Source organism: Aegilops tauschii, chromosome 4 (assembly GCF_002575655.3).
Source record: "Aegilops tauschii subsp. strangulata cultivar AL8/78 chromosome 4, Aet v6.0, whole genome shotgun sequence".
In the NCBI taxonomy this organism is placed as follows: domain Eukaryota; kingdom Viridiplantae; phylum Streptophyta; class Magnoliopsida; order Poales; family Poaceae; genus Aegilops; species Aegilops tauschii.
Window position 1 is genome coordinate 16,821,933 of NC_053038.3, and position 72,089 is coordinate 16,894,021.

At 43.3% G+C, this 72,089-nt stretch overlaps 2 long non-coding RNA genes across 2 annotated transcripts; both read left to right on the forward strand.

Annotated features, from left to right (window-relative positions):
• Positions 1-30,693: 30,693 nt before the first annotated feature.
• LOC141021171 (uncharacterized) lies at positions 30,694-36,364 on the forward strand. Its single transcript, XR_012181211.1, has 2 exons — positions 30,694-31,460; positions 31,569-36,364. It is a non-coding gene; the product is annotated as an uncharacterized lncRNA (long non-coding RNA).
• A 1,576-nt stretch (positions 36,365-37,940) lies between these two features.
• Positions 37,941-41,546, forward strand: LOC141021172 (uncharacterized). Its single transcript, XR_012181212.1, has 2 exons — positions 37,941-39,092; positions 40,723-41,546. It is a non-coding gene; the product is annotated as an uncharacterized lncRNA (long non-coding RNA).
• Positions 41,547-72,089: the final 30,543 nt, after the last annotated feature.

Here is a 72,089-nt window from a genome sequence, read left to right on the forward strand (position 1 = left end):
TTGGAATTGTTAGAGATGTTGAAGTCTTGTGTGGGAAAACTAAATATCCTGCTGATTTTCTTGTTCTTGGTTCCCCACAAGATAGCTTTTGTCCCATTATTTTTGGTAGACCGTTCTTGAACACAGTTAATGCTAAGATAGATTGCGAAAAGGATGTTGTTACTATTGGTTTAGGTGATATGTCTCATGAGTTTAATTTCTCTAAATTTCGTAGACAACACCGTGAAGAGGAATTGCCTAGTAAAGATGAAATTATTGGTCTTGCTTCAATTGTCGTACCTCCTAGTGATGCTTTAGAACAATATTTGCTAGATCATGAAAATGATATGTTTATGAATGAAAGAAGGGAAATAGATGAAGTATTCTTCAAACAGGAACCCATCCTGAAACACAATTTGCCTGTTGAAATCCTAGGGGATCCTCCTCCACCCAAGGGTGATCCCGTGTTTGAGCTTAAACCGTTACCTGATACTCTTAAATATGCTTATCTTGATGAGAAAAAGATATATCCTGTTATTATTAGTGCTAACCTTTCAGAGCATGAAGAGAGATTATTGAAAACTCTGAAGAAGCACCGCGCTGCTATTGGATATACTCTCGATGATCTTAAGGGCATTAGTCCTACTATATGCCAGCACAAAATAAATTTGGAGAAAGATGCCAAACCAGTTGGTGATCACCAACGACGGCTTAATCCTAAGATGAAAGAAGTGGTAAGAAAGGAAATACTAAAGCTTCTTGAGGCAGGTATTATTTATCTCGTTGCTATAGTCAGTGGGTAAGTCCTGTCCATTGTGTCCCTAAAAAGGGAGGTATTACTGTCGTTCCTAATGATAAAGATGAATTGATTCCGCAAAGAATTATTACAGGTTATAAGATGGTAATTGATTTCCGCAAACTAAATAAAGCTACTAAAAAGGATCATTACCCCTTACCTTTTATCAATCAAATGCTAGAAAAATTATCCAAACATACACATTTTTGCTTTCTAGATGGTTATTCTGGTTTCTCTCAAATACCTGTGTCAGCCGATGATCAATCAAAGACCACTTTTACTTGCCCTTTCGGTACTTTTGCTTATAGACGTATGCCTTTTGGTTTATGTAATGCACCTGCTACCTTTCAAAGATGCATGATGGCTATATTCTCTGACTTTTGTGAAAAGATTGAAGGAAATATGCCCTAGGGGCAATAATAAAGTTATTATTTATTTCCTTATTGCATGATAAATGTTTATTATTCATGCTAGAATTGTATTAACCGGAAACTTGATACATGTGTGAATACATAGACAAACATAGTGTCACTAGTATGCCTCTACTTGACTAGCTCGTTAATCAAAGATGGTTGAGTTTCCTAGCCATAGACATGAGTTGTCATTTGATTAACGGGATCACATCATTAGGAGAATGATATGATTGACTTGACCCATTCCGTTAGCTTAGCACTTGATCATTTAGTATGTTGCTATTGCTTACTTCATGACTTATACATGTTCCTATGACTATGAGATTATGCAACTCCCGTTTACCGGAGGAACACTTTGTGTGCTACCAAACGTCCCAACGTAACTGGGTGATTATAAAGGTGCTCTACAGGTGTCTCCGAAGGTACTTGTTGGGTTGGCGTATTTCGAGATTAGGATTTGTCACTCCGATTGTCGGAGAGGTATCTCTGGGCCCACTCGGTAATGCACATCACTATAAGCCTTGCAAGCATTGCAACTAATGAGCTAGTTGCAGGATGATGTATTACGGAACGAGTAAAGAGACTTGCCGGTAACGAGATTGAACTAGGTATTGAGATACCGACGATCGAATCTCGGGCAAGTAACATACCGATGACAAAGGGAACAACGTATGTTGTTATGCGGTTTGACCGATAAAGATCTTCGTAGAATATGTGGGAGCCAATATGAGCATGCAGGTTCCGCTATTGGTTATTGACCGGAGGCGTGTCTCGGTCATGTCTACATAGTTCTCGAACCCGTAGGGTCCGCACGCTTAAAGTTAGATGACGGTTATATTATGAGTTTATGTGTTTTGATGTACCGAAGGAGTTCGGAGTCCCGGATGAGATCAGGGACATGACGAGGAGTCTCGAAATGGTCGAGACGTAAAGATCGATATATTGGACGACTATATTCGGACTTCGGAAAGGTTCCGAGGGATTCGGGTATTTATCGGAGTACCGGAGAGTTACGGGAATTCGCCGGGGAGAAGTATTGGGCCTTATTGGGCCATACGGGAATAGAGGAGAGAGGCCAAAAGGAAGGAGGCGTGCACCCCCCTCTGGTCCGAATTGGACAAGGGGTGCAGCCCCCTTTTCCTTCTCCCTCTCCCCCTCTTTCCTTCTCTCCTACTCCAACAAGGAAAGGAGGAGTCCTACTCCCGGTGGGAGTAGGACTCCCCCCTTGGCGCGCCCTCCTCCTTGGCTGGCCGCCTCCCCCCTTGCTCCTTTATATACGGGGGCAGGGGGCACCCCATAGACACAACAATTGATCTCTTGATCTCTTAGCCGTGTGCGGTGCCCCCCTCCACCATAGTCCACCTCGATAATATCGTAGCGGTGCTTAGGCGAAGCCCTGCGTCGGTAGAACATCATCATCGTCACCACGCCGTCGTGCTGACGGAACTCTCCCTCAAAGCTCGGCTAGATCGGAGCTCGAGGGACGTCATCGGGCTGAACGTGTGCTGAACTCGGAGGTGCCGTGCGTTCGGTACTTGATCGGTCGGATCGTGAAGACGTACGACTACATCAACCGCGTTGTGCTAACGCTTCCGCTTTCGGTCTACGAGGGTACGTGGACAACACTCTCCCCTCTCGTTGCTATGCATCACCATGATCTTGCGTGTGCGTAGGAATTTTTTTGAAATTACTACGTTCCCCAACAAAGATATGTGAGGTTTTCATGGACGATTTCTCCGTCTATGGATCCTCTTTTGATGATTGCTTAAGCAACCTTGATCGAGTTTTGCAGAGATGTGAAGAAACTAACCTTGTCTTGAATTGGGAGAAGTGCCACCTTATGGTTAATGAAGGTATTGTCTTGGGGCATAAAGTTTCTGAAAGAGGTATTGAGGTTGATAATGCCAAGGTTGATGCTCTTGAAAAGATGCCATGTCCCAAGGACATCAAAGGTATAAGAAGTTTCCTTGGTCATGCCGGTTTTTATAGGAGGTTCATTAAGGACTTCTCAAAAATTTCTCGGCCTCTGACTAATTTATTACAGAAGGATATACCATTTGTCTTTGATGATGATTGTGTAGAAGCATTTGAAATACTTAAGAAAGCATTGATCTCCGCACCTATTGTCCAGCCACCTGATTGGAATTTACCCTTTGAAATTATGTGTGATGCTAGTGATTATGCTGTAGGTGCTGTTCTAGGGCAAAGAGTTGATAAGAAATTAAATGTTATTCAATATGCTAGTAAAACTCTAGACAATGCTCAGAGAAATTATGCTACCACTGAAAAAGAATTCTTAGTAGTTGATTTGCTTGTGATAAGTTCAGACCTTATATTGTTGATTCTAAAGTAACTATTCACACTGATCATGCTGCTATTAAATATCTTATGGAAAAGAAAGATGCTAAACCTAGACTTATTAGATGGGTTCTCCTGCTACAAGAATTTGATTTGCATATTATTGATAGAAAGGGAGATGAGAACCCCGTTGCAGATAACTTGTCCAGGTTAGAGAATGTTCTTGATGACCCACTACTTTTTGATGATAGCTTTCCTGATGAACAATTAAATTTCATAAATGCTTCTCACACTGCTCCATGGTTTGATGATTATGCTAATTACATTATTGCTAATTTTATACCACCTAGTTTCACATACCAGCAAAAGAAAAAGTTTTTCTATGATTTGAGACATTACTTCTGGGATGACCCACATCTTTAGAAAGAAGGAGTAGATGGTGTTATTAGACGTTGTGTACCTGAGCATGAACATGAACAGATCCTACGCAAGTGTCACTCCGAAGCTTATGGAGGACACCACGCTGGAGATAGAACTGCACATAAGGTATTGCAATCCGGTTTTTATTGGCCTACTCTCTTCAAGGACGCCCGTAAGTTTGTCTTATCTTGTGATGAATGTCAATGAATTGGTAATATCAGTAGATGTCAAGAAATGCCTATGAACTATTCACTTGTTATTGAACCATTTGATGTTTGGGGCTTTGATTATATGGGACCGTTTCTTGCCTCTAATGGATACACACATATTTTAGTTGTTGTTGATTACGTTACTAAGTGGGTAGAAGCCATTCCAACTAGTAGTGCTGATCATAACACATCTATTAAAATGCTTAAAGAAGTTATTTTTCCGAGGTTTGGAGTCCCTAGATATTTAATGACTGATGGTGGTTCACATTTTATTCATGGTGCTTTTCGTAAAATGCTTGCTAAGTATGATGTTAATCATAGAATTGCATATCCTTATCACCCACAGTCTAGTGGTCAAGTAGAATTGAGTAATAGAGAACTCAAATTAATTTTGCAAAAGACTGTTAATAGATCCAGGAAGAATTGGTCCAAGAAACTTGATGACGCATTATGGGCCTATAGAACTGCATATAAGAATCCTATGGGTATGTCTCCCTATAAAATGGCTTATGGAAAAGCATGTCACTTACCTCTCGAACTAGAACATAAGGCTTATTGGGCTATTAAAGAGCTCAATTATGATTTCAAACTTGCCGGTGAGAAGAGGTTATTTGACATTAGCTCACTTGATGAATGGATAACCCAAGCCTATGAAAATGCCAAGTTGTTTAAAGAAAAAGTTAAAAGATGGCATGACAAAAGAATACAAAAGTGTGAGTTTAATGTAGGTGATTATGTATTTCTATACAACTCTCGTTTAAGATTTTTTGCAGGAAAACTTCTCTCTAAATGGGAAGGTCCTTACGTTATCGAGGAGGTCTATCGTTCCGGTGCCATAAAAATCAACAACTTCGAGGGCACAAATCCGAAGGTGGTGAACGGTCAAAGAATCAAACATTATATCTCAGGTAATCCCATAAATGTTGAAACCAATGTTATTGAAACCGTAACCCCGGAGGAATACATAAGGGACACTTTCCGGAACGCTTTAGACTCCGAAAAGGAATAGGTACGTGGTACGGTAAGTAAACCGACTCCAAAACAGTTCTAAAGGCAATTTTTCTCCGTTTTGGAATATTTAGAAAAATAGAAAAATAAGAAGCAGTCCGGGAAGGACACAAGGCCTCCACGAGGGTGGAGGGCGCGCCCTACCCCCTGGGCGCGTCCCCCTGCCTCGTGGGCACCTCGTGCGCTCTCCGGACTCCGTTTTCTTGCACGATACGTATTTTGGTCGGTAAAAATTCATTATATAATATCCCGAAGGTTTTGACTCACGTATCACGTAATTATCCTCTGTTCTTGTTTCGAGCTGTTTTCTGTCAAGGTTGTCAAGGCCAGGCATCATGTCGTCCCCCTCCTCCAACAATGGTGACAACGATGCTTGGCTAATGAAGATAGAGCTGAAGAGGGAAGAACCCATGGAGATCAACAAGGATGAAGGGATCAAGAAGGCCCCGGTGGACCAAGCTCCGGCAGCAGAAGACATCCTCCAACTTAATCACAATCTTCTTACCCCAACTGAGATCGAAGCTTTCAAGATGATTGAGTTAGCTCATATACAAAACAAGTATCTCACACGTGAAAATATTTTGTTGAAGGAGCATATCATCGCACTCAAGGGCATTATCCGCAAGTTGGAGGACCTCTTACGCTCGATGTGCGACTATCCATCATCACCTCCATCTTCTTCACCAACAAAGGAGACATAATCACATGGGTATGGGCACTCCCCTTGGCAACTGCCAAGCTTGGGGGAGGTGCCCCGGTATCGTATCACCATCACACTCCTATCCTTACCGTTTTTCTTAGTTTGATCCTTTCAGTAATATCTTGATCTAGTAGAATAAAGTTTTGGTATGATCTAGTTTTGAGTTTGGCTTTATGATCCCTCTATGTAATCGAGTCCGTGAGCTATATATAATAAAGATTAGTGTTGAGTCAAGGGCTTGATTATTTTGCTATGATCTTGAGGGAATAAAAATAAAAGAAAAAGAATAAAAAGAAACAAAGAGATCATATTGATCTTATGGAGAGTAATGACTTCACATAGAAAGAGTATGATGATTAAAAATTGTTGAGAGTTGACAAACATAGCTTTGGTCATCGTTGCAATTAATACGAAGTAATAAAGAAAGAGAGGTTTCACATATAAATATACTATCTTGGACATCTTTTATGATTGTGAGCACTCATTAAAATATGACATGCTAAAGAGTTGATGTTGGACAAGGAAGACAACGTAATGGGTTATGTTTTCTTATATCTGAGATAAAGTATATTGTCATGGATCATCCAACATGTTGAGCTTGCCTTTCCCCCTCATGCTAGCCAAATTCTTTGCACCAAGTAGAGATACTACTTGTGCTTCCAAATACCCTTAAACCCAGTTTTGCCATGAGAGTCCACCATATCTACCTATGGATTGAGAAAGATCCTTCAAGTAAGTTGTCATCGGTGCAAGCAATAAAAATTGCTCTCTAAATATGTATGATTGATTGGTGTGGAGGAAATAAGCTTTATACGATCTTGTGATGTGGAAGAAATAAAAGTGACGGACTGCATAATAAAGGTCTATATCACAAGTGGCAATATAAAGTGATGTTATTTCGCATTAAGTTTTGTGCATCCAACCCTGAAAGCGCATGGCAACCTCTGCTTCCCTCCGCGAAGGGCCTATGTTTTATTATTATCTTCTACCTTATGCAAGAGTCATGGTGATCTTCACCTTTCCTTTTTACATTTTATTCTTTGGCAAGCACAGTATGTTGGAAAGATCCTGATATATATATATATCAAATTGGATGTAAGTTAGCATGAACTATTATTGTTGACATTACCCTTGAGGTAAGAGGTTGGGAGGCGAAACTATAAGCCCCTATCTTTCTCTGTGTCTGATTAAAACTCCGTAACCACAAGTATTGCGTGAGTGTTAGCAATTGTGAAAGACTAAATGATAGTTGAGTATGTGGACTTGCTAAAAAGCTCTGACATAGACTCTTTCTGATGTTATGATAAATTGCAATTGCCTCAATGACTGAGATTATAGTTTGTTAGTTCTCAATAATGTTTCTGATTCATACTTTGCATTGTGAATAGATTATTACTTGAGCACAAGAGATCATATGACATTATCCATATATGTTGCCGTTATGAGAATAATCATGATGCCCTCATGTCCGTATTTTATTTTATCGACACCTCTACCTCTAAACATGTGGACATATTTATCGTTATCGGCTTCCGCTTGAGGACAAGCGAGGTCTAAGCTTGGGGGAGTTGATACGTCCATTTTGCATCATGCTTTTATATCGATATTTATTTCATTATGGGCTGTTATTACACATTATGTCACAATACTTATGCCTATTCTCTCTTATTTTACAAGGTTTGCATAAGGAGGGAGAATGCCGGTAGCTGGAATTCTGGGCTGGAAAATGAGCAAATATTAGAGACCTATTCTGCACAACTCCAAAAGTCCTGAAACTCCACAAAAGTTATTTTTGGAAATAATAAAAAATAGTGAGCGGAAGAAATACCAAAGGGGGCCCACACCCTGGCCACGAGGGTGGGGGCGCGCCCTACCCCCCTGGGCGCGCCCCCTGCCTCGTGGGCCCCCTGTTGGCCCTCCGGTGCCCATCTTCTGCTATATGAAGTCTTTCGTCCGAAGAAAAATCATAAGCAAGCTTTCGGGATGAGACTCCGCCGCCACGAGGCGGAACCTTGGCGGAACCAATCTAGGGCTCCGGCGGAGCTGTTCTGCCGGGGATACTTCCCTCCGGGAGGGGGAAATCATTGCCATCGTCATCACCAACGCTCCTCTCATCGGGAGAGGGCAATCTCCATCAACATCTTCACCAGCACCATCTCCTCTCAAACCCTAGTTCATCTCTTGTATCCAATTCTTGTTACTAAGTCTGGGATTGGTACCTGTAGGTTGCTAGTAGTGTTGATTACTCCTTGTAGTTGATGCTAGTTGGTTTATTTGGTGGAAGATCATATGTTCAGATCCTTTATGCATATTAATACCCCTCTGATTATGAACATGAATATGCTTTGTGAGTAGTTACGTTTGTTCCTGAGGACATGGGAGAAGTCTTGCTATTAGTAGTCATGTGAATTTGGTATTCGTTCGATATCTTGATGAGATGTATGTTGTCTCTCCTCTAGTGGTGTTATGTGAATGTCGACTACATGACACTTTACCATTATTTGGGCCTAGAGGAAGGCATTGGGAAGTAATAAGTAGATGATGGGTTGCTAGAGTGACAGAAGCTTGAACCCTAGTTTATGCGTTGCTTCATAAGGGGCTGATTTGGATCCACATGTTTCATGCTATGGTTAGGTTTACCTTAATACTTCTTTTGTAGTTGCGGATGCTTGCAATAGGGGTTAATCATAAGTGGGATGCTTGTCCAAGTAACGACATCACCCAAGCACCGGTCCACCCACATATCAAATTATCAAAGTACCGAACGCGAATCATATGAACGTGATGAAAACTAGCTTGACGATAATTCCCATGTGTCCTCGGGAGCGCTTTTCTCTATATAAGAGTTTGTCCAGGCTTGTCCTTTGCTACAAAAAGGATTGGGCCACCTTGCTGCACTTAATTTACTTTTGTTACTTGTTGCTCGTTACAAATTATCTTATCACAAAACTATCTGTTACCTACAATTTCAGTGCTTGCAGAGAATACGTTGCTGAAAACCGCTTATCATTTCCTTCTGCTCCTCGTTGGGTTCGACACTCTTACTTACCGAAAGGACTACGATAGATCCCCTATACTTGTGGGTCATCAGCAGCAAATGAAGGAGTCTGGATGAAGGAATTCATATCCGATCTAGGTGTCATACCTAGTGCATCGGGTCCAATGAAAATCTTTTGTGACAATACTGGTGCAATTGCCTTGCCAACGGAATCCAGATTTCACAAGAGAACCAAGCACATCAAGAGACGCTTCAATTCCATCCGCGATCAAGTCAAGGAGGGAGACATAGATATTTGCAAGATACATACGGATCTGCGTTGCAGACCCGTTGACTAAGCCTCTCTCACGAGCAAAACATGATCAGCACTAAGACTCCATGGGTGTTAGAATCATTACCATGTAATCTAGATTATTGACTCTAGTGCAAGTGGGAGACTGAAGGAAATATGCCCTAGAGGTAATAATAAAGTTGTTATTTATATTTCCTTATATCATGATAAATGTTTATTATTCATGCTAGAATTGTATTAACCGGAAACTTAATACATGTGTGAATACATAGACAAACAGAGTGTCACTAGTATGCCTCTACTTGACTAGCTCGTTGAATCATAGATGGTTAAGTTTCCTAACCATAGACATGAGTTGTCATTTGATTAACGGGATCACATCATTAGAGAATGATGTGATTGACTTGACCCATTCTGTTAGCTTAGCATTTGATCATTTAGTATATTGCTATTGCTTTCTTCATGACTTATACATGTTCCTATGACTATGAGATTATGCAACTCCCGAATACCGGAGGAACACTTTGTGTGCTACCAAACGTCACAACATAACTGGGTGATTATAAAGGTGCTCTACAGGTGTCTCCAATGGTACTTGTTGAGTTGGCATAGATCAAGATTAGGATTTGTCACTCCGATTGTCGGAGAGGTATCTCTGGGCCCTCTCGGTAATGCACATCACTATAAGCCTTGCAAGCAATGTAACTAATGAGTTAGTTGCAGGATGATGCATTACGGAACGAGTAAAGAGACTTGCCGGTAACGAGATTAAACTAGGTATTGAGATACCGACGATCGAATCTCGGGCAAGTAACATACCGATGACAAAGGGAACAACGTATGTTGTTATGCGGTTTGACCGATAAAGATCTTCGTAGAATATGTAGGAACCAATATGAGCATCCAGGTTCCTCTATTGGTTATTGACCGGAGACTTGTCTCGGTCATGTCTACATAGTTCTCGAACCCGTATGGTCCGCACGTTTAACGTTCGGTGATGATCGGTATTATGAGTTTATGTGTTTTGATGTACCGAAGGTAGTTCGGTGTCCCAGATATGATCACAGACATGACGAGGAGTCTCGAAATGGTCGAGACATAAAGATTGATATATTGGACGGCTATATTCGGACACCGGAAGCGTTCCGGGTGGTTTCGGAGAAAACCGGAGTGCCGGAGGGGTTACTGGAACCCCCCGGGGAAGTATTGGGCCTTAGTGGGCCTTAGGAGAGAGAGAGGGCAGCAGCCCAGGAGGTGGCGCGCCCCCTCCCATAGGGAGTCCGAATTGGACTAGGGGAGGGGGGCGCGGCCCCTCTTTCCCTCTCCCTCTCCCTCTCTTTCCTTCCCCTTCCCTCTTCCTAGTAGGACTAGGAAAGGATGAATCCTACTCCTACTAGGAGGAGGATTCCTCCTCTCCTTGGGGCGCACCAAGGCCGGCCGACCTCCCCCTTAATCCTTTATATACGGGGGCGGGGGGCACCCTAGGACACACAAGTTGATTGTTCCAAGCCGTGTGCGGTGCCCCCCCCACCATATTCCACCTCCGTCATATCGTAGCGGTGCTTAGGCGAAGCCCTGCATCGGTAACTTCATCATCACCGTCATCACGCCGTCGTGCTGACGATACTCTCCCTCAAAGCTCTACTGGATCGTGAGTTTGTGGGACGTCACCAAGCTGAACGTGTGCAGATCGCGGAGGTGCCGTACGTTCGGTACTAGGACCGGTGGATCATGAAGACATACGACTACATCAACCGCGTTGTCATAACGCTTCCGCTTACGGTCTACGAGGGTACGTGGACGACACTCTCCCCTCTCGTTGCTATGCATCACCATGATCTTGCGTGTGCATAGGAATTTTTTTGAAATTACTATGTTCCCCAACAGTCCCCTCCTCGGGACTCCCCCCAGGTGCAACCAGGGCCCAATGTGTTCCTTTTGGCCCATAAAAAATCATCGTGGAGTTTCGTGGCATTTGGACTTCGTCTGATATTAATTTCCTGCGATGTAAGAAACATGGAAAAAACAACAACTGGCACTTGGCACTATGTCAATAGGTTAGTACCAAAAATTGCTATAAAATGATTATAAAACATCCAAGATTGATAATAAAATAGCATGGAACAATAAAAAATTATAGATACGTTGGAGACGTATCAACACCCCACCACCTAATGAAGGCAACACCCTCCCCCGGTTGGCCGCATACCAATCGGGTCCACATGACGCATGCAAATGCTGACAGCCAAATCCGTCTCAACCGTCACGTGCGAAGCAGCGCGTGAGAGAGTGCACACAAGCGCGATTGGAAACATCATAGGAGGGTGGCCCTGGCCGCACCTGCGGGCCACGTGTTCTGGACCTCGAGGAAAATTGTCCAGGTGTGAGGCAGCCTTTGAGACCGAAACGCGCGAAACGCACCAAGTAGCCAATCGTGTGAGGCCCGGTTGCAAAAAACGGCGTGGTTGGCACTCTCGCGTCGCGAGGCCCCTAGGAGGCGGGTACTTCAACATCATTTATAGGACTAATGTATATGTTGGTAATCTGACCATTAGAATAATAGGTTACCACACTGCACTTTAGGCAACACATAACCAAACAACGACACATTGCATATGAGGAGCACGTACCCGCAACCAAATGTCGTGCTTGCATTTGTGCTGCCATGTAGTGTGGGGCTTTGTGGGCAATCAAACAAAGTGTAGAACCTGGTTTAGAGCATTGATACGTCTCCAACGTATCTATAATTTTTTATTGTTCCATGCTATTATATTATCTGTTTTGGATGTTTATGGGCTTTATTATACACTTTTATATTATTTTTGGGACTAACCTATTAACCGGAGGCCCAGCCCAAATTGCTGTTTTCTTGCCTATTTCAGTGTTTCGAAGAAAAGGAATATCAAACGGAGTCCAAACGGAATGAAACCTTCGGGAGAGTTATTTTTGGAACGGAAGCAATCCAGGAGACTTGGAGTAGACGTCAGGGAAGCTTCAAGGTGGCCACGAGGCAGGGAGGCATGCCTGCCCCCTGGGCGCGCCCCCACCCTCGTGGGCCCCTCGTGGCTCCCCTTACCGACTTCTTTCGCCTATATATGTCCATATACCCTCAAAACCTTCGGGAACAGAATAGATCGGGAGTTCCGCCGCCGCAAGCCTCTGTAGCCACCAAAAACCAATCAGGGCCCTGTTCCGGCACCCTGCCGGAGGGGGGGATCCGTCACCGGTGGCCATCTTCATCATCCCGGCGCTCTCCATGACGAGGAGGGAGTAGTTCACCCTCGGGGCTGAGGGTGTGTACCAGTAGCTATGTGTTTGATCTCTCTCTCTCTCTCGTGTTCTTGAGGTGGTACGATCTTGATGTATCGCGAGCTTTGCTATTATAGTTGGATCTTATGATGTTTCTCCCCCTCTACTCTCTTGTAATGGATTGAGTTTTCCCTTTGAAGTTATCTTATCGGATTGAGTCTTTAAGGATTTGAGAACACTTGATGTATGTCTTGCATGTGCTTATCTGTGGTGACAATGGGATATCACGTGATCTACTTGATGTATGTTTTGGTGATCAACTTGCGGGTTCCGTGACCTCGTGAACTTATGCATAGGGGTTGGCACATGTTTTTGTCTTGACTCTCCGGTAGAAACTTGGGGCACTCTTTGAAGTACTTTGTGTTGGTTGAATAGATGAATCTTAGATTGTGTGATGCATATTGTATAATCATACCCACAGATACTTGAGGTGACATTGGAGTATCTAGGTGACATTAGGGTTTTGGTTGATTTGTGTCTTAAGGTGTTATTCTAGTACGAACTCTTGAATAGATCGATCAGAAAGAATAACTTTGAGGTGGTTTCGTACCCTACCAAAATCTCTTCGTTTGTTCTCCGCTATTAGTGACTTTGGAGTGACTCTTTGTTGCATGTTGAGGGATTGTTATATGATCTAATTATGTTATTATTGTTGAGAGAACTTGCACTAGTGAAAGTATGAACCCTAGGCCTTGTTTCAACGCATTGCAATACCGTTTGTGCTCACTTTTATCATTAGTTACCTTGCTGTTTTATATTTTCAGATTACAAAAACCTATATCTACCATCCATATTGCACTTGTATCACCATCTCTCCGCCGAACTAGTGCACCTATACAATTTACCATTGTATTGGGTGTATTGGGGACACAAGAGACTCTCTGTTATTCGGTTGCAGGGTTGCTTGAGAGAGACCATCTTCAACCTACGCCTCCCACGGATTGATAAACCTTAGGTCATCCACTTGAGGGAAATTTGCTACTGTCCTACAAATCTCTGCACTTGGAGGCCCAACAACGTCTACAAGAAGAAGGTTGTGTAGTAGACATCAAGCTCTTTTCTGGCGCCGTTGCCAGGGAGGTGAGTGCTTGAAGGTATATCTTTAGATCTTGCAATCAAATCTTTTAGTTTCTTGTTTTATCACTAGTTTAGTTTATAAAAGAAAACTACAAAAAATGGAATTAAAGTTGCGTCATATGCTTCATCTTTTTAATATCTTTCGTGAAAATGATGGAAATGAAAATTGTGCTCAAGTGCTAGAAGAAGAATGCATTAGAATGTTTGACACTAAATCTTTGTATGATGAGCATGATTGCAATGTTGTTAGTATGAATTCTTTAAATATCCATGATGCTAATGATATGCAAAGCCACAAGCTTTGGGATGCTATGTTTGATGAAGATGATATGTTTAGTCCCCCAAGTTTTGATGAGAATATTTATTATAATGATAGCATGCCTCCTATTTATGATGATTATATTGATGAAAGTGGGTTTGGAAGAGTGTCAACTTTAGGAAGTAATGATCCCACTATTTTGGAGGGTGTTGAATCTTATTGTGATAATTATGAAAGTGGATTTGGAGAGGTCATGACTTTATTTAGTGATGAATCCACTATTTCGGAAGAGGTTCCAATTGATTATGAGAACAAAGTTGCTATCTATGATGATTATTGTGATGACTTGTATGCTATTAAGAATAATGATAACCATGAAACTTGGCATCATGATTTTAGTTTTCAATTGTATTATGCCTCACATGATAGTTATTTTGTTGAGTTTGCTCCCACTATTATTCATGAGAAGAAATTTGCTTATGTGGAGAGTAATAAAAATTCTATGCTTGTAGATCATGAAAAGAGTACTTTATGTGATGGTTATATTGTTGAATTCATTCATGATTCTACTGAAAACTATTATGAGGGATAAACATATGCTTGTAGGAATTGCAATAATATCAAGTTTCCTCTCTATGTGCTTAAAGTTTTGAAGTTATGCTTGTTTTGCCTTCCTATGCTAGTTGATTATTGTTCCCATAAGTTGTTTGCTCACAAAATCCCTATGCATAGGAAGTGGGTTAGGCTTAAATGTGTTAGTCATATTATTCATGATGCTCTCTTTATGTTTCAATTCTTATCTTTTATGTGAGCATCATTGAAATCATCATGCCTAGCTAGGGGCGTTAAACGTTAGCGCATGTTGGGAGGCAACCCAATTTTTATTTGTTCCTTGAATTTTGTTTCTGTTTAGTAATAAATAATCCATCTAGCTTCTGTTAGATGTAGTTTTATGTTTTAATTAGTGTTTGTGCCAAGTAGAACCTTTGGGAAGACTTGGGTGAAGTTTATATGATCTTGCTGTAAAAAAACAGAAACTTTAGCGCTCACGAGATTAGCTGCCATTTTTTGCTGGCGAGTGATTTTAAGTTGATTCTTTTATCAGATGATTAATAGACAAATTCCTCATTTCCAGAAATTTATTTAAGAATTTTTGGAGTTCCAGAAGTATATGTTTGACACAGATTACTACAGACTGTTCTGTTTTTGACAGATTCTGTTTTCTATGTGTTGTTTGCTTATTTTGATGAATCTATGAGTAGTATCGGAGGGTATGAACCATAGAGAAGTTGGAATACAGTAGATATTACACCAATATGAAATTAGAATGAGTTCACAACAGTACCTAAGTGGTGATTTATTTTCTTATACTAATGGAGCTTACGAGTTTTCTGTTGAGTTTTGTGTTGTGAAGTTTTCAAGTTTTGGGTAAAGATTCGATGGACTATGGAATAAGGAGTGGAAAGAGCCTAAGCTTGGGGATGCCCAAGGCACCCTAAGGTAATATTAAAGGACAACCAAGATCCTAAGCTTGGGGATGCCCCGGATGGCATCCCCTCTTTCGTCTTCGTTCATCGGTAACTTTACTTGGAGCTATATTTTTATTCACCACATGATATGTGTTTTGCTTGGAGCGTCATTTTATTTTCTTTTGTTTTTCTTGATGTTTGAATAAAATACCAAGATCTGAAATTCTTAAATGTTAGAGAGTCTTCACATAGTTACATAATTATTCGACTACTCATTGATCTTCACTTATATCTTTCGGAGTAGTTTGTTGTTTGCTCTAGTGCTTCACTTATATCCTTTTAGAGCACGGCGGTGGTTTTATTTTGAAGAAATGTATGAACTCTCATGCTTCACTTATATTATTTTGAGAGTCTTTAGAACAGCATGGTAATTTGCTTTGGTTATGAAACTAGTCCTAATATGATAGGCATCCAAGATGGGTATAATAAAAACTTTCATATAGAGTGCATTGAATACTAAGAGAAGTTTGATACTTGATAGTTGTTTTTAGATATAAAGGTGGTGATATTAGAGTCGTGCTAGTTGGGTAATTATGGAATTGAGAAATACTTGTGTTGAGGTTGGCAAGTCCCGTAGCATGCACGTATGGTAAACGCTGTGTGACAAATTTGAAGCATGGAGTGTTCTTTGATTGCTTTCCTTATGAGTGGCAGTCGGGGACGAGCGATGGTCTTTTCCTACTAGTCTATCCCCCTAGGGGCATGCGTAGTAGTGCTTTGCTTCGAGGGCTAATAAAACTTTTGTGATAAGTATATGAGTTCTTTATGACTAATGTGAGTCCATGGATATTACGCACTCTCACCCTTCCATCATTGCTAGCCTCTTCGGTACCGTGCATTGCCCTTTCTCACCTTGAGAGTTGGTGCAAACTTCGCCGGTGCATCCAAACCCCGTGATATGATACGCTCTATCACACATAAACCTCCTTATATCTTCCTGAAAACAGCCACCATACCTACCTATTATGGCATTTCCATAGCCATTCCGAGATATATTGCCATGCAACTTTCCACCGTTTCATTTATTATGACACGCTCCATCATTGTCATATTGCTTTGCATGATCATGTAGTTGACATCGTATTTTTGGCAAAGCCACCGTTCATAATTCTTTCATACATGTCACTCTTGATTCATTGCACATCCCGGTACACCGCCGGAGGCACTCATATAGACTCATATTTTGTTCTAAGTATTGAGTTGTAATTCTTGAGTTGTAAGTAAATAAAAGTGAGATGATCATCATTTTTAGAGCATTGTCCCAAGTGAGGAAAGGATGATGGAGACTATGATTCCCCCACAAGTCGGGATGAGACTCCGGACGAAAGAAAAAAAAAAGAAAAAAAGCGGTCAAAAGAAAAAAAGAGAAGGCCCAAATAAAAAATAAAAAATAAAAAAATAAAAAAAATGAGAGAAAAAGAGAGAAGGGACAATGTTACTATCCTTTTTCCACACTTGTGCTTCAAAGTAGCACCATGATCTTCATGATAGAGAGTCTCTTATTTTGTCACTTTCATATACTAGTGGGAATTTTTCATTATAGAACTTGGCTTGTATATTCCAATGATGGGCTTCCTCAAAATGCCCTAGGTCTTCGTGAGCAAGCAAGTTGGATGCACACCCACTTAGTTTCTTTTGATGAGCTTTCATATATTTATAGCTCTAGTGCATCCGTTGCATGGCAATCCCTACTCCTCGCATTGACATCAATTGATGGGCATCTCCATAGCGTGTTGATTAGCCGCATCAATGTGAGACTTTCTTCTTTTTTTGTCTTCTCACATAACCCTTATCATCATACTCTATTCCACCCATAGTGTTATGTCCATGGCTTGCGCTGATGTAATGCGTGAGGGTTGAAAAGGCTGAAGCGCGTTAAAAAGTATGAACCAATTGCTCGACTTGTCATCGGGGTTGTGCATGATGGGAGCATTTTGTGTGACAAAAATGAAGCATGGCCAAACTATATGATTTTGTAGGGATAAGCTTTCTTTGGCTATGTTATTTTGATAAGACATAATTGCTTGGTTAGTATGCTTGAAGTATTATTATTTTTATATCAATATTAAAATTTTGTCTTGAATCTTATGGATCTGAATATTCTTGCCACAATAAAGAAGATTATATTGATGATTATGTTAGGTAGCATTCCACATCAAAAATTCTATTTTTATCATTTACCTACTCGAGGACGAGCAGGAATTTAGCTTGGGGATGCTGATACATCTCCAACGTATCTATAATTTTTTATTGTTCCATGCTATTATATTATCTGTTTTGGATGTTTATGGGCTTTATTATACACTTTTATATTATTTTTGGGACTAACCTATTAACCGAAGGCCCCGCCCAAATTGTTGTTTTCTTGCCTATTTCAGTGTTTCGAAGAAAAGGAATATCAAACGGAGTCCAAACGGAATGAAACCTTCGGGAGAGTTATTTTTGGAACGGAAGCAATCCAGGAGACTTGGAGTAGACGTCAGGGAAGCTTCGAGGTGGCCACGAGGCAGGGAGGCGTGCCTGCCCCCTGGGCGCGCCCCCCACCCTCATGGGCCCCTCGTGGCTCCCCTGACCGACTTCTTTCACCTATATATGTCCATATACCCTGAAAACCTTTGGGAACAGAATAGATCGGGAGTTCCGCCGCCGCAAGCCTCTGTACCCACCAAAAACCAATCGGGACCCTGTCCTGGCACCCTACCGGAGGGGGGGATCTATCACCGGTGGCCATCTTCATCATCCCGGCGCTCTCCATGACGAGGAGGGAGTAGTTCACCCTCTGGGCTGAGGGTATGTACCAGTAGCTATGTGTTTGATCTCTCTCTCTCGTGTTCTTAAGGTGGTACGATCTTGATGTATCGCGAGCTTTGTTATTATAGTTGGATCTTATGATGTTTCTCCCCCTCTACTCTCTTGTAATGGATTGAGTTTTCCCTTTGAAGTTATCTTATCGGATTGAGTCTTTAAGGATTTGAGAACACTTGATGTATGTCTTGCATGTGCTTATCTGTGGTGACAATGGGATATCACGTGATCTAGTTGATGTATGTTTTAGTGATCAACTTGCGGCTTCCGTGACCTCGTGAACTTATGCATAGGGGTTGGCACACGTTTTCATCTTGAATCTCCGGTAGAAACTTGGGGCACTCTTTGAAGTACTTTGTGTTGGTTGAATAGATGAATCTGAGATTGTGTGATGTATATCGTATAATCATACCCACAGATACTTGAGGTGACATTGGAGTATCTAGGTGACATTAGGGTTTTGGTTGATTTGTGTCTTAAGGTGTTATTCTAGTACAAACTCTTGAATAGATCGATCAGAAAGAATAACTTTGAGGTGGTTTCGTACCCTACCATAATCTATTCGTTTGTTCTCTGCTATTAGTGACTTTGGAGTGACTCTTTGTTGCATGTTGAGGGATTGTTATATGATCTAATTATGTTATTATTGTTGAGAGAACTTGCACTAGTGAAAGTATGAACCCTAGGCCTTGTTTCAACGCATTGCAGTACCGTTTGTGCTCACTTTTATCATTAGTTACCTTGCTGTTTTTATATTTTCAGATTACAAAAACCTATATCTACCATCCATATTGCACTTGTATCACCATCTCTTCGCCGAACTAGTGCACCTATACAATTTACCATTGTATTGGGTGTGTTGGGGACACAAGAGACTCTTTGTTATTTGGTTGCAGGGTTGCTTGAGAGAGACCATCTTCAACCTACACCTCCCACGGATTGATAAACCTTAGGTCATCCACTTGAGGGAAATTTGCTACTGTCCTACAAACCTCTGCACTTGGAGGCCCAACAACGTCTACAAGAAGAAGGTTGTTTAGTAGATATCAAGCATGTATGTAGGAGGTCCGAAATTGATGCAGGGAACAAAACCAATTACACCCCAAAATTGTTTTTAGGGACATTTACATTTGTGTCTCTACCTCGAACCCACTACACAGATTTACCCCTAATTCCAAAGCATGCTCAAATTTACCCCTGTGCCGTTATGTGCCCTTACAGAAATGACCCTCCGTGCCGTTTCTACCTGGTCAAAGTCCTTTGACCGTCAGTGGGGCGTTTCCTGGACGTATTTGCCCCTCTATTCACTAGGAAAAAGAGAAAAAAATCTGTCTTATTCACTCTCCCTCACTTATAACATAAAAAACTCCCCCTCTCTCACTGGTACAGCGAGGTGCTATACAAACGGTTTTTGACCCCTTTCGACGACGGCGTTCGGAACCGTCACCTAGTGAGTGACTGTGGTAGGGGTTCCTTCCCACACGACCCAGAAACCGTCGGGGATATGCCCTCCTGGCACACACGCTCGGCAAAATGAGGTCATGTGCGACCAGCGAGCGACCAAATACGGTTATACATACAGTAGTGCTAAAAAATACAATTATACAGGCGAAATCGTTTTCGGTCGTAAGTACATCCCACACAGTCAGTCCCCGCTAAACGTTTCCGTTCATATATACATCCCACACAGTCACTCCAAGGAAAACGTTTGCGCAAGGTGGCATAACGTAAACAGTTTTCAAGAGAATGTCGTGTGTGATTGTTCATTGATCCAACACGGTTTATTCCTAGAAACTGTGTGCGTTGCCTGAGGTCATCGCCCATGGTGTTTTCTCAATAACCGTTTGCAACAGGAAAACCCAATGAGCAGGCTAATTGCCCTATTATTAATAATCCATTTACTAATCTAATTGACATTCATATTAAGCACATAATATATTTCATTTCCATATTAAGGAAGCAGGATTTCATAATTGAAATACATCCGAGTACAACATGATATAGCTTCAGCACTCAGCTACCCCATTACACAACTGCACCAGCACCAAGTTTCACATGCAACATCTAGAACCTTTCGAAATTAGCATCATAGACGGTACATAGACAGATGCATCTCATCTGGAAAACTGCTGAAGCGGAAGGCGAATATTGAGCCTTCATTCATGTTGAAGGTCTTTGCAACTTTAGGCCAGTGCCTGTGGATGATTGACCGTCCATCCTTCGACCTCTTCAGGAACACTTCAATATTGAACCATGGGTGTTGTATGAAAACTTTCCTCGCCTCCTGACCATAGAGGTGGTTGGAGAGGTAATCATCAGTGAACTGCTTTGGAAAGGCCTGAAAGCAAGGATGTGCATAAATATCTTCTCTATATTGGAAATGAGGCAAAGGAATAAAAAAGGCAAGGTATAATAGTTAGTACCATCTTGTAAACCTCAGTGCTTCCCATTGTTTCTCTGCAACACATATAAGGTAGTTAGTCATCAGGTTAAGTAAGGGTTCGCATGCTATCAGTAAAATATGTTGATGATAAATAAGCACATTGCAGATTCATTAGATTAATTCGAACCACATGGAAAACCCATTTATCCAAACCAAGCATGATTAAGAACTAGGAAATATAGCACTTGTATATGTTTCTCATGTATTAAGTGCAGCCAAATTCAATTTATTCCTCACATGGTATACAATAACAGAATGCAGCCACAACAATTGAACATTGCATTGCAGAATTGAACCAAGCAGTTAACTAAACACCATAACAAATGAACCAAACGTTAACTGAGCACCACATTGCACAATATAACATACTCCTAATAGAAGATCAGACAGTTAACCAAACCAAGCATGCTTAACAACTTGGAAATATAGCAATTGTATTTGTTTCCCATGTATTTAGTATAGCCAAATTTGATTTATTTCGCACATGGTATACAATAACAGAATGCAGCCACAACAATTGAACGTCGCATTGCAGAATTGAACCAAGCATTTAACTAAACACCACAACAAATGAACCAAACGTTAACTGAGCACCACATTGCATAATATAACATACTCCTAATAGAAGATCAGATAGTTAACCAAACCAAGCATGCTTAACAACTTGGAAATGTAGCAATTGTATTTGTTTCTCATGTATTTAGTACAGCCAAATTCGATTTATTTCTCACATGTTATACAATTACAGAATGCACCCACAACAATTGAACATCACATTGCAGAATTGAACCAAACAGTTAACTAAACACCACAACAAAGAACCAAACGTTAACTGAGCACCACATTGCACAATATAACATACTCCTAATAGAAGATCGGACAGTTAACCAAACCAAGCATGCTTGACAACTTGGAAAATTGCAGCCTGAAGAATTGAACATCACATTTGCAGAATTGAACCAAACAGTTAACTGAACACCACATTGCACGACATATAGAACATATACTCTTGAGCAAATGATTGCATGGTAAAAGTAGATAGCACAATTCACTAGAATTTGTTATGGAAAGGCAGTAGCTAGCAAACTGAACATGGGTCCTTATAGTGAGCTAATAAGACAAGCTACTCCTCGTTGTCAGAGATATCGATGACGATTGGCTCCTTGGACATGGAAGAGGGCGAGGCCTCCGCATCGAGGGCGCCCTCGTCGTAGTGGTGAGTTGCCTGAGCCGCTCCGGGCACCAACCTGCTGACTCTCGAGATGAGGTAAGCACGTGCATGCTGAGAAAACACCTCGTAGTCTTCATCAAAGGCACCGATGGTGGCCTCGAGAAAACGCCATGAACTGTCGTTTAAAGCAGCCAACCGCATCACGGCGTCGGCGCGCGAGGCGTCGACGGTGGCCTCGACGGTGAGGTGCTCCTCCAAGATCTAGGAGTCGGCATAAATGATAGCCATCGTGACCTCATCCGCGCGTGCGACCGCGATTTGCTTCTCCGCTGCCAAATGCTCCTTGAGATCCTGACTATACTGCATGCACCATGGCTTAGGGCGGTGCTTATTTGGTGGAGGGGTCGGTGATTTGGGTGGAAGGTGTCGCGCCGGTGGTCGGGGCATGTGGGATGTGGAAGGAGGAGGAGGATGGGGGTCGGGTGTGGATTACCTGCCTGTATAGACGAGGCTGAACAGCGTGAAGGAGGGTCGCCGGCGAGGAGGCGGTGCTGCAAGCAAGGAGTGAAGGTTTCAACTTGGAAAGGAAGGTGGAAACAGAGGAAATGTGGCTTTTGGTAAGGGGGAGGGCGGGGAGGTAGTTATTTCCGCGGAAGCCGAAAATTTGGAATCACTTGAGCGAAAAAACTGACGCGCAAAGTGTCATCAGGCACGGTTCCTTATTCAGAGCGGGATGTGGACTATAGGCGTCGCACCTTCTCGCTTAAGCCGTATGCGTACCTCCGACGGTGCTCCAAGATATTTTGTGCTGCATCTCACACGGTTGGTTATAATAAACTGTGTGGGATCTACTTGATTTTTCTTCTTGATTTGAATTACATAATGGGGTCACAGTGGCAATGGATGGTGTTTGAATTTCTAGACCTTTCATCTGCAGTAAACATGCAACTATATGTGTGTCATAAAAGAATTGGAATTATTCAGGGTTCGTTTGGAAATTTTATACATTAAATTGGTTTTCCAGCCATTTCAGGTGCACAATTCAAAATTAAACTACATGCACATGCTCCGGTGCACCAACATGGGTTGTAAAACCATATATGTGTCCATGGGTTTATGCTTATGTCCCATGCAAGAAATGGGATTGAATTTCGAACACCACGGCACCGTGGCTCTCCGGCAAATGTCGACGTACTTGCTTTTGTAATTCTAGTAAACCCAAGAGTCATCCGAAATTCATGAAACTTGGCATGCTATCATGGAGCGACATCAACATGCTGTGGTAAAACTTTTGTCCCATTTGGGGCAGTTTTGGGTATAAGCTTCTCATAAACCAGAGCTTCTCAAAACAAGTGTGATGGTTTCTGTAGGGAATGTTTCACCTTTCTGGACGAAACAATATCCGTTGCCTCTTCTCGATTTCAATTTTTTCCTAGTGTCAACATAGAACAACAGGAGTCTTGGTTTGTATAATTCAAACCATGTGCGTTCTGTTAACCATTAACGTGATGCCACGTGTCTTGGTTTTAATGGCTATAGGTTTTAATGGCTCTTGATCGCAAACGTTTTAGATAGAACACCCGTATGCAAAGTGAGAGCAGAATTTGTGCATCTCTTGAACGCAAACGGTTCTTTTGGATGACCCGTGTGCAACCACTTACAAACAATTGGTAAGATTTGCATCTATCATATTGGGTATGTTGCCATTTGTCAAACTGGAAAGATTGACATTTCTTGATCTAGTAACATTACCATTTGTCAACCTTGTAACACTGCGATTTGTTAAAATATGAAGCTAAAAATCACTAGCAGTATCTAATTTTTGCAACTAAAATTCAGTAATAAAGCATAGATGGAGGCGAGGAGGCGTGTTCAGCCGGGCGTGCAGCGGGCGGCGCAGTACTATTTGATTTGACATTGGGCGGTGCAGTTCCCGATATGGCTTTAATGCACACGAGGGAGAGGGTAGCCGTTCCCGAAATGTTGAACGACCAATGATGCATCCTCCTTCAATTAGCATCGTGTGAATGCATGAGGGAAGTAATGGGAGGAGGACCGGGAAAAGAGGCAACACGATGTGAATGCTACGCAGTTTGCACTCATATAAAGGTGCCCCTCCATTCCAATGCATCTACCACATCATACGCACCTAAGCATTTGCCTAAGCACCTACACTAATAAGCGCAAAAGTTCCCACTCCAGACCCATGGCGGCGATGCGCGCGAGCGGCCAGCGCCTGTGCCAGATGGTCCACGATGCCGGCCTGCGGCATGGCACCGAGGATCGTCCCAGACGGTGTTGGCGACCGGCTAGTGGATGGCCACCGTCGACGCCAGCTACGACTCTCAGTTGGACCAGATGATCGTTGCCACCACCAACAAGTTCGCCGTCATCAAGAAGCTCGTGGACGACATCGTCGTACTCCTCCAGCCCGCGCCCTCGGGCTCCTCATTGCCTGCCACCCTAATCATCCTCCATGGTCGGAATCTCTTTCAAGCACTGGTGGCCCTGTGACTGCCCCCCGACGCCACGAAGAATGTCCACCTGGAGGTCGCGCTCGCCGCGAGGCGCCTCGCCCTGCAAGAATTCGTCGACCTACACATCCACGTGTACGAGCAAATTGTGTACATAGGTATCTACAAGGCTAGTGAGGACGCTACGACGTTGGCCTTCTTCAACCAGCTAGAAGCCTTGGATGCCTTTGCTGAGAAGCACCTTGACCTCGCCACAAAAGCCGCGCTCCTTACCCGTCGGTCGGTGGCCCGGCGCACTGAGTTGAGGAGGAGGAGGTTGTACGTTGATGGATGCATCTTTCTTCTTGCCTCCTGTAACCACCACTGCGATCACATCATCATGGCCTTAATTCTTATTGTGCTATTGCATTCTCGTTCCAATCAATACAAACATGAGTGATCCCTTTGCTTAATTATATGCATCACTGTAACTAGTACTCCATCCGTCAATTTATAAGTTGTGCTGCCAGTGTTTGGGGTCGGCGCATGATCACGCACGTTCATGTGCATGCGGTTGCGCCGGGCGCGGCGCGACGATGCAGTTACCCGATGCAAAGACTGCCATGCAGGAGATGTGGCATTGACCATTGGGCGGCAACAGTCGGCCATCCGTGTGCCCAATAAAGGATGCAAAGAGGCATCCTACAGCAGCAAGGACCAGCTTCCCTACCGATAGCTCATCTAACAGAACTCCCAAGTTAACTGTGCTGAGGCTTGAGTAGTCATCAGATGGGTGACCGGATGGGAAGTGGCCTCGATGTTAAATTAACTGATTTGATGAGTCACTGTAAACATTTAATTGCGTTGAATGTATATAGTGCTCCATCATAGTAGTTGAATTAACCTCGAGGTCCTTATTTGTAATTTTTGACATTTTTTGTTTTTTGTACACATGTTGATTGGCTGGAAGAAGGTCTATCTCGTTACTTTTTGATAATTTTCGTTTTTGAACACATGTTGATTGGCTTGAATGAAGGTCTATCCCATTACTTTACGACATGTTTCCAAAACATGGACCTCGAGGTTAATTCAACTAATAGGACGGAGCACTATATACATTCAGTGCAATTAAATGTTTTCCAAAAAAAGTGATATGATTTCTATGAAACTTATAAGTCATGTATGTCAAATTAACCTCTGTGTACTTGTTCTCGAATTAACCTCCGGGCCTTTTTGCCGTGTATCACACACATCTTGTTAAGTTGAACCGTTTATGTTCTCTTCCCTAATCGAAAACAGTTCATTCGACTGAACCGTATGCCATATATCACACACACCTTGATCTGGCTGACCATTTCTGTTCCTTTCCCTAATAGCAAACAGTTCATCGGAGCGAAATGTATCCCGTATATCACACACACATGGATATGGCTTCCCGTTTCTGTTGTTCTGTCTAATCGCAAATAGTTCGTCTGGATCAACCGTATGCCCTGCATCGCACACGCAACTAAAATCTGAACTGTGTTTGATGGCTCCGCCATCGCAAACATTTTGCACCTTTTTTGACGGTTCTTTTACACCACCGTTTGCGATTATTGCATCGCACACAATTTTGTCGAAGGGTCTTTGATCGTAGTGTTGCATTAGCAGCATCCCGCAGTAGTGTCTGATCACCTCTCTCTCTCCTTGACATGTGTGCCAAGGACCCACTTGCAGTGTCCACACCAGTCCACGCGCTCCAAAGCAAGGCGAGGTTCGACCGGCGGCCGTCGCCGATGAGGGGCGGTGCACCTACATGTGGAGACCAAGGGGACGGGCCCGGGGTGGTTTGTCGAAGGATTTGCAGGTGGTGGTTGAGGCGGATGGCGGTGGATTGCGACACCATGCACGGGGAGCGCCTGAGACATTCCGTGGAGGACGTCGATGCTAGTTGTCTCGCTCGAAGGCTAGATCGAGACCAAAGAGCATGTCCATGTGCCCCTCTGGCCGCCTTACCTCTGCCCTGTGCCATGAATTGGGCCTGCGGCCGCCTGTAGACGACAGACGGGACTCTGATCTCCGCCATGGATGTGCTTTTGAGCTCCTAAATTCGTCCGCCCCGAGCCACCGTTGACCTCCCCGACCTCAGTGTCCTCATTGCTGAAATCTTGTGGCCCTACTCCCCTCTTCCACTGCTCGACCCCGTTCCCGGAGCGCCCTGCCCGAAGCCGGCCGCCATGACTGACCTCGGTTGGCTCGGTCGTGTGCGCGCTGATACGTCCATTTTCAATCATGCTTTTATATTGATATTTATTGCATTATGGGCTGTTATTACACATTATATCACAATACTTATGTATTTTATCTCTTATTTTATAAGGTTTACATGAAGAGGGAGAATGCCAGCAGCTGGAATTCTGGACTAGAAAAGTGAAGGAAATATGCCCTAGATGTAATAATAAAGTTATTATTTATATTTCCTTATATCATGATAAATGTTTATTATTCATGCTAGAATTGTATTAACAGGAAACTTGATACATGTGTGAATACATAGACAAAATAAGGTGTCCCTAGTATGTCTCTACTAGACTAGCTCGTTAATCAAAGATGATCAAGTTTCCTGACCATAGACATGTGTTGTCACTTGATGAACGGGATCACATCATTAGGAGAATGATGTGATGGACAAGACCCAGCCATTAGCTTAGCATAATGATCGTTAAGTTTTATTACTATTGCTTTCTTCATGACTTATACATATTCCTCTGACTATGAGATTATGCAACTCCCGAATACCGGAGGAACACCTTGTGTGCTATCAAACGTCACAACGTAACTGGGTGATTATAAATATGCTCTACAGGTGTCTCCGAAGGTGTTTGTTGGATTGGCATAGATCAAGATTAGGATTTGTCACTCCGTATATTGGAGAGGTATCTTTGGGCCCTCTCGGTAATGCACGTCACTATAAGCCTTGCAAGCAATATGACTGATGAGTTAGTTACCGGATGATGCATTACGGAACGAGTAAAGATACTTGCCGGTAACGATATTGAACAAGGTATGATGATACCGACGATCGAATCTCGGGCAAGTAACATACCGATGACAAACTGAATAACGTATGTTGTTATGCGGTTTGACCGATAAAGATCTTCGTAGAATATGTAGGAGCCAATATGAGCATCCAGGTTCTGCTATTGGTTATTGACCGGAGATGTGTCCCGGTCATGTCTACATAGTTCTCGAACCCGTAGGGTCCGCACGCTTAACATTCGATGACGCTTTGTATTGTGATTTATGTGATTTGATGACCGAAGTTTGTTCGGAGTCCCGGATGAGATCACGGACATGACGAGGAGTCTCAAAATGGTTGAGAGGTAAAGATTCATATATTGGAAGGCTATATTCGGACATCGGAATGGTTCCGAGTGATTCGGGTATTTTTCTGAGTACCGGAGAGTTACGAGAATTCGCCAGGGGAAGTTAATGGGCCTTATTGGGCTTTAGTGGAGAGAGGGAAGAAGGGACACGAGGTGGCGCGCCCCTCCCCCTGCCCAAACCGAATTGGACAAGGGATGGGGGCGCGGCCCCCCCCCCCCTTTCGTTCTCCCTCTCCCTCCTTTCCTTCTTTCCCACTCTAAAAAGGAAAGGGAATCCTACTAGGACTCCCTACACTTGGCGCGCCCCTAGGAGGGCCGGCCTCTCTCCCTCCCTCCTTTATATACGTGGGCAGGGGGCACCCCAAAGGCACTCCAAGATTTGTCTTAACCGTGTGCGGTGCCCCCCTCCACAGTTACACACCTCGGTCATATCGTCGTAGTGCTTAGACGAAGCCCTGCGCCGGTAACTTCATCATCAACGTCGCCACGCCGTCGTGCTGACAAAACTCTCCCTCGTCCTCAACTGGATCAAGAGCTCGAGGGACTTCATCATGCTGAACGTGTGCCGAACACGGAGGTGCCGTACGTTCGGTACTTGGATCGGTTGGATCGTGAAGACGTTCGACTACATCAACCGCGTTACTAAACGCTTCCGCTTTCGGCCTACGAGGGTATGTGGACACACTCTCTCGTCTCGTTGCTATGCATCTCCTAGACAGACTTGCATGATCGTAGGAAATTTTTGAAATACTACGTTCCTCAACAAAAAGGTGCAAATATTAGAGACCTACTGTGCACAACTCCAAAAGTACTGAAACTTCACGGAGAATATTTTTGGAATTATATAAAAAATACTGGGCAAAGAAAGCACGAGAGGGGACCACCAGCCAGCCACAAGGGTGGAGGGCGCACCCCCATGATACGTCCATTTTGCATCATGCTTTTATATTGATATTTACTTCATTATGGGCTGTTATTACACATTATATCACAATACTTATGCCCTTTCTCTCTTATTTTATAAGGTTTACATGAAGAGGTAGAATGCTGGCAGCTGGAATTCTGGACTGGAAAAGGAGCAAATGTTAGAGACCTATTCTGCACAACTCCAAAAGTCCTGAAACTTCACGGAGAATGTTTTTGGAATATATAAAAAATATTGGGCGAAGAAAATAACACAGGGGGGCCACCAGCTAGCCACAAGAAAATAAAAGAAATTGGAGCCTGTATAAGCAGGAACAAGCCAGGTAAGATCTGTCAGAATATGGGTGTATTCAAGCAAACCACCCTAGGGCCAGTCTGATAAAAATTTAGTGGGAAAAAAATAAGAAAAAGGATACCCGAGTTGGAAACGGTTTCCTTAAGTCAGTATCTTCATACTTGTTCCCTGAGCAACCAAATCTCGAGGACGAGATTTCTTTAAGGGGGTAAGGTTTGTGACAGCCTGATTTTTGGCCCTTTCTTTTTCTTTTGTTTTTCTGAGGTTTTTGCTTGAGTTTTCTTTTTCCGTGGCTTTGTGGTCTGGAAACTGAAGAAGATGAACTCTTCTTTGCTTCCAGAGTGGCTTGTCATACCCAAATCCTTCCCTAGACCCTGTCATTTTTCATCCTAGCCCAAATCCCAATATTCTTTTTATTGGGAATATTCCTTTTCTATTAAAGGAATAACTCAAATTGCCCTAGGTTGTGAAGCAACCTTTATTTCCATCACTCCTAAAATTCCCAAATAATTCTCATAAATTTTTTGGGTCATATCTTTCTCAAATATGACAAAATATTTCATTTGTCATGTTTATCATCATGCTCAAATAATTCATTTCCTATTCTGCCCTAAATGGCACATTGTGAAGCAAGTGCTATTTTACTTTTCCCAATTGACCTCAAACTCCTTGGACACCTTTTCCTGTCCATATCATTGCTACATGCCAAAATGCAACCTCATTTGCCTAGTAATTATTTAATTATGATTTTCCAAAGTTTCTATCCAAAAAGAAGCTTTGTGAAGGAGGTGCAAGCTAGGCATACCAAATGAGTTGCCATTTTGCATGATCCCTCATATCATCATATCATAGCCCTCCACCAAAGTAGAGCTCATGTAATGCCTCCATGAGAGCTCACCTTCAATTCTTTGATTCTGTCCAAAATTTCAGCTTGTGAAGCAAGTATATTTTATCTTGCTCCATTATGGCTGCCAATTTGTCTAGGCCTTCTATTATCCATATAACCTACCTCCACCCATTTTGGGCATGTTTCATCAAGCCATGTTTCCTCTAGAATTTTTGCAAGTTTATGTCCTGAGGAGATGTTTGTGAAGCAAGTACCAGTTTGGCTTGGCCAATTGGTATGAGACTTTTTGAGCATCTTCATAGGACCAAATGACTCTGCCTTGCCCAATTTGAGCTCAAGTTGATGCTTCATCAGAGTGCATCATCCTAATCTAGTTTCTGGACCAGTTTATGTGGTTGTTAAGCAACTACATTAAATCTTTATCCTAATCCTCTCCAAGTTACCAGGGTGAAAGTTCTTCTTACCATAAACCTCGCAGACAACTCCATTTCTACCAATCACCTTCCTGTTGATAAACAGTACTCACCCAAGTTTACTGCAGTAAACTTCAGAGGTTAATTACCATTCAACCGGAGCTCTTTTAACCAAACTACCACCGTAGTTGCAACCTACCCAGGAAGGACTCCACCCCATACATCGTTTGCCATCGCTTGTGGCACTGTGTGGACCAGTGCGCGCGGTGACCACCTCTCTAGCATGCCATGGACGCGAGCTGGATGGTTTCTTGCTCGGGCCCCTCCCCCTCTCGTCGGCTTCGCGCGCGTGAGCGTGTCGAGCCGATAGCCCTCGTCGTCGCCCACTCCCTGGACCCCTCTCCCCCTTCGTCCGCTTGCTCACCGACGCTCGGCGCCGCGTGACCACGGGCGAACAGTGGCCATTTGGTTTTGTTCGTCGCCGTCTTCTTCCTCCCCGTGCTCCGTGGGCTCCCTCTGCCCCGTGGGCTCCTCCCTGTGTCTCCCCTTCGCCTTCCCACGAGCTCATGCTCGAGCACACGCGTCCGCTGCGCCAGCCACGCGTCCGCGGCGACGCCAGCACGACACTCCCTCGCCCGGCTATAAATAGCCATCCCCGACCTCGTTCAAGCTCACCACCAGCCTCGCCTCGCTCCTCTAGCCCTCCCCGACCCCTCAGATCATCGCCGGAGCCCCTCCCCGCTCGCCATCGCCGCCATGGCCGCCGCAGCCGCCGTCGGGCTCCACTCGAATCCGAGCAGCCCCGGGCTCCTCCCCTCTTTCTTCCACCTCCACTAGACCACCTGGAGTACCCGGAGCCTCCCCAACTCTTCGCTTTCTCTTCTGGTGGCCGGAGCGCCGTGCCCGCATCTGCCCGACGCCGCCGTCCGCCGCCGTCCAAAACTGCGGTCGCCTCGTCCATCTCCGGCGACTGCTGTGCCCAGGGTCGCCTCTGTCTCGTTCCCCTGCATCCGTGGGTAGGCCGGGAACCACCTGCGGTTGACTGTGCCGCCGGCGAGTGCCGTCGGGGCCGGCTCTGCCTCGGCTAGGCGCGGGCGAGAGCGAGGAGAAGAAGGAGACGACACCCTCCCTGCCAGCTGGCCGCGGGCCCCACGTGTCAGTGAGACTTGCCCGGGCCCCGCCCCTGCTGACTGGATTAAGTGGAGGCGTAAACTCGTGAGTACGTTTTGTTTCCAGAAAGCGTATTTTCCCTCTACTTCGGCCAAAGTACGTTTTCCTTCCTGAAAGCGTATTTCCAGTCTTCTTCAGCCCCGAATCCGTTTTCAGTTTAGTGAAAGCGTATTTCGCTGATTGCGCTTTCTGTTTTTCTGTCCAGGCCCTGTTTGAAAATATTTTCATTACAGATGGGTCCCTGGCAGAAAACACCTCATATCTTTTTAACCACAACTCCAAATGAGGTGATTCCAAAGCCCATTTCTTCGTTTCGTCGAGCCCATTCTGTTGGCTTCATTTTCACTATGGTTTGACACGGTGAAAATGACCTTTTTGTCCTTGCACGTAAACAGCCCCTCCGAGAGAGAACTGTTTTCAGCAAATCTCTCCGCGGCTTCACCGCACTTCTCCCCGATGCCTTCTTCATCCCCAGGCAAGCCACAATACCCACTTGCATGATAGTCATGCAATAGCCATGTTTTCAACTTGAATCTTTATTAAATGATTGCTTATTTAAAATATGGTTATCCTTGTTTCGGTAATGCTTCTAGGTTAGTGCTTACTTGCTTGCTATGTTGTTATGCACCTGGTTATCATGCCCTGCTAGTTTCTAGTATTACTTATATTGCCATGCTTGATAGTAGTACATGTTAGGTTGGTCATGTTCTTCGGTGCATGACTAACGCCGGTTACCGAGTACTGTTAATATGCGTTGTTTCTTTGCTGTTAGTTGGTTAAGTGTTACTCGGTAATGTCATTGATGAGTTCTCGCATGGTATTTATGGTTGATGCTAGTGGTCATGTTATACTATGAGTAGTGTTGCACTTGTAATATTTATGCTCATCATTATGCCATGTTCAGTTGGAGATTATTCATAGTTGATATGGTGGATAGTTATGTTGCATCCCGTGCTTATGTTGATATCATGCTCATGCTTTGTCTATGCATCATGTTATTTTATCATGGCTCAGCATATTGCATTCAAGTTTAACCGGATTAAATTGAACTTGAACAACTGTTGGCTGAGTTATGGTGCCACCATATCGAAACTAACCAGTGCAACCACGCTTACCATTATGGGAAGGTCCTAACTGGGTCTATTGTCGTGCCTCTCGCCAGTGCCTCCAACGAGGGAAGGTTATGGGCGCGCGCTACCCTGATCAGGTAGGCGGACCTAACCTTGTGTGCCCGTTGTTGTTATTATGGATCCGGTCCCCGTGAGGGACGTTTTGGCCACGACGGTGGTCCTTGTGTCTTTGGTAGACACGGGGCCACCCAGGACTAGCCTAGTGGGGAGTGAGTCGGAGTGGCTGGGAGAGCGTCATGGTAGTAGATCGGTTTTGTCGAAACGCCGTTGGTCCACCCGAATGGGAATGCGAGGCCATGGGTTCCGTGGTGTGGGTACAGTGTACTAACCTCTGCAGAGTGTATACTAAATCTATCGATAGCCGCGCCCGTGAATAAGGGCCCAGTTCGTGTCGGTCACACCGTGAGTCAACAGTATTAATAATAACTTGATTAATGACAACCCCGGTTCGATGATGAGATAAGTTGGTTGTGATCGCCGGAAAGATCACCGTGTAAGACCAAGTGTTGGTCATGGTTGTGATCGCCGGAAAGATCACCGTGGTATTGAGGATACCGAGTTGTTGTATATTCGTGATGTTGTGCGAGAATCATGGGTAAAGATCAAGTTCCTTGTGGTGGTTTAATGATTACTACGGTATTGTTTATACCAAGCTTGATTTGATCCTGAGATGATCGTGTGATGTCCGAGGTTGGTAAGTGATGCATGTGATGGTTATGAGGTAACCCGAACAGAATAAATAGTGCATATAGTGTCATCATGTTGCTTGCTAGTATCGTCAGATTCATATGTTCATGCCATGCTCATGTTGTTCTAGCTGTATCATGTTCATGTTGCTCATGTCATGTTGTTATGAGGATCTCATGTTAATTCCTGTTTAACTTGTAATTGCCATGCTGATGTTTGTCTTGAATGCTTCTGGTTATTGTGAGCTTGCAAGTACATTCAATGTACTGACCTGGCGTGTCATGCCAGCTTGTTGGTCGTGCCTGGATTGCTTGCTTGTTTGGTGTTGTCCCTGTGTTCGCGAGCTAGGATAAGCGTTCCAGCCAGAGTCCCTGCGGACTGGAGTTCACCACCGTTGTTGTTGTTCCGCTGCTTGAAGTTTTTCCGCTGCTTCGAGTTGTTCTGCTGCTTGCATAGAGCAACTGAGGATGGCGTAGTGTCGCCGTGCCGATGTTATTCATTGTAATATCGGAGACCTTGTATTCATATTCGTGTAATAATAGAAAGCTGGTTTGTTCTATGCTAAGCAGTGCCGTATTCCAGAAGACTTCTCCTCGGTCTCTGGGCTGGAATACGGGGCGTTCCGGTTTTCTCTGAGCTGGGGTGCCACATGCTTGGTATCAGAGCAAGTCTGGCTGTAGGATGCCCTAGCCCGCGCGAACATTAGAAAGCGGTAGTGTAGACCCCAGTTGGTTTGTTGCACTTGATTGTTGCATTTGTTTATCGCATAGCATGCATATGGATTGTTATTTTGTAAGTAATGGTTAATCTTGTGAGTGTAGGTGGCATCGTTTTGGGTCCATCGCCTGCACCATCTTTCTTAGCATGCCTGCTCCTCGGTGTGATGCGACCACATCATCATCCATGCCCTCCATCTCGTCCCCTTGGCAACCCTTGCTGATCTTTGTTATCAGAAAAGGGCAATGCCAATAAACCCAGTCTTCCACTGTTATCTTGCCATGTCATTTCATTCTTTGGACGGGTACGATTCCCTTCGTACGCTTGATGATGAGGTGGTCGTGACTTTTGTGTCTCGCTACTTGATCGTCAAGTCCGTTCTCACCTGTGTATCCATCCAGATCCAGCCACTGTTCAGCTAGTGCTTGGTGTAGCTTCGGTTACGCCAACTCCTTCCACACATGGATATAATTTTCGTGCACACCGCCACAGCATATTAGACCGTAATACCGGAGTTTCTGCGTGATTTGTGTGCTTAGGTGTGCATGCATATTACGGTGTGAGTAGCAGTAATATGTGATGATTGCTTGATTAATTATATTAGTAGTATGCTTGGGTGCTTTTGTTTTAGTCGTTTCTTTGGTTTCTTTCTTTGGGCCTTCGGTGTTACAAAATTTTCCCCTATTAAAGTTGCTCGTCCGCCGACACCGGACCCGAAGAGTGAGCAAGAAATGCATATATTTGGACTCAGCTAAACAGAATGGAATTGTCAGCAGACTGCAGTGAAATTGGAAATAGCTCTTCTGAATACAAAAGAAATCATGGATGGAATGTCAGTATAAAGTTTGCATTAACGTGCACTCCTCATAGCAGAAATGATCAAATCCGCAAGAAGATAAATTGTGTGCAAGGTTGACAAAATATTATCAAAGGTATGGCTCAGATACAAGTTTAATTTTTCGTTGAGGATGATTTTGGGACCCGATGTACCTGGAAGCAAGCAAAAATATGGCATGTACTCAGAAAGGAGGATAGTCCTGCAAAACCCCGTTTCATACAAGAAATCAATAACAAAAATATTAAGATGGTTATATATGTGGAAATCGGTCCGCATATCACAATAAGGAGCTTCTGGTGTAAGCAACCGTAAAAGCTTCCGGCATAAGGTACTGAGTCTTTCCCCAGCAAAGTCTTTAAGGGGGTAAGCTTCTGAAGCACGATACCCAGTCTTCTTCAGCAAGCTGTCCGATGAAAGTTTCAAGCACAAGCCAGCCAATCTTCCTCAGTAAGAAATTGGTACAAGGTAGTACGCTGTGAATTGATAGCATATGGTAGTGAATCCCAAGAATCAGATCCGCAACATTTTGGTCAGAAGCAAGAATCGGTCAGAATACACGTCTGTCTCGGGAATCATATTCTCATATATATGCGATGAGCATACCACCAAGATCTTACAAGTCACTCGGATGAGGATCTGGCAACCACGTGAGGATGGTTAAGAGAAGAAAGCCAGTATACACCGCAGTGTGACAAAGGATTATGAGGATTGACGACATCAATGAGCTCAATACAAGTACCTGTGAACCTGGAAAATGATCCTGATGAGCCCTTGTCCCCTTTTTCTCCAATGACGGCACCGCGCCTGTGATCTAAGCTATTTTTTGCTATCCGGGGTGGATGCCGATTTTTATTTCTCTCTTCAACGACTGTCACGAGTTCTGAGCTGCTTTTCGGCCATCTCGTACAGCTGTTGAGTTTCTTTTTGAGACAGTAGCCCTATAGCTGCTTTTTGGCTATTTTAGGGAGCTGCCACCTTCTTCTTATCAACCCGGTCTCATGTTCTGAGCTGCTTTTCGGCCGTCTTGAGCCGTGGTTGAGTTATTTCAGTAATGTCCCGGATATGAGTTGTAAAGACCGTTCTGGTGGCTACTGATTTATTTGCCGATTTCTTGCAAAGGTTCGGATGATCATTTTCCTGCGGTCAGAACTTGAGGGGTGTTGAACCTGCCATTTAATGGGGTACCCTGTCAGAAAAATAAGGATAAGCTACGATTGCCGAAAAATTGCACCAACAATACCTATGGTGATACGAAGAAGCAATATGACCCAGCTCTTTCAGCCAAGGATCCAGACCAAGAAAACAATAATGAAGGAGCAAGACTAGTGATGCAGGCGACAATCAAATATTTGGTACGGATCCGATACTCAAGACAGTGGAACCAGTTAAGATGATTCAGAAACTTCCGCGATAAGCCAGAATCTGTCCGGAAAGCGGTTATGACCCAACTCACTGTTTGGAACCCAAAGGACCTGCATTTAGTGGAGAAACCCAATGCAAGGAGTTAGAGCTTGGGTGTCCACTAGAAAAATCTGATCACCACTTCATGAAAGATTGTCAGTGCCGGACGACACAACCAGCGGAACTCTTGGATTTGTGAGACCGACATATATTTCAGTCGTGAGAATCAATCACAGTCAGCTAAGTCAGCAGATCTAAAAAGAAATTGGAGCCTGTATAAGCAGGAACAAGCCAGGTAAGATTTGTTAGAATATGGGTATATTCAAGCAAACCACCCCAGGGTCAGTCAGATAAAAATTTAGTGGGAACAAAAATAAGAAAAAGGATACCCGAGTTGGAAACGGTTTCCTTAAGTCAGTATCTTCATACTTGTTCCCTGAGCAACCAAATCTCGAGGACGAGATTTCTTTAAGGGGGTAAGGTTTGTGACAGCCTGATTTTTGGCCCTTTCTTTTTCTTTTGTTTTTCTGAGGTTTTTGCTTGAGTTTTCTTTTTCCGTGGCTTTGTGGTCTGGAAACTGAAGAAGATGAACTCTTCTTTGCTTCCAGAGTGGCTTATCATACCCAAATCCTTCCCTAGACCCTGTCATTTTTCATCCTAGCCCAAATCCCAATATTCTTTTTATTGGGAATATTCCTTTTCTATTAAAGGAATAACTCAAATTGCCCTAGGTTGTGAAGCAACCTTTATTTCCATCACTCCTAAAATTCCCAAATAATTCTCATAAATTTTTTGGGTCATATCTTTCTCAAATATGACAAAATATTTCATTTGTCATGTTTATCATCATGCTCAAATAATTCATTTCCTATTCTGCCCTAAATGGCACATTGTGAAGCAAGTGTTATTTTCCTTTTCCCAATTGACCTCAAACTCCTTGGACACCTTTTCCTGTCCATATCATTGCTACATGCCAAAATGCAACCTCATTTGCCTAGTAATTATTTAATTATGATTTTCCAAAGTTTCTATCCAAAAAGAAGCTTTGTGAAGGAGGTGCAAGCTAGGCATACCAAATGAGTTGCCATTTTGCATGATCCCTCATATCATCATATCATAGCCCTCCACCAAAGTAGAGCTCATGTAATGCCTCCATGAGAGCTCACCTTCAATTCTTTGATTCTGTCCAAAATTTCAGCTTGTGAAGCAAGTATATTTTATCTTGCTCCATTATGGCTGCCAATTTGTCTAGGCCTTCTATTATCCATATAACCTACCTCCACCCAATTTGGGCATGTTTCATTAAGCCATTTTTCCTCTAGAATTTTTGCAAGTTTATGTCCTGAGGAGATGTTTGTGAAGCAAGTACCAGTTTGGCTTGGCCAATTGGTATGAGACTTTTTGAGCATCTTCATAGGACCAAATGACTCTGCCTTGCCCAATTTGAGCTCAAGTTGATGCTTCATCAGAGTGCATCATCCTAATCTAGTTTCTGGACCAGTTTATGTGGTTGTTAAGCAACTACATTAAATCTTGATCCTAATCCTCTCCAAGTTACCAGGGTGAAAGTTCTTCTTACCATAAACCTCGCAGACAACTCCATTTCTATCAATCACCTTCATGTTGATCACCAGTGCTCACCCAAGTTTACTGCAGTAAACTTCAGAGGTTAATTACCATTCAACCGGAGCTCTTTTAACCAAACTACCACCGTAGTTGCAACCTACCCAGGAAGGACTCCACCCCATACATCGTTTGCCATCGCTTGTGGCACTGTGTGGACCAGTGCGCGCGGTGACCACCTCTCTAGCATGCCATGGACGCGAGCTGGATGGTTTCTTGCTCGGGCCCCTCCCCCTCTCGTCGGCTTCGTGCGCGTGAGCCTGTCCAGCAGATAGCCCTCGTCGTCGCCCACTCCCTGGACCCCTCTCCCCCTCCGTCCGCTTGCTCACCGACGCTCGCCGCCGCGTGACCACGGGCGAACAGTGGCCATTTGGTTCTGTTTGTCGCCGTCTTCTTCCTCCCCGTGCTCCGTGGGCTCCCTCTGCCCCGTGGGCTCCTCCCTGTGTCTCCCTGTCGCCTTCCCCCGAGCTCATGCGCGAGCACACGCGTCCGCGGCGACGCCAGCGTGACACTCCCTCGCCCGACTATAAATAGCCATCCCCGGCCTCGTTCGAGCTCACCACCAGCCTCGCCTCGCTCCTCTAGGCCTCCCCGACCCCTCAGATCATCGCCGGAGCCCCTCCCTGCTCGCCATCGCCGCCATGGCCGCTGCAGCCGCCGTCGGGCTCCGCTCGAATCCGAGCAGCCCCGGGCTCCTCCCCTCTTTCTTCCACCTCCACTAGACCACCTGGAGTACCCTGAGCCTCCCCAACTCTTCGCTTTCTCTTCTGGTGGCCCGGAGCACCGTGCCCGCATCTGCCCGACGCTGCCGTCCGTCGCCGTCCAAAACTACAGTCGCCTCGTCCTTCTCCGGCGACTGCTATGCCCAGGGCCGCCTCCGTCTCGTTCCCCTGCATCCGTGGGTAGGCCGGGCACCACCGGCGGTGGACTGTGCCGTCGTGGGGGCCGGCTCTGCCTCGGCCAGGCGCGGGCGAGAGCAAGGAGAAGAAGGAGATGACCCCCTCCCTGCCAGCTGGCCGCGGGCCCCGCGTGTCAGCAAGACTTGACCGGGCCCCGCCCCTGCTGACTGGATTAAGTGGAGGCGTAAACTCGTGAGTACGTTTTCGTTTCCAGAAAGCGTATTTTCCCTCTGCTTCGGCCAAAGTACGTTTTCCTTTCCTGAAAGCGTATTTCCAGTCTTCTTCAGCCCCGAATGCGTTTTCAGTTCAGTGAAAGCGTATTTCGCTGATTGCGCTTTCTGTTTTTCTGTCTAGGCCCTGTTTGAAAATATTTTCATTACAGATGGGTCCCTCGCAGAAAACACCTCATAATTTTTTAACCACAACTCCAAATGAGGTGATTCCAAAGCCCATTTCTTTGTTTTGTCGAGCCCGTTCTGTTGGCTTCATTTTCACTATGGTTTGACACTGTGAAAATGACCTTTTTGCCCTTGCACGTAAACAGCCCCTCCGAGAGAGAACTGTTTCCGGCAAATCTTTCCGCGGATTCACCGCACTTCTCCCCGATGCCTTCTTCATCCCCAGGCAACCCACAATACCCACTTGCATGATAGTCATGCAATAGCCATGGTTTTCAACTTGAATCTTTATTAAATGATTGCTTGTTTAAAATATGGTTATCGTTGTTTTGGTAATGCTTCTGGGTTAGTGCTTACTTGCTTGCTATGTTGTTATGCACCTGGTTATCATGCCCTGCTAGTTGCTAGTATTACTTTCATATTGCCATGCTTGATAGTAGTACATGTTAGGTTGGTCATGTTCTTCGGTGCATGACTAACGCCGGTTACCGAGTACTGTTAATATGCGTTGTTCCTTTGCTGTTAGTTGGCTAAGTGTTACTCGGTAATGTTATTGATGAGTTCTCACATGGTATTTATGGTTGATGCTAGTGGTCATGTTATACTATGAGTAGTGTTGCACTTGTAATATTTATGCTCATCATTATGCCATGTTCAGTTGGAGATTATTCATAGTTGATATGGTGGATAGTTATGTTGCATCCCGTGCTTATGTTGATATCATGCTCATGCTTTGTCTATGCATCATGTTATTTTATCATGGCTCAGCATATTGCATTCAAGTTTAACCGGATTAAATTGAACTTGAACAACTGTTGGCTGAGTCATGGTGCCACCATATCGAAACTGACCAGTGCAACCACGCTTACCGTTATGGGAAGGTCCTAACTGGGTCTATTGTCGTGCCTCTCGCCGGTGCCTCCAACGAGGGAAGGTTATGGGCGCGCGCTACCCTGATCAGGTAGGCAGACATAACCTTGTGTGCCCGTTGTTGTTATTATGGATCCGGTCCCCGTGAGGGACGTTTTGGCCACGACGGTGGTCGTTGTGTCTTTGGTAGACACGGGGCCACCCAGGACTAGCTAGTGTGGAGTGTGTCGGAGTGGCCGGGAGAGCGTCACGGTAGTAGATCGGTTTTGTCGGAACGCCGTTGGTCCACCCGAATGGGAATGCGAGGCCATGGGTTCCGTGGTGTGGGTACAGTGTACTAACCTCTGCAGAGTGTATACTAAATCTATCGATAGCCGCGCCCGTGAATAAGGGCCCAGTTCGTGTCGGTCACACCGTGAGTCAACAGTATTAATAATAACTTGATTAATGACAACCCCGGTTCGATGATGAGATAAGTTGGTTGTGATCGCCGGAAAGATAACCGTGTAAGACCAAGTGTTGGTCATGGTTGTGATCACCGGAAAGATCACCGTGGTATCGAGGATACCGAGTTGTTGTATATTCGTGATGTTGTGCGAGAATCATGGGTAAAGATCAAGCTCCTTGTGGTGGTTTAATGATTACTACGGTATTGTTTATACCAAGCTTGATTTGATCCTGAGATGATCGTGTGATGTCCGAGGTTGGTAAGTGATGCAGTGATGGTTACGAGGTAACCCGAACAGAATAAATAGTGCATATAGTGTCATCATGTTGCTTTTAGTATCATCAGATTCATATGTTCATGCCATGCTCATGTTGTTCTAGCTGTATCATGTTCATGTTGCCCATGTCATGTTGTTATGAGGATCTCATGTTAATTCCTGTTTAACCTGTAATTGCCATGCTGATGTTTGTCTTGAATGCTTCTGGTTATTGTGAGCTTGCAAGTAAATTCAATGTACTGACCTGGCGTGTCATGCCAGCTTGCAGTTCGTGCCTGGATTGCTTGCTTGTTTGGTGTTGTCCCTGTGTTCGCGAGCTAGGATAAGCGTTCCAGCCAGAGTCCCTGCGGAGTGGAGTTCACCACCGTTGTCGTTGTTCCGCTGCTAGAAGTTTTTCCGCTGCTTCGAGTTGTTCTGCTGCTTGCATAGAGCAACTGAGGATGGCGTAGTGTCACCGTGCCGATGTTATTCATTGTAATATCGGAGACCTTGTATTCATATTCGTGTAATAATAGAAAGCCGGTTTGTTCTATGCTAAGCAGTTTCGTATTCCAGAAGACTTCTCCTCGATCTCTGGGCTGGAATACGGGGCGTTCCGGTTTTCTCTGAGCCGGGGTGCCACAGAAGCTTTCGGGACGAAGCTCCGCCGTCTCGAGGCGGAACCTGGGCAGAACCAATCTAGGGCTCCGGCGGAGCTGTTCTGCTGGGAAACGTCCCTCTGGGAGGGGGAAATCGAGGCCATCGTCATCAGCAACGATCCTCTCATCGAGAGGGGGTCAATCTCCATCAACATCTTCACCAGCACCATCTCCTCTCAAACCCTAGTTCATCTCTTGTATCCGATCACTGTCCCAAAACCTCGGAGTGGTACCTGTGGGTTGCTAGTAGTGTTGATTACTCCTTGTAGTTGATGCTAATTGGTTTATCCGGTGGAAGATTATATTTTTAGATCCTTAATGATAATTAATACTCCTCTGATCTTGATCATGAATATGCTTTGTGAGTAGTTACATTTGTTCCCGAGGACATGGGAGAAGTCTTGTTATAAGTAATCATGTGAATTTGGTATTCGTTTGATATTTTGATGAGATGTATGTTGTCTTTCCTCTGGTGGTGTTATGTGAACGTCGACTAGATGACACTTCACCATTATTTGGGCCCAGGGGAAGGCATTGGGAAGTAATAAGTAGATGATGGATTGCTAGAGTGACAGAAGCTTAAACCCTAGTTTATGCGTTGCTTCGTAAGGGGCCGATTTGGATCCATATGTTTCATGCTATGGTTAGGTTTACCTTAATACTTCTCTAGTAGTTGCGGATGCTTGCGAGAGGGGTTAATCATAAGTGGGAGGCTTGTCAAAGGAAGGGCAGCACCCAAGCACCATCCACCCACATATCAAATTATCAAAGTAGCGAACGCGAATCATATGAGCATGATGAAAACTAACTTGACAACAATTCCCATGTGTCCTTGGCGTCGTTGCCGGGGAGGCGAGGGAAGCGGCACTAACACCCCGTCAACTAAGCTCTTTTCTGGCGCTGTTGCCGGGGAGGTTAGTGCTTGAAGGTATGTCTTTAGATCTTGCATCGAATCTTTTTGTTTCTTGTTTTATCACTAGTTTAGTCTATAAAAGAACACTACAAAAAAATGGAAGTGAGTGTGCCTCATATGCTTCATCTTTTTAATGTCTTTCGTGAAAATGATGGAAAGGAAAATTGTGCTCAAGTGCTAGAAGAAGAATGCATTAGAATATTTGGCACTAAATCTTTGTATGATGAGCATGATTGCAATATTGTTATTATGAATTCCTTGAATATCCATGATGCTAATGATATGCAAAGCCACAAGCTTGGGGATGCTATGTTTGGTGAAGATGATATTTTTAGTCCCCCAAGTTTGATGAGAATATTTATTTTGATGATAGCATGCCCCCTATTTATGATGATTATATTGATGAAAGTGGATTTGGAGAGGTCATGACTTTATTTAGTGATGAATCCACTATTTCGGAAGAGGTTCCAATTGGTTATGAGAACAAAGTTGCTATCTATGATGATTAGTGTGATGACATGTATGCTATAAAGAATAATGATAACCATGAAACTTGTCATCTTGATTTTAATTTTCAATTGGATTATGCCTCACATGATAGTTATATTGTTGAATTCATTCATGATGCTACTGAAAATTATTATGAGGGAGGAACATATGCTTGTAGGAGTTGCAATAATATCAAGTTTCCTCTCTATGTGTTGAAAATCTTGAAGCTATGCTTGTTTTGCTTTCCTATGCTAGTTGATTGTTGCTCCCACAAGTTGTTTGATCACAAAATCCCTAAGCATAGGAAGTGGGTTAGACTTAAATGTGCTAGTTATATTCTTCATGATGCTCTCTTTATGTTTCAATTCTTGTCTTTTATGCGAGCATCATTGAAATCATCATGCCTAGCTAGGGGCGTTAAACGTTAGCGCTTGTTGGGAGGCAACCCAAAATTATTTTTGTTCTTTGCCTTTTGCTCCTGATTAGTAATAAATAATCTATCTAGCCTATGGTTATATGTGGTTTTATGTTTTAATTAGTGTTTGTTCCAAGTAGAACCTTTGGGAAGACTTGGGTGAAAGTTAATGCGATCTTGCTGTAAAAAAACAGAAACTTTGTGCTCACGAGATTAGCTGTGATTTTTTACAGAAGATTGATTTTGAGTTGATTCTTTTTTAAGAAGATTAATAGACAAATTCCTCACGTCCAACAATTTATTTAAGAATTTTTGGAGTTACATAAGTATGGAAAGTTACCAGATTACTACAGACTGTTCTGTTTTTGACAGATTCTGTTTTCTATGTGTTGTTTGCTTATTTTGATGAATCTATGAGTAGTATCGGAGGGTATGAACCATAGAGAAGTTGGCATAAAGTATATATTACACCAATATAAATAAAGAATGAGTTCACAACAGTACCAAAAGTGGTGATTTTATTTCCTTATACTAATGGAGCTTACGAGTTTTCTGTTGAGTTTTGTGTTGTGAAGTTTTCAAGTTTTGGGTAAAGATCCGATGGACTATGGAATAAGGAGTGGCAAGATCCTAAGCTTGGGGATTCCCAAGGAACCCCAAGGTAATATTAAAGGACAACCAAGATCCTAAGCTTGGGGATTCCCAGGAAGGCATCCCCTCTTTCGTCTTCGTTCATCGGTAACTTTACTTGGAGCTATATTTTTATTCACCACATGATATGTGTTTTGCTTGGAGCATCATTTTATTTTATTTTATTTTGTTTTGCTTGCTGTTTGAATAAAATACCAAGATCTGAAATCCTTAAATGTTAGAGAGTCTTCACATAGTTGCATAATTATTCGACTACTCATTAATCTTCAGTTATATCTTTCAGAGTAGTTTGTCGTTTGCTCTAGTGCTTCACTTATATCTTTTAGAGCACGACGGTAGTTTTACTTTGAAGAAATAGATGAACTCTCATGCTTCAATTATATTATTTTGAGAGTATTTTAGAACAGCATGGTAATTTGCTTTGGCTATAAAACTCGTCCTAATATGATGGGCATCCAAGATGGGTATAATAAAAACTTTCATATAAAGTGCATTGAATACTATGAGAAGTTTGATTCCTTATGATTGTTTTGAGATATGAAGATGGTGATATTAGAGTCATGCTAGTTGATTAGTTGTGAATTTGAGATATACTTGTGTTAAAGTTTGTGATCCCCGTAGCATGCACGTATGGTGAACCGTTATGTGATGAAGTCGGAGCGTGATTTATTTTTTGATTGTCTTCCTTATGAGTGGCGGTCGGGGACGAGCGATGGTCTTTTCCTACCAATCTATCCCCCTAGGAGCATGCGCGTAGTACTTCGTTTCGATAACTAATAGATTTTTGCAATAAGTATGTGAGTTCTTTATGACTAATGTTGAGTCCATGGATTATACGCACTCTCACCCTTCCACCATTGCTAGCCTCTCTAATACAACGAAACTTTCACCGGTATCATACACCCACCATATACCTTCCTCAAAACAGCCACCATACCTACCTATTATGGCATTTCCATAGCCATTCCGAGATATATTGCCATGCAACTTTCCACCGTCCCGTTTATTATGACACGCTTCATCATTGTCATATTGCTTTGCATGATCATGTAGTTGACATCGTATTTGTGGCAAAGCCACCATTCATAATTCTTTCATACATGTCACTCTTGATTCATTGCACATCCTAGTACACCGCCGGAGGCATTCATATAGAGTCATATTTTGTTCTAAGTATCGAGTTGTAATTCTTGAGTTGTCAGTAAATAAAAGTGTGATGGTCATCATTATTAGAGCATTGTTCCATGTGAGGAAAGTATGATGGAGACTATGATTCCCCCACAAGTCGGGATGAGACTCCGGACGAAAAAAAAGAGGAAAAAGAGGCCATAAAAAAGAGAAGGCCCAAAAAAACAAAAAACAAACAAGAAAACAAAAAAAATGAGAGAAAAAGAGAGAAGGGGCAATGCTACTATACTTTTACCACACTTGTGCTTCAAAGTAGCATCATGATCTTCATGATAGAGAGAGTCTCCTATGTTGTCACTTTCATATACTAGTGGGAATTTTACATTATAGAACTTGGCTTGTATATTCCAATGATGGGCTTCCTCAAATTGCCCTAGGTCTTCGTGAGCAAGCGAGTTGGATGCACACCCACTTAGTTTTCTTTTTGAGCTTTCATACACTTATAGCTCTAGTGCATCCGTTGCATGGCAATCCCTACTCACTCACATTGATATCTATTGATGGGCATCTCCATAGCCCGTTGATACGCCTAGTTGATGTGAAACTATCTTCTCCCTTTTTGTCTTCTCCACAACCACCATTCTATTCCACCTATAGTGTTATATCCATGGCTCACACTCATGTATTGCGTGAAGATTGAAAAAGTTTGAGAACATAAAAGTATGAAACAATTGCTTGGCTTGTCATCAGGGTTGTGCATGATTCAAATATTTTTTGTGATGAAGATAGAGCATAGCCAGACTATATGATTTTGTAGGGATAGCTTGCTTTGGCCATGTTATTTTGAGAAGACATGATTGCTTTGTTACTATGCTTGAATTATTATTGTTTTCATGTCAATATTAAACTTTTGTTTTGAATCTTATGGATCTGAATATTCTTGCCACAATAAAGAAGATTACATTGATAAATATGTAAGGTAGCATTCCACATCAAAAATTCTGTTTTTATCATTTACCTACTCGAGGACGAGCAGGAATTAAGCTTGGGGATGCTTGATACGTCTCCAACGTATCTACAATTTTTGATTGTTCCATGCTATTATATTATCCATCTTGGATGTTTTATATGCATTTATATGATGTTTTATATGATTTTTGGGACTAACCTATTAACCTAGAGCCCAGTGCCAATTTCTATTTTCCCCTTGTTTTTGAGTTTTACAGAAAAGGAATACCAAACGGAGTCCCCAATTGACGTGCCAATTTTTGACGATTTTTGATGGACCAAAAGAAGCCCCCGGAGTAAAAGAGTTGGGCCAGAAGAGTCCCGAGCCGTCCACGAGGGTGGAGGGCGCGCCCTACCCCCCTGGGCGCGTCCCCCTATCTCGTGGACGACTCAGAGACCCCAATGACGTGAGACCGATGCCAAAAATTCCTATAAATACAGAAACCCCCAGAAAGAAACCTAGATCGGGAGTTCCACCGCCGCAAGCCTCTGTAGCCACGAAAAACTAATCAGGACCCTGTTCCGGCACCCTGCCGGAGGGGGAATCCCTCACCGGTGGACATCTTCATCATCCCGGCGCTCTCCATGATGAGGAGGGAGTAGTTCACCCTTGGGGATGAGGGTATGTACCAGTAGCTATGTGTTTGATCTCTCTCTCTCTCTCATGTTCTTGATTCGGCATGATCTTGATGTATCGCGAGCTTTGCTACTATAGTTGGATCTTATGATGTTTCTCCCCCTCTACTCTCTTGTAATGGATTGAGTTTTCCCTTTGAAGTTATCTTATCAGATTGAGTCTTAAAGGATTTGAGAACACTTGATGTATGCCTTGCATGTGCTTATCTGTGGTGACAATGGGATAGTCACATGATCTACTTGATGTATGTTTTGGTGATCAACTTGCGGGTTCACTGATCTTATGAACTAATGCATAGGGGTTGGCACACGTTTTCGTCTTGACTCTCCGGTAGAAACTTTGGGGCACTCTTTGAAGTTCTTTGTGTTGGTTGAATAGACGAATCTGAGATTGTGTGATGCATATCGTATAATCATACCCATGGATACTTGAGGTGACATTGGAGTATCTAGGTGATATTAGGGTTTTGGTTGATTTGTGTCTTAAGGTGTTATTCTAGTACGAACTCTATGATAGATCGAACGGAAATAATAGCTTCGTGTTATTTTACTACGGACTCTTGAATAGATTGATCAGAAAGAATAACTTTGAGGTGGTTTCGTACCCTACAATAATCTCTTCGTTTGTTCTCCGATATTAGTGACTTTGGAGTGACTCTTTGTTGCATGTTGAGGGATAGTTATATGATTCAGTTATGTTATTATTGTTGAGAGAACTTGCAATAGTGAAAGTATGAATCCTAGGCCTTGTTTCGAAGCATTGCAATATCGTTTACGTTCACTTTTACCACTTGCTACCTTGCTGTTTTTATATTTTCAGATTACAAAAACCTATATCTACCATCCATATTGCACATGTATCACCGTCTCTTCGCCGAACTAGTGCACCTATACAATTTACCATTGTATTGGGTGTGTTGGGGACACAAGAGACTCTTTGTTATTTGGTTGCAGGGTTGTTTGAGAGAGACCATCTTCATCCTACGCTTCCCACGGATTGATAAACCTTAGGTCATCCACTTGAGGGAAATTTGCTACTGTCCTACAAACCTCTGCACTTGGAGGCCCAACAACGTCTACAAGAAGAAGGTTGTGTAGTAGACATCAGTCCTCAGGAGCGCTTTGCTTTATATAAGAGTTCGTCCAGGCTTGTCCTTTGCTACAAAAAGGATTGGGCTACCTTGCTGCACCTTGTTTACTTTTGTTACTTCTTACCCGTTATGATTTATCTAATCACAAAACTATCTGTTATTGATAATTTCAGTGCTTGCAAAGAATACCTTGCTGAAAACCGCTTGCCATTTCCTTCTGCTCCTCGTTGGGTTCGACACTCTTACTTATCGAAAGGACTACGATAGACCCCCTATACTTGTGGGTCATCACCCCTGTCCTTGTGGTCCCCCTGGCAGGCCTCCGACACCCATCTTCTGCTATATGGTGTGTTTTGTCCTGGAAAAAATAAGGATGAAGCTTTTGGGATGAAGCGCCGTCGTCTCGAGGCGGAACCTGGGCAGAACCAATCTAGGGCTCTGGCGGGGCTATTCTGCCGGGGAAATTTCCCTCCGGGAGGGGGAAATCGAAGCCATCGTCATCACCAACGATCCTCTCATCGAGATGGGGTTAATCTCCATCAACATCTTCACCATCACCATCTCCTCTCAAACCCTATTTCATCTCTTGTATCCGATCTTTGTCTGAAAACCTCAGATTGGTACCTATGGGTTGCTAGTAGTGTTGATTACTCCTTGTAGTTGATGCTAGTTTGTTTATCCGGTGGAAGATTATATTTTCAGATCCTTAATGATAATTAATACTCCTCTGGTCTTGATCATGAATATGCTTTGTGAGTAGTTACATTTCTTTCCAGAGGATATGGAAGAAGTCTTGTATTAGTAATCATGTGAATTTGGTATTCGTTCGATATTTTGATGAGATGTATGTTGTCTTTCCTCTAGTGGTATTATGTGAACGTCAACTACATGACACTTCACCATTGTTTGGGCCTAGGGGAAGGCATTGGGAAGTAATAAGTAGATGATTGGTTGCTAGAGTGACAGAAGCTTAAACCCTAGTTTATGTGTTGCTTCGTAAGGGGCTGATTTGGATCCATATGTTTCATGCTATGGTTAGATTTATCTTAATTCTTCTTTCGTAGTTGCGGATGCTTGCGAGAGGGGTTAATCATAAGTGGGAGGCTTGTCCATGGAAGGGCAGCACCCAAGCACCGGTCCACCCACATATCAAATTGTCAAAGTAACGAACGCGAATCATATGAGCATGATCAAAACTAACTTGACAATAATTCCCATGTGTCCTCGGGAGCGCTTTGCTTTATATAAGAGTTCGTCCAGGCTTGTCCTTTGCTACAAAAAGGATTGGGCCACCTTGTTGCACCTTGTTTACTTTCATTACTTGTTACCCGTTACGAATTATCTTATCACACAACTATCTGTTACTTCAGTGCTTGCAGAGAATACCTTGCTGAAAACCGCTTGTCATTTCCTTCTGCTCCTCGTTGGGTTCGACAGTCTTACTTATCAAAAGGACTACGATAGATCCCCTATACTTGTGGGTCATCAAGACTCTTTTCTGGCGCCATTGCCGGGGAGTGAAGCACCTTTGGTAAGTGGAATTTGGTAAGGGAACATTTATATAGTGTGCTGAAATTTACTAACACTTGTTACTATGGAAAATAATCCTTTGAGGGGCTTGTTCGGGGTATCTTCACCTCGACTGGAAGAGCAAAGAGTTGCTCCTCAACCTAATGCACCTACTGAAAATATTTATTATGAAATTCCTTCGGGTATGATAGAGAAACTGCTAGCTAATCCTTATGTAGGAGATGGAACGTTACATCCCGATATGCACCTAATCTATGTGGATGAAGTTTGTGGATTATTTAAGCTTGCAGGTATGCATGAGGATGTTGTCAAGAAGAAGGTATTCCCTTTATATTTGAAGGGAAATGCATTGACATGGTATTGGCTATGTGATGATATTGGATCTTGGAACTACAACCGGTTTAAATTGGAATTTCATCAGAAGTTTTATCCTATGCATCTGGTTCATCGTGATCGGAATTATATATATAATTTTTGGCCTCGTGTAGGAGAAAGTATCGCTCAAGATTGGGGGAGGCTTAAGTCAATGTTATATTCATGCCCCAATCATGAGCTCTCAAGAGAAATTACTATTCAAAATTTTTATGCTCGACTTCTCATAATGATCGATCCATGCTCGATACTTCTTGTACTGGTTCCTATATGAAGAAGGATATTGAATTCAAATGGGATTTATTGGAAAGAACTAAATGCAACTCTCAAGATTGGGAACTCGAGAAGGTAAGGAGTCAGGTATAAACCTTAAGTTTGATTGTGTTAAATCTTTTATGGGTATCAATGATTTTCGTGATTTTAGCACTAAATATGGATTTGACTCTGAGATAGTAGCTTCTTTCTATGAATCTTTTGCTACTCATGTTGATCTCCCTAAAGAGAAGTGGTTTAAATATCATCCTCCCATTGAAGTTAAAGTAGTTGCACCTATTAAAGTTGAAGAAGAAACTATCACTTATAATGATCCTATTGTTCCTACTGCTTATATTGAGAAACGACCTTTTCCTGTTAGAATAAAGGATCATGCTAAAGCTTCAACTGTGGTTCGTAAGGGTTATACAAGAACACCTACACCCCCTAAACAAATTAAAGTTGAACCTAGTATTGTTATGGTTAAAGATCCCTTGGTTTTATAATATTGATGGGCATGTTATTTATTTCTGTGATGAAGCTGCTAGAATTGCTAAACCTGATACTAAAGATAAACATAGACACGTTGTTGGTATGCCTGTTGTTTCTGTTAAAATTGGAGATCATTGTCATCATGGTTTATGTGATGTGGGTGCTAGTGTGAGTGCAATTCCTTATTCCTTATATAAAGAAATTATGAATGATATTGCACCTGCTGAGATAGAAGATATTGTTGTTACTATTAAGCTTGCCAATAAAGATACTATTTCACCAATTGGGATTGTTAGAGATGTTGAAGTCTTGTGTGGGAAGATAAAATATCCTACCGATTTTCTTGTTCTTGCTTCCCCACAAGATAATTTTTGTCCCATTATATTTGGTAGACCTTTCTTGAATACTGTTAATGCTAAGATAGAATGCGATAAAGATATTGTTACTGTTGGTTTAGGGGACATATGTCTCATGATTTTAATTTCTCTAAATTTCGTAGACAAACCCATGATAAAGAATTTCCTAGTAAGTATGAAATTATTGGTCTTGCTTCTATTGCCGTGCCTCCTACTGATCCTTTAGAACAATATTTGCTAGACCATGAAAATGACATGTTTATGAATGAAAGAAGGGAAATAGATGAAGTATTCTTTAATCAAGGGCCTACCTTGAAACACAATTTGTCTGTTGAAATCCTTGGGGATCCTCGTCCACCCAAGGGGATCCCGTGTTTAAGCTTAAACAATTACCTGCTACTCTGAAATATTCTTATCTTGATGAAAAGAAGATATATCATGTTATTATTAGTGCTAACCTTTCAGAGCATGACGAAAAGAAATTATTTAAAACTCTGAAGAAGCACCGTGCCGCTATTGAATATACTCTTGATGATCTTAAGGGCATTAGTCCCACTGTAGGATCGAGTATGTCTAGAGGGGGGTCATTAGACTACTTGACCAAATAAAAATCTAGCCTTTTCCCAATTTTAAGTCTTGGCAGATTTTAGGAACTTAGCACAAGTCAAGCAATCAACCCACACATGCAATTCTAAGAGTATAGCAGCGGAATGTAAATCATTACATATGAAGGTAAAGGGGAGGAGTTTGGAGGGAGCAAATGCAATGTAGACACGAAGATTTTTCCCGTGGTCCCGATAGGTGGTGCTATCGTACATCCACGTTGATGGAGACTTCAACCGACGAAGGGTAACGGTTGCGCGAGTCCACGGAGGGCTCCACCCACGAAGGGTCCATGAAGAAGCAACCTTGTCTATCCCACCATGGCTATCGCCCACGAAGGACTTGCCTCACTAGGGTAGATCTTCATGAAGTAGGCGATCTCCTTGCCCGTACAAACTCCTTGGTTCAACTCCACAATCTTGACGGAGGCTCCCAAGTGACACCTAACCAATCTAGGAGACACCACTCTCCAAAAGGTAATAGATAGTGTGTTGATGATGAACTCCTTGCTCTTGTGCTTCAAATGATAGTCTCCCCAACACTCAAATCTCTCTCATAGATTTGGATTTGGTGGAAAGATGATTTGAGTGGAAAGCAACTTGGGGAAGGCTAGAGATCAAGATTCTTGTGGTTGGATTGGAATATCTTGGTCTCAACACATGAGTAGGTGGTTCTCTCTCAGAAAATGAATGCTGGAAGTGTAGGCACGTTCTGATGGCTCTCTCCACGAATGGAGGAAGGGTGGAGGGGGTATATATAGCCTCCACACAAAATCTAACCGTTACACACAATTTACCAAACTTGTTGGGACCGAATAGTGAAACTCGGTCAGACCGATTTAGTTCAAAATGTGAACATTAGGATTTTCGGTGGGACCGACATGTCAACTCGGTGGGACCGATTTCATTAGGGTTAGGGCATAACGTAAGCTCGGTGAGACCGATCACATGAACTCGGTGAGACCGATTTCTGTAATAGGCAAACAGAGAGTTGGTCAGGCAAACTCGGTAGGACCGATCGCTCATTTCGTAAGACCGAAATGTTACGAAGAGGAAACAGAAAATTTACATTGGGAACTCGGTGGGACCGATCGCTCATATCGGTTAGACCGAAACATTACGAAGGGAAACAGAGAGTTTGCAATCCCATCTCGGTGAGACCAAACTGATTAGGGTTTCTGACTATGGCTATGTCAAATGAACTCGGTGGCGCCGGATAGATCAAATCGGTGGGGCCGAGTTTGACTTTTTGTTTGGGACATATGTGGATATGAGAAAGTGGTTGAGGGATTTTGGAGCATATCACTAAGCATTTTGAGCAAGCAAGCCATTAAGCAACACCTCACCCCCTTTTAATAGTATTGGCTTTCCTATGGACTCAATGTGGTCTTGGACCACTAAAATGAAAATGTAGAGTCTTGAGCTTGAGCCAATATGTGTCCTTAGCATTTTGAGGGATCCACATCTCTAGTCCATGCCATGCCAATCATTGAACTTTCTGAAATGATCATCTTGAAAGAGTATTAGTTCAATGAGCTATATGTTGTTAGGAATAACCAAAACCACCCAGGGATTAGTTGCACTTTCAATCTCCTCCTTTATGGTAATTGATGACAACATATAGATCAAAGCTTCGACAAATGATAATAAGACTGAAATATATCGTCGCTTTGAGAAGTATGTGATAAGCAAGAGCTCCCCCTAAATTTGTGCATTATTTAAATTTGCTTTTGAATGCAAATGCACAATCGATTAGGATCATGGGTTACTCTTCCATGTCACATACATCTTGGTGGAGTGCTCAAAATGATAGAATATGAAATATGCACTCATCACCAAGGCAAAGTGAATGATCATACAAGAGAGATAAATAATATCATCATTCAAACACAAGCATTAAAGTATGATATGATCAGACACATGACCATACAAGTATCTCACACACATAAACATAGAGTATCATCCAGGCAAGCAAACAAATAAGTATCAAACAAGTAGCAAAAGAGATAGCAAAAAGAAGCAAGCTCTCTCTCTCGAAGCCTATGATCCATACACTTTATCCCCCTTTGGCAACAAGTTACCAAAAAGCTTGAAAATGCATAGTGCTATGCGTCTCTCTAGGCTTGATCTTCAGGAGGTGGTGTGGAGAGGACTCCTAGAACAAATGCATATGTTGAGGTTGTTGGAGCTGGAGGAGTTGCAACCGGAGGGGCAACTGAAGCTGTGGGTGCAAGTGTTGATGTAGTTGCTCTTGTGTCTGTCACAGGCACTGCTGCAGATCTCTGTGCCCTAGGCACTGTCTGAAAAGCATCTATGGTAGCTTTTCCTTTCCTCTCTTCATCTTATTTTTCTTGCCCTCACCAGCAGCCTCTCCAATAGTTGATTTGCAAGTTTCAAGAGTTGAGGCTCTGGCCTTAGACATGGGCACTCTCTTGGTAGGTGCCTTCTTGTTCAGACCTGGCTTTGTAGAGGCAGCGATGCCAAATTCCTTCTTGACAACCTTCTTCTTGGAGCTGACCTCTTCCTCAACAGCCACATAATCTTAATCTTCAGAATCAGAATTTCTCTTTCTCCTCTGCCTAGTAGCAGCCTTAGGTAGGTTGCTAGGAGTACTTCTGCTGCCTTCATCATAACTGCGAGAGGGACTAGTGCCCTCACTCAGATTCACTTGCTCCTCATACTTGTTCTGGCTATCACTCTAATCTGACATGTCTGACACTTCAAACTGAAAGCTGACCCTATGAATAGTTATAGACGAGATAGAGTGGATGAGCATCACAAAGTGCAGAGGTTTTGCAAAACAAATGAGTCAAAAACTTTGTTTTAGTTTTCCACAGAAAGCATTTCGGAGCTACCGATTTGTTAAAATCAGTGACACCGAAGCAACTATGGAGTCTAAACTAGTAGAATCGGTCAGACCGAGACACAGTTTGGTGACTCCGAGTTTGCTAGGGTTCCACTGAGAGTTGAACTCGGTCACACAGATTTGCAAGTTTCGGTCAGACTGAAAGTTACAAGTGCAATGGCCTAAGCCAAATCAGTGAGACCGATTTCCACAACTCGGTCGGTCCGAGATGAGTTCGGCGGAAACCTAACCCTAAATTTTCGAATCAAAACTAATCTAAAGAAAGTTTTTGCTGGATAGGATGATCTCATACGTGGTAAGAATGATGGCATTGACTTTGTGCTAAGAATCGGAGGTAAATGATTGCACAAAGGATCGAACTCATACCCTAACTTGGCGATGAGCTTGCTACGGCGGCAACGACGGTGAAGATTTCCGTTGACGGCGGCAGAGACTAGCGGTGGGAGGTTGCTGGCGACGAGAGGATGATCCGGAGACCTGAGTCGGCAGAGCAGGATACGCGCGGGCGAAAAGGTTTCGGAGAAATTTCCAAAATTTGTCCCATCGGTATATATATCCTGACCCTGTCGGCGTGACTGAGTGGAACAACTCGGTGGCACCGAGATGCAGAATTGCAAGCGGTTACTGCAACTTGGTGTGACCGAATGGTTCTAATCGGTTGCATCGAGATTGAAAACCTAGATCAACTCAGTGAACTCGGTATGACCAAAAAGGATGAATCGGTCGGACCAAAATGCAAAGAGAGGTTTTGGAAGTTTAAGTCTATGACGAATCGGTGACCCCGAGTGCTCCTCACCCAGAGGGTTCGAATCTGACTTGATCAAACTTTGTGATGTAGCATGAATAGAGTTTGAGATGAGAAAAGCATAGATAGCTAGAGGAAGTTCTTAGGCATTCTTGTCCATCCATTTGGCAAAAGAAGAAGAGCCAAACAATCAAAGCAACAAATGGATGTCCTCGAATTAGAAAAATATGCAATCAACATGCTCACACAATAAAATGGAAAATGAAATATGTGACAAAGCATGCACAAACACTCTAGCATCTATCAAGCAATTAGCGATGACTATGTCATATATATATATGAGTATATTGACTTAGGAGTCAAATGAAAACATTTGATCGTAGGTCATACTCATCGTTTAAGCGCAAGTGGGGTTACCACTTTTACATAAAGCATTGTTGTGTTCCCACCATTAGAGTTGCTTTGGCTCGATTCTTAGAGTAAAGCCCCCCTAGATGTGATATCCCCCCTAAGAGGGATGAACTAACCTTAGGTTTTGTCGATGATGACTTCATGTAGATGTTGAAGATGTGGATGCTCAGTGTTGATGTAGATCATTCGAAATCCATTGGAGTGAGTTGCACTTTCAATACCTACACGGGTTAGTCCCACAAGGAACAAACAAGGATATCCATAGACATAGAGTGAAGTTCACACAAGATGATGTCCATGAAGGCATTAGGTTACCTTGTCCCTTGTCTTACCAACAAGAGGGTTTGTGACTCCTTGAACTAGTGCAAGATGTGGAAGTTGTTTGCACTTGTTCTTGCCAAAATGATATGAGTGAAATATGTTGGCGGAGTCACCCTCAAGAACTCTCTAGTTCTTCTTATTCGGGATCCACATCAACTTGATGGGAATCCTTGGAGTTGTAGTGTACTTGATGAAGTAGAGCTTGATGTAGTCTTGGGAACCCACTTTACCAAGGCCTTAGGAGCTTCTTCAAATGCATCAATCTCCTCTTGAAGCTTGTCCTTGCCTTTTTGCTTGTGGTCTTGTGGTGGAAGATCATCTTGAGCTTGTGTTCCCTCGAAGGAAGTAGGATCATACTTCTCTTGTTGAGGAACAAACTTTGTCTTGGGGTATTGATCTTCTTCCCACTCAACTCCATTGGCATTGAACTTTCGTTCAAAACCAACACCTTGATTTTTCCGGTGCCTTCCTTGCTTGCGTACAAGTTCTTCAAATTGCTTACTTCCGGCATGGCTCTTGTAAACACCTTTCTTTATAATTCCCTTCAATAAGCTATTTTCTTGCTCAAGTGTAACTTGGCTAAGAGAATCATTAGTGGAATTAAGAGAACTACTAGAAGTAACAACATTGGATTTAGCATGATTATTGTTACTACTAGAAGAAAAATCTTTCTTGTTCTTGTTGCTAGATTTTACTTGTGGCATATAAGTAGACAAGAGTAAACGCTTGGCAATGTAAGAAGAACTTTTCTTACGAAGATCATCATTGATTGCTTTTAATAACCCATTCTCTTGCTCTAGATTGAGCTTTTCAAAGCGTAGCTTCTCATGAGTCTTTAAAAGCTCTCGATGATCTTCTAAGGCAGTTTCATGAGCTAACTTAAGAGTGTTTAGTTCTTTAGTTAGATGCTCAATCTCCTCCTTATCATCGTCATTCATTTTATCTTGATTAGCATGATTAATAGCAAGTTCATCATAGTTTTCATCACTAGGGTTGTCAACAAGTAAATCATCATCACCTAGCAAATCATCTTCATCACTATTGAAATCAACATACTCAGGGTGTGATACCTTTGGGCCTTTAGCCATGAAGCATCTTCCAATTCCTTCATTTGGTGAGTCAAATATGTCATAGGAGTTGGTTGACACAAGTGCTAGACCGGCAACACCTTCATCTTGAGTATATTCAGAGTCGGAGTGATAACTTCTCTCGGAGTGGTGGTCGGAGTCGGAGCCGGATACCCATTCACCAACGTGAGCTTGATGTCTTCGTTTTGTGTAGCTCCTTGACGACTTGTCCTTCCTTTCCGAATCCTTGCTTCTGCGAGAGGTTCTTCATTCATAACAATCATCTCTACTCCTTCTCTCCCTTGGAGGTGACTCTTCTCTTTTGCTTCTTCTTTTAGGTGAGTCTTCTCTTCTTTTGTAGGGAGTCGTACACTCATTGGAGTAGTGTCCGGGTCTTCCACAATTGTAGCAATTACGCTCACGACTAGAATATCTTTTGTCATTGTAGGACCTTGACTTGGAACTTCTCTCCTTGCTTCTACTCTTGTAGAACTTGTTGAAGTTCTTCACCATTAGGCTCAATTCCTCATTGAAGGCTTGTTTCTCAGTTGATGATGTAGGAGCATCACATGAGGCTTTGTAAGCACCACTAGACTTGTTGTGAAGCTCTTCTTTATCCTTGAGTGACATCTCATGAGCAACAATTCTACCAATGACTTCCGTTGGCTTTAGATCTTTGTAGTTGGGCATCATTTGGATCAATGTGCACACGGTATCATATTTTCCATCCAAGACTCTTAGGATCTTCTTGATGATGAATCTATCGGTCATCTCTTCACTTCCTAAGCCGGCAATCTCATTTGTGATGAGAGCAAGCCTAGAGTACATTTCAGCGACACCTTCACCATCCTTCATTTTGAACTTGTCAAGCTAACTTTGAAGCACATCCAATTTGGATTCCTTGACGGAGTCGGTACCTTCGTGCATATCAATTAAAGTATCCCAAATTTTCTTTGCATTCTCAAGACGGATAAATTTGTTGAATTCTTCAGGGCACATCCGTTGAAGAGGATATCGCAAGCTTGAGCATTGTATTACAACATCTTTATTTTTTTCGCGGTAGCTTCACGATTCGGTTCTCTCCCATCAAAGAATTCACCTTGCAAGCCAATACATACAATAGCCCAAATGGCGGGGTTATTTCCAAGAATATGCATTTTCATCTTATGCTTCCAACTAGCAAAATTAGTACCATCAAAGTAAGGACCTCCACGGTGGTAATTTCCCTCGCTAGATGCCATACTCTCCTAGGTTGTGAAACCAAGGCTATGATCACCAAAGCTATGGAAATCAAGGCAAATGGAGACCAAAGCTCTGAAACCACTTGTAGGATCGAAAGTATGTCTAGAGGGGGGTGATTAGACTACTTGACCAAATAAAAATCTAGCCTTTCCTCAATTTTAAGTATTGGCAGATTTTAGCAACTTAGCACAAGTCAAGCAATCAACCTACACATGCAATTCTAAGAGTATAGCTGCGGAATGTAAATCATTGCATATGAAGGTAAAGGGGAGGAGTTTGGAGGGAGCAAACGCAATGTAGACACGAAGATTTTTCCCGTGGTTCCGATAGGTGATGCTATCGTACATCCACGTTGATGGAGACTTTAACCCATGAAGGGTAACGGTTGTGCGAGTCCACAGAAGGCTCCACCCACGAAGGGTCCATGAAGAAGCAATGTTGTCTATCCCACCATGGCCATCGCCCACAAAGGACTTGCCTCACTAGGGTAGATCTTCACGAAGTAGGCGACCTCCTTGCCCGTACAAACTCCTTGGTTCAACTCCACAATCTTGACAGAGGCTCCCAAGTGACACCTAACCAATCTAGGAGACACCACTCTCCAAAAGGTAATAGATGGTGTGTTGATGATGAACTCCTTGCTCTTGTGCTTCAAATGATAGTCTCCCCAACACTCAACTCTCTCTCACAGATTTGGATTTGGTGGAAAGATGATTTGAGTGGAAAGCAACTTGGGGGAGGCTAGAGATCAAGATTCTTGTGGTAGGATTGGAATATCTTGGTCTCAACACATGAGTAGGTGGTTCTCTCTCAGAAAATGAATGCTGGAAGTGTAGGCACGTTCTGATGGCTCTCACCATGAATGGAGGAAGGGTGGAGGGGGTATATATAGCCTCCACACAACATCTAACCGTTACACACAATTTACCAAACTCGGTGGGACCGAATAGTGAAACTCGGTCAGGCCGATTTAGTTCAAAATGTGAACGTTAAGATTTTCGATGGGACCGACATGTCAACTCGGTGGGACCGATTTAATTAGGGTTAGGGCATAATGTAATCTCGGTGAGACTGGTCACATGAACTCGGTGAGACCGATTTCTTAATAGGCAAACAGAGAGTTGGTCAGGCAAACTCAATGGGACCGATCGCCCATTTCGGTAAGACCGAAACGTTATAAAGAGGAAACAGAGAGTTTGCATTGCGAACTCGGTGGGACTGATTGCTCATCTCGGTTAGACCAAAACCTTACGAAGGGAAACAGAGAGTTTGCAATCCCATCTCGGTGAGACCGAGATCACTATCGGTGAGATCGAACTGATTAGTGTTTCTGGCTATGGCTATGTCAAATGAACTCAGTGGTGCCGGATAGATCAAATCGGTGGGGCCGAGTTTGACTTCTGGTTTGGGACATATGTGGATATGAGAAAGTGGTTGAGGGATTTTGGAGCATATCACTAAGCATTTTGAGCAAGCAAGCCATTAAGCAGCACCTCACCCCTTTTAATAGTATTGGCTTTCCTATGGACTCAATGTGATCTTGGATCACTAACATGAAAATGTAGAGTCTTGAGCTTGAGCCAATATGTGTCATTAGCATTTTGAGGGGTCCAAATATCTAGTCCAGGCCATGCCAATCATTGAACTTTCTGAAATGATCATCTTCAAAGAGTATTAGTTCAATGAGCTATATGTTGTTAGGAATTACCAAAACCACCCATGGATTAGTTGCACTTTCAATCTCCCCCTTTTTGGTAATTTTTGACAACATATAGATCAAAGCTTCGACAAATGATAGTAAGAATGAAATATATCGTCGCTTTGAGAAGTATGTGATAAGCAAGAGCTCCCCCTAAATTTGTGCATTATTTAAAATTTGCTTTTGAATGCAAATGCACAATCGATTAGGATCATGGGTTACTCTTCCATGTCACATAGATCTTGGTGGAGCGCTCAAAATGATAGAATATGAAATATGCACTCATCACCAAGGCAAAGTGAATGATCATACAAGAGAGATAAATAATATCATCATTCAAACACAAGCATTAAAGTATGATATGATCAAACACATGACCATACAAGATTATCACAGACATAAAACATAGAGTATCATCCAGGCAAGCAAACAAATAAGTATCAAACAAGTAGCAAAAGAGATAGCAAAAAGAAGCAAGCTCTCCCTCTCGAAGCCTATGAGCTATACACTTTCTCCCCCTTTGGCAGCAATTTACCAAAAATCTTGAAAATGCATAGTGCTATGCATCTCTCTAGGCTTGATCTTCAGGAGGTGGCGTGGAGAGGACTCCTAGAACAAATGCATCTGTTGAGGTTGTTGGAGCTGGAGGAGTTGCAATCGGAGGGGCTGATGTCTACTATGCAACCTTCTTCTTGTAGACGTTGTTGGGCCTCCAAGTGCAGAGGTTTGTAGGACAGTAGCAAATTTCCCTCAAGTGGATGACCTAAGGTTTATCAATCCATGGGAGGCGTAGGATGAAGATGGTCTCTCTCAAGCAACCCTGCAACCAAATAACAAAGAGTATCTTGTGTCCCCAACACAACCAATTCAATGGTAAATTGTATAGGTGCACTAGTTTGGCGAAGAGATGGTGATAAAAGTGCAATATGGATGGTATATATGGGTATTTGTAATCTGAAAATATAAAAACAGCAAGGTAACTAATGATAAAAGTGAGCGTAAATGGTATTGCAATGCTAGGAAACAAGGCTTAGGGTTCATACTTTCACTAGTGCAAGTTCTCTCAGCAATAATAACATAATTGGATCATATAACTATCCCTCAACATGCAACAAATAGTCACTCCAAAGTCACTAATAGCGGAGAACAAACGAAGAGATTATTGTCGGGTACGAAACCACCTCAAAGTTATTCTTTCTGATCGATCTATTCAAGAGTCTGTTGTAAAATAACACAAAGCTATTCTTTCTGTTCGATCTATCATAGAGTTCGTACTAGAATAACACCTTAAGACACAAATCAACCAAAACCCTAATGTCACCTAGATACTCCAATGTCACCTCAAGTATCCGTCGGTATGATTATACGATATGCATCACACAATCTCAGATTCATCTATTCAACCAACACAAAGAACTTCAAAGAGTGCCCCAAAGTTTCTACCGGAGAGTCAAGACGAAAACGTGTGCCAACCCCTATGCATAAGTTCACAAGGTCACTGAACCCGCAAGTTGATCACCAAAACATACATCAAGTAAATCACGTGATATCCCATTGTCACCACAGATAAGCACATGCAAGACATACATCAAGTGTTCTCAAATCCTTAAAGACTCAATTCGGTAAGATAACTTCAAAGGGAAAACACAGCCATCACAAGAGAGTAGAGGGGGAGAAACATCATAAGATCCAACTATAATACCAAAGATCGCGATACATCAAGATCGTATCACCTCAAGAACACGAGAGAGAGAGAGATCAAACACATAGCTACTGGTACATGCTGGGGAACGTAGCAGAAATTCAAAATTTTCTACGCATCACCAAGATCAATCTATGGAGTAATCTAGCAACGAGGGGAAGGGGAGTGCATCTACATACCCTTGTAGATCGCGATGCGGAAGCGTTGCAAGAACGCGGATGAAGGAGTCGTACTCGTAGCGATTCAGATCGCGGTTGATTCCGATCTAAGCGCCGAACCACGGCGCCTCCGCGTTCAACACACGTGCAGCCCGGTGACGTCTCCCACGCCTTGATCCAGCAAGGAGAGAGGGAGAGGTTGGGGAAGACTCCGTCCAGCAGCAGCACGACGGCATGGTGGTGGTGGAGGAGCGTGGCAATCCCGCAGGGCTTCGCCAAGCACCGCGGGAGAGGAGGAAGGAGAGAGGAAGGGCTGCGCCAAGAGAGACAGGAAAACTCATGTGTTGGGCAGCCCTAGACCTCAACTATATATAGGGGGGAGGGGGCTGCGCCCCCTCTAGGGTTCCCACCCCAAGGGGTGGCGGCCAGCCCTAGATCCCATCTAGGGGGCGACCAAGGGGAGGAGAGGGGGGCGCCACTAGGGTGGGCCTTAAGGCCCATCTGGACCTAGGGTTTGCCCCCTCCCACTCTCCCATGCGCCTTGAGCCTTGGTGGGGGGGCGCACCAGCCCACTTGGGGCTGGTCCCCTCCCACACTTGGCCCACGCAGCCTTCTGGGGCTGGTGGCCCCACTTGGTGGACCCCCGGGACCCTCCCGGTGGTCCCGGTACATTACCGATATCACCCGAAACTTTTCCGGTGACCAAAACAGGACTTCCCATATATAAATCTTTACCTCCGGACCATTCCGGAACTCCTCGTGACGTCCGGGATCTCATCTGGGACTCCGAACAACATTCGGTAACCACGTACATACTTTCCCTATAACCCTAGCGTCATCGAACCTTAAGTGTGTAGACCCTACGGGTTCGGGAACCATGCAGACATGACCGAGACTTTCTCCAGCCAATAACCAACAGCGGGATCTGGATACCCATGTTGGCTCCCACATGTTCCACGATGATCTCATCGGATGAACCACGATGTCGGGGATTCAATCAATCCCGTATACAATTCCCTTTGTCTATCGGTATGTTACTTGCCCGAGATTCGATCGTCGGTATCCCGATACCTTGTTCAATCTCGTTACCGGCAAGTCTCTTTACTCGTTCCGTAACTCACATCATCCCGTGATCAACTCCTTGGTCACATTGTGCACATTATGATGATGTCCTACCGAGTGGGCCCAGAGATACCTCTCCGTTTACACAGAGTGACAAATCCCAGTCTCGATTCGTGCCAACCCAACAAACACTTTCGGAGATACCTGTAGTGCACCTTTATAGTCACCCAGTTACGTTGTGACGTTTGGTACACCCAAAGCATTCCTACGGCATCCGGGAGTTGCACAATCTCATGGTCTAAGGAAATGATACTTGACATTAGAAAAGCTCTAAGCAAACGAACTACACGATCTTGTGCTAGGCTTAGGATTGGGTCTTGTCCATCACATCATTCTCCTAATGATGTGATCCCGTTATCAACGACATCCAATGTCCATGGTCAGGAAACCGTAACCATCTATTGATCAACGAGCTAGTCAACTAGAGGCTTACTAGGGACATGGTGTTGTCTATGTATCCACACATGTATCTGAGTTTCCTATCAATACAATTCTAGCATGGATAATAAACGATTATCATGAACAAGGGAATATAATAATAACCAATTTATTATTGCCTCTAGGGCATATTTCCAACAGTCTCCCACTTGCACTAGAGTCAATAATCTAGTTCACATCACCATGTGATTAACACTCACAGGTCACATCACCATGTGACCAACATCCAAAGAGTTTACTAGAGTCAACTATCTAGTTCACATCACCATGTGATTAACACTCAATGAGTTATGGTTTGATCATGTTATGCTTGTGAGAGAAGTTACTAGTCAACGGGTCTGAACCTTTCAGATCCGTGTGTGCTTTACGAATATCTATGTCATCTTGTGGATGCTACCACGCGCTACTTGGAGCCATTTCAAATAACTGCTCTACTATACGAATCCTGTTTACTACTCAGAGTCATCCGAATTAGTGTCAAAGTTCGCATCGACGTAACCCTTTACGACGAACCCCTTTTCACCTCCATAATCGAGAAAATCCTTAGTCCACTAGATACTAAGGATAAGTTCGACCGCTGTCATGTGATCCATTCCCGGATCACTATTGTACCCCTTGACCAACTCATGGCAAGGCACACTTCATGTGCGGTACACAGCATAGCATACTGTAGAGCCTACGTCTAAAGCATAGGGGACGACCTTCGTCCTTTCTCTCTCTTCTGCTGTGGTCAGGTCTTGAGTATTACTCAATACTCACACCTTGTAACACAGCCAAGAACTCCTTCTTTGCTGATCTATTTTGAACTCTTTCAAAATCAGGTCAAGGTGTGCGTTCTTTGAAAGTATCATCAGGCGTCTTGATCTATCTCTATAGATCTTGATGCCCAATATGTAAGCAGCTTTATCCAGGTCTTCCTTTGAAAAACTCCTTTCAAACAACCCTTTATGCTTTCCAGAAATTTTACATCATTTCGGATCAACAATATGTCATTCACATATACTTATCAGAAATGTTGTAGCGCTCCCACTCACTTTATTGTAAATACAAGTTTCTAACAAACTTTGTATAAACCCAAAAACTTTGATCACTCCATCAAAGCGTATATTCTGACTCCGAGATGCTTGCTCTAGTCCATGGAAGGATCGCTGGAGCTAGCATATCTTTTAGCATCCTTAGGATCGACAAAACCTTTCTGATTGTATCGCATACAACCTTTCCTTACGAAAACTGGTAAGGAAACTTGTTTTGACATCTATCTGCCAGATTTCATAAATGCAGCTAATGCTAACATGATTCCGACGGACTTAAGCATCGCTACGGATGAGAAAATCTCATCGTAGTCAACTCCTTGAACTTGTGAAAAAACTCTTTGCCACAAGTTGAGCTTCATAGACGGTAACATTACCGTCCACGTCCGTCTTCTTCTTAAAGATCCATTTATCTCAGATTTCATGGCTTCTAACCATTTGTCGGAATATGGGCCCACCGTCGCTTCTCCACAGCTCATAGGTTCATCGTTGTCCAACAACATGACATCTAAGACAGGATCACGTACCACTCTGAAGTAGCACGCATCCTCGTCGTCCTACGAGGTTTGGTAGTGACTTGATCCGAAGTTTCATGATCACTATCATAAGCTTCCACTTCAATTGGTGTAGGTGCCACAGGAACAACTTCCTGTGCCCTGCTACACACTAGTTGAAGTGACGGTTCAATAACCTTATCAAGTCTCCACCATCCTCCCACTCAATTCTTTCGAGAGAAACTTTTCCTCGAGAAAGGACCTGTTTCTAGAAGCAATTACTTTTGCTTCCAGATCTGAAATAGGAGGTATACCCAACTGTTTTGGGTATTCTATGAAGATGCATTTATCCGCTTTGGGTTCGAGCTTATCAGCCTGAAACTTTTTCACATAAGCATCGCAGCCCCAAACTTTTAAGAAACGACAACTTAGGTTTCTCTAAACGGTGTCGTCTCAACGGAATTGCGTGGTGCCCCTTTTAAAGTGAATGCGGTTGTCTCTAATGCCTAACCCATAAACGATAGTGGTAATTCGATAAGAGACATCATGGTATGCACCATATCCAATAGGGTGCAGTTATGATGTGCGGACACACCATCACACTGTGGTGTTCCAGGCGGTATTAATTGTGAAACACTTTCCACAATGTCTTAATTGTGTGCCAAACTCGTAACTCAGATACTCATCTCTATGATTATATCACAGACATTTTATCCTCTTATCACGACGATCTTCAACTTCACTCTGAAATTACTTGAACCTTTCAATAATTCAGACTTGTGTTTCATCAAGTAAATGCACTCAGCATCTACTCAAATCATCTGTGAAGTAAGAACATATCGATATCCACTGCGTGCCTCAGCACTCATTGGACTGCACACATCAAATGTATTACTTCCAACAAGTTGCTCTCTTGTTCCATCTTACTGAAAACGAGGCCTTTCAGTCATCTTGCCCATGTGGTATGATTTGCATGTCTCAAGTGATTCAAAATCAAGTGAGTCCAAACGATCCATCTGCATGGAGTTTCTTCATGCATATATACCAATAGACATGGTTCGCATGTCTCAATCCTTTCAAAAACGAGTGAGTCCAAAGATCCATCTACATGGAGCTTCTTCATGCGTTTTATCCCAATATGACTCAAATAGCAGTGCCACAAGTATGTGGTACTATCATTACTTTTGGCATGAACATGTGTATCACTACGATCGAGATTCAATAAACCATTTATTTTAGGTGCAAGACCATTGAAGGTATTATTCAAATAAAAAGAGTAACCATTATTCTCCTTCAATGAATAACCGTATTGCGATAAACATAATCCAATCATGTTTATGGTCAACGCAAACACCAAACTCGATGGTAGAGGGAGCATGCGATGCTTGATCACATCAACCTTGGAAACACTTCCAACACATATCGCCATCTCACCTTTAGCTAGTCTCCGTTTATTCCGCAGCTTTCATTTCGAGTTACTAACACTTAGCAACCGAACCGGTATCTAATACCCTGGTGCTGCTAGGAGTACTAGTAAAGTACACATTCATATAATGTATATCCAATATACTTTTGTCGACCTTGCCTGCCTTCTCATCTACCAAGTATCTAGGGTAGTTCCGCTTCATTCACCGTTCCCCTCATTACAGAAGCACTTAGTCTCGGGTTTGGGTTCAACCTTGGGTTTCTTCACTAGAGCAGCAACTGATTTGCCGTTTCATGAAGTATCCCTTCTTGCCCTTGCCCTTCTAGAAACTAGTGGTTTTTACTAACCATCAACAATTGATGCTCCTTCTTGATTTCTACTCTCGCGGTGTCAAACATCGCAAGTTGCTCAAGGATCATCATATCTATCCCTGATATGTTATAGTTCATCACGAAGCTCTAATAGCTTGGTGGCAGTGACTATGGAGAACCATCACTATCTCATCTGGAAGATTAATTCCCACTTGATTCAAGCGATTGTGGCACTCAGACAATCTGAGCACATGCTCAACGATTGAGCTCTTCTCCCTTAGTCTGCAGGCTTAAGAAACTTGTCAGAGGTCTCATACCTCTTGACGTGGGCACTAGTCTGAAATCCCAATTTCAGTCTTCGGAACATCTCTTATGTTCTACGACGTTTCAAAAAACCGTCTTTGGTGCCACAATTCTAAACCGTTAGCATTACAGACTGAACTATCACGTAGTTATCAAAACGTGTATGTCAGATGTTCCGCAACATCTACAGACGACGCTGAGGTTCAGCACACCGAGCGGTGCATTAAGGACATAAGCCTTCTGTGCAGCAATGAGGACAATCCTCAGTTTACGGACCCAGTCCACATAATTGCTACTATTAACTTTCAACTAAATTTTCTCTAGGAACATATCTTAAACAGTAGAACTAAAGCGTATGACATAATTTGCAAAGACCTTTTGACTATGTTCATGATAATGAAGTTCATCTGATTATTTAATGAACTCCCACTCAGATAGACATCCCTCCAGTCATCTAAGTGATACATGATCCGAGTCAAACTAGGCCGTGTCCGATCATCACGTGAGACGGACTAGTCATCATTGGTGAACATCTCCATGTTGATCGCATCTACTATACGACTCACGTTCGACCTTGCGATCTCTTGTGTTCCGAGGCCATGTCTGTACATGCTAGGCTCGTCAAGTCAACCTAAGTGTTTCGCATGTGTTCCGAGGCCATGTCTGTACATGCTAGGCTCGTCAACACCCGTTGTATTCGAACGTTAGAATCTATCACACCCGATCATCACGTGGTGCTTCGAAACAACGAACCTTCGCAACGGTGCACAGTTAGGGGGAACACGTCTCTTGAAATTTTAGTGAGGGATCATCTTATTTATGCTACCATCGTTCTAAGCAAATAAGATGTAAACATGATAAACATCACATGCAATCAAATAGTGACATGATATGGCCAATATCATTTTGCTCCTTTGATCTCCATCTTCGGGGCACCATGATCATCTTCGTCACCGGCATGATACCATGATCTCCATCATTGTGTCTTTATGAAGTTGTCACGCCAACGATTACTTCTACTTCTATGGCTAACGCGCTTAGCAATAAAGTAAAGTAATTTACATGGCGTTATTCAATGACACGCAGGTCATACAAAAAAATAAAGACAACTCCTATGGCTCCTGCCGGTTGTCATACTCATCGACATGCAAGTCGTGATCCCTATTACAAGAATATGATCAATCTCATACATCACATATATCATTCATCATATCTTCTGGCCATATCACATCACATAGCATATGCTGCAAAAACAAGTTAGACGTCCTCTAATTGTTGTTGCAAGTTTTTCCGTGGCTTGTATAGGTTTCTAGCAAGAACGTTTCTTACCTACGTAAGACCACAACGTGATATGCCAATTTCTATTTAGCCTTCATAAGGACCCTTTTCATCGAATCCGTTCCGACTAAAGTGGGAGAGACAGACACCCGCTAGCCACCTTATGCAACTAGTGCATGTCAGTCGGTGGAACCTGTCTCACGTAAGCGTACGTGTAAGGTCGGTCCGGGCCGCTTCATCCCACAATGCCGCCGAAACAAGATAAGACTAGTAGCGGCAAGAAGAATTGGCAACATCTACGCCCACAACTGCTTTGTGTTCTACTCGTGCATAGAAACTACGCATAAACCTGGCTCTGATACCACTGTTGGGGAACGTAGCAGAAATTCAAAATTTTCTACGCATCACCAAGATCAATCTATGGAGTAATCTAGCAACGAGGGGAAGGGGAGTGCATCTACATACCCTTGTAGATCGCGATGCGGAAGCGTTGCAAGAACGCGGATGAAGGAGTCGTACTCGTAGCGATTCAGATCGCGGTTGATTCCGATCTAAGCGCCGAACCACGGCGCCTCCGCGTTCAACACACGTGCAGCCCGGTGACGTCTCCCATGCCTTGATCCAGCAAGGAGAGAGGGAGAGGTTGGGGAAGACTCCGTCTAGCAGCAACACGACGGCGTGGTGGTGATGGAGGAGCGTGGCAATCCCGCAGGGCTTCGCCAAGCACCGCGGGAGAGGAGGAGGGAGAGAGGTAGGGCTGCACCAAGAGAGACCGGAAAACTCATGTGTTGGGCAGCCCTAGACCTCAACTATATATAGGGGGGAGGGGGCTGCGCCCCCTCTAGGGTTCCCACCCCAAGGGGTGGCGGCCAGCCCTAGATCCCATCTAGGGGGGCGGCCAAGGGGAGGAGAGGGGGGGCGCCACTAGGGTGGGCCTTAAGGCTCATCTGGACCTAGGGTTTCCCCCTCCCACTCTCCCTGCGCCTTGGGCTTTGGTGGGGGGGCGCACCAGCCCACCTGGGGCTGGTCCCCCCCCCCCACACTTAGCCCACGCAGCCTTCTGGGGCTTGTGGCCCCACTTGGTGGACCCCCGGGACCCTCCCGGTGGTCCCGGTACATTACCGATATCACCCGAAACTTTTCCGGTGACCAAAACAGGACTTCCCATATATAAATCTTTACCTCCGGACCATTCCGGAACTCCTCGTGACGTCCGGGATCTCATCCGGGACTCCGAACAACATTCGGTAACCATGTACATCTATTCCCTATAACCCTAGCGTCATCGAACCTTAAGTGTGTAGACCCTACGGGTTCGGGAACCATGCAGACATGACCGAGACGTTCTCCGGCCAATAACCAACAGCGGGATCTGGATACCCATGTTGGCTCCCACATGTTCCACGATGATCTCATCGGATGAACCACGATGTCGGGGATTCAATCAATCCCGTATACAATTCCCTTTGTCTATCGGTATGTTACTTGCCCGAGATTCGATCGTCGGTATCCCGATACCTTGTTCAATCTCGTTACCGGCAAGTCTCTTTACTCGTTCCGTAACTCACATCATCCCGTGATCAACTCCTTGGTCACATTGTGCACATTATGATGATGTCCTACCGAGTGGGCCCAGAGATACCTCTCCGTTTACACAGAGTGACAAATCCCAGTCTCGATTCGTGCCAACCCAACAGACACTTTCGGAGATACCTGTAGTGCACCTTTATAGTCACCCAGTTACGTTGTGACGTTTGGTACACCCAAAGCATTCCTACGGCATCCGGGAGTTGCACAATCTCATGGTCTAAGGAAATGATACTTGACATTAGAAAAGCTCTGAGCAAACGAACTACACGATCTTGTGCTAGGCTTAGGATTGGGTCTTGTCCATCACATCATTCTCCTAATGATGTGATCCCGTTATCAACGACATCCAATGTCCATGGTCAGGAAACCGTAACCATCTATTGATCAACGAGCTAGTCAACTAGAGGCTTACTAGGGACATGGTGTTGTCTATGTATCCACACATGTATCTGAGTTTCCTATCAATACAATTCTAGCATGGATAATAAACGATTATCATGAACAAGGAAATATAATAATAACCAATTTATTATTGCCTCTAGGGCATATTTCCAACAGTACATATCCTTAGCCCCGAGGGTGAACTACTCCCTCCTCATCATGGAGAGCGCCGGGATGATGAAGATGGCCACCGGAGAGGGATTCCCCCCTCCGGCAGGGTGCCGGAACGGGTCTAGATTAGTTTTCGGTGGCTACAAAGGCTTGCGGCCGCGGAACTCCCGATCTAGGTTATGTTCTGGGGGTTTCTGTATATATAAGAGGTTTTGGCGTCGGGAACAAGTCAGGGGGGTCTCCGAGGCGGCCACGAGGTAGGGGCGCGCCCAGGGGGTAGGGCGCACCCCCCACCCTCGTGGGTGCCTCGGGACTCTTCTGGCCCATCTCCGATGCTCCGTGGGCTTCTTCTGGTCCAAAAATAAGCTCCGTGAAATTTCAGGTCAATTGGGCTCCGTTTGGTTTTCCTCTTTTGCGATACTCAAAAACAAGGAAAAAATAGAAACTGGCACTGGGCTCTAGGTCAATAGGTTAGTCCCAAAAATCATATAAAACAGCATATAAATGCATGTAAAACATCCACGATTGATAATATAATAGCATGGAACAATAAAAAATTATAGATACGTTGGAGACGTATCAAGCATCCCCAAGCTTAATTCCCGCTCGTCCTCGTGTAGGTAAATGATAAAAACAGAAATTTTGATGTGGAATGCTACCTAACATATTTATCAATGTAATTATCTTTATTGTTGCATGAATGTTCAGATCCAAAAGATTCAAGATAAAAGTTCAATATTGACATAAAAATAGTAATACTTCAAGCATACTAGCCAAGCAATTATGTCTTCTCAAAATAACATAGCCAAAGAAAGCTCATCCCTAAAAAATCATATAGTTTGGCCATGCTTCATTTTCGTCACACAAAACGCTCCCATTATGCATAACCCCGATGACAAGCTGAGCAATTGGTTCATACTTTTTAACGCACTTCAGCCTTTTCAACCCTTACGCAATACATGAGCGCAAGCCATGGATATAGCACTATAGGTGGAATAGCATATGATGATAGGGGTTATGAGAGAAGACAAAAAAGGAGAAAGTCTCACATTGACGCAGCTAATCAACGGGCCATGGAGATGCCCATCCATTGATGTCAATGCAAGGAGTAGGGATTGCCATGCAACGGGTGCACTAGAGCTATAAGTGTATGAAAGCTCAAACTGAAAACTAAGTGGGTGTGCATCCAACTTGCTTGCTCACGAAGACCTAGGGCATTTGAGGAAGCCCATCGTTGGAATATACAAGCCAAGTTCTATAATGAAAAATTCCCACTAGTATATGAAAGTGACAAAACAAGAGACTCTCTCTCATGAAGATCATGGTGCTATTTTGAAGCACAAGTGTGGAAAAAGGATAGTAGCATTGTCCCTTCTCTCTTTTTCTCTCATTTCTTTTTATTTTTTATTTCTTGTTTTTATTTGGGCTTCTTTGGCCTCCTTTTTTTTATTTGGGCTTCTTTGGCCTCTTTTTTTATTTGCTTTCCTCACATGGGACAATGCTCTAATATGATGATCATCACACTTTTATTTACTCATAACTCAATGTTACAACTCGATACTAGAACAAAAATATGACTCTATGTGAATGCCTCCGGCGGTGTACCGGGATATGCGATGAATCAAGAGCGACATGTATGCAAAAATTATGAAAGTGGATTTGCCACAAATACGATGTCAACTACATGATCATGCAAAGCAATATGACAATGATGGAGCGTGTCATAATAAACAGAACGGTGGAAATTTGCATGGCAATATATCTCGGAATGGCTATGGAAATGCCATAATAGGTAGGTATGGTGGCTGTTTTGAGGAAGATATAAGGAGGTTTATGTGTGATAGAGTGTATCGTATCACGGGGTTTGGATGCACCGGTGAAGTTTGCACCAACTCTCAAGGTGAGAAAGGGCAATGCACGGTACCGTAGAGGCTAGCAAATTGCGGAAAGGTAAGAGTGCGCATAATCCATGGACTCACATTAGTCATAAAGAAATCATATACTTATTGCAAAAGTTTATTAGCCCTCAAGGCAAAGTACTACTACGCATGCCCCTATAGAGATAGTTGGTAGGAAAAGACCATCGCTCGTCCCCGACCGCCACTCATAAGGAAAGCACTCAAAGAACACCCCATGCTTCAAATTTGTCACACAATGTTTACCAGACGTGCATGCTACGGGACTTGCCAACTTTAACACAAGTATTTCTCAATTTCACAATTACCCAACTAGCATGACTCTAACATTACCACCATTATATCTCAAAACTATTATCAAGTATCAAATTTATCGTAGTTTT